The sequence below is a fragment of the Gavia stellata genome, chromosome 10 (assembly GCF_030936135.1).
Source record: "Gavia stellata isolate bGavSte3 chromosome 10, bGavSte3.hap2, whole genome shotgun sequence".
In the NCBI taxonomy this organism is placed as follows: domain Eukaryota; kingdom Metazoa; phylum Chordata; class Aves; order Gaviiformes; family Gaviidae; genus Gavia; species Gavia stellata.
In genome coordinates this window covers 15,445,129-15,517,217 of record NC_082603.1, presented here as the reverse complement: position 1 = coordinate 15,517,217, position 72,089 = coordinate 15,445,129, and the positions used below count along the sequence as shown (strand labels likewise).

General features: G+C 39.5%; 1 protein-coding gene across 2 annotated transcripts; it reads right to left on the bottom strand.

Moving 5' to 3' along the window:
* Nucleotides 1-24,298: 24,298 nt before the first annotated feature.
* PLPPR5 (phospholipid phosphatase related 5) lies at nucleotides 24,299-69,762 on the bottom strand. 2 transcript variants are annotated; one of them, XM_059821789.1, is made up of 7 exons: nucleotides 69,523-69,762; nucleotides 48,606-48,738; nucleotides 46,022-46,272; nucleotides 36,846-37,022; nucleotides 35,066-35,185; nucleotides 34,734-34,748; nucleotides 24,299-26,510 (listed from the first exon to the last, which is right to left on the bottom strand). In XM_059821789.1, the coding sequence occupies exons 1-7, from the start codon at nucleotides 69,751-69,753 to the stop codon at nucleotides 26,478-26,480; spliced, it is 960 nt and encodes a 319-aa protein (XP_059677772.1). In that variant the 5' UTR covers nucleotides 69,754-69,762; the 3' UTR covers nucleotides 24,299-26,477. The 2 variants fall into 2 exon arrangements, with proteins under 2 accessions (XP_059677772.1, XP_059677771.1); XM_059821788.1 differs by lacking the exon at nucleotides 34,734-34,748.
* Nucleotides 69,763-72,089: the final 2,327 nt, after the last annotated feature.

The window sequence follows — 72,089 nt, the reverse complement described above, 5'->3', positions numbered from 1 at the left end:
GCTGGTAAATGTCCAATGAGGAGGAGACTGGTGTGACCATGACAGATTTTGTAAATGAGACATTTACGGAAATGACGAATGTAAACCATTTCATTTTAATATGTTATTTCTGAGGTTAAAAGAAGCCCAAGTCCATTGTCAATGGGGAAAAAAATGTGTAATATGTCTCTGTTTCCACTTTTAGAAAAATTAGTTTTTTCAAAATCTCTTTGGAATATATTGGGTTTTTTTAACTTGTTTCCTCTCTTGTCTCCCCTTTTCTACTTACTGTTAAAAAGGAAGGTAAATAATCAAGGATTTGGAAAGAAAAAAATGTTAACTCCCTCTCTCACACAAAAATAAGATTTCAAAAAATATTAATTTTTCAAATGTTAAAATGAAGAGTCAACTGATAAGACTAGTGAGAATCTGTACCCACTACACCTAAGTAAAACAGCAAACAAGGAATTAATGATGTTGTTACTTGATGTGGTATGTCAGGGCAGATTTGACTGACCACTCAGATGTGCTTAATGGCACGGCAGCTAATGCTGCTGAATGTGCCTACCTGAAGCACAACAGAAGCCTTATGGATTCTGTCCTTAAAAATATATGCTCCTATTATCCTAATTCAGTACTAAGCTAGTGAGAAAAGTCACTCTGCAAAATAAAAGTAACACGTTATTTGATATTCAAAATGGTAATTTTCTCCAAATATTACAGCCCTTTTAATTCCCTTTAGCCAGATCTAGGTATGTTCCCACCTGGCTAACTCTAGGGGGTCTTCTTTTGTTTTCTCTGTTTTGTCTTTAAGCAGAGCTGAAGGAAGTTTGAGACGTTTGTATATTCTCTGTAGAGTAGAGAAAGAACTAGAGAGGAAGAGTATTTTGTCTCTCAAAGTGATTCGTAGTTGTCATCCTTTTTATTTTCTCCCCTTAGTCTCTTCATTATTATTCACATATTTCAAATCTGTGCATTCACCTTCTCCAATTTCCAGGTGCTTTTCCTTCATAGTTAATTTCTTTCTTCATTTCAAAATCCTTCATTTCCTTCTGACACCATGTAATATTTATTATGTTAGTGCTAAAGCTGCATGAATAATTTATCAACTATTTTGCCTCTTTTCCTGTTCAAGTATGGCCCATAATGATTTACTTGAAATATTCATTATTTGAAATGTGTTGCTGAATAATTTTTGCAAATAATTTTTGGCCTGTGTATTGTTCAGAGGTGCAACCAAAAACCCAAGTGGCAATGTTTTGACACTTTCATCCAACTGTCCCCTGATGGAAGCTCTTCTTCTGATACAGTGTTTGGTTCACCTGCCGAAAATGTCCCCACCTGAAACTGGCTTCCTGAAAATCCTCCTCAGTGTTCACTTAAATGTTCTGATATGGAAAAAAAATACCCACCAAACAAGTGCATATTTTTAGACTACTTGGAAAGGAAGGACATGAGAGTCAGTGTTCAAAACAAACTCATTCAGCAGTGAGAGTGCTATCTACAGGGAGCTTGCTGCTTGTTCAACTAGCCGATGAGCTGCCCATGCTGCCTTCGTTCAGTTACTCCCTTCGCTCCTCTGCACCATCAAACAGCATAGGTTACCCCAAGTGACAAGTTCCTTGAAAGTGAAATGTTGTATGTATGATTTATATAGCCAGCCTTCAGGAAGCCTGAAAGAGATAACACTGATACTAAGAACAATGACAGTGCTGGGGACTTTCCCTTGCAGCATCGATGCTGGCAGCAGCAAGACGTCAGCATGGATCCTGGAGTGGAGGGATGCAAACAAGAGGCTTCACTTGTATTCAGCCACATATCTTTCGGCCACCCGTGACAGCCAGGGTATGGGTACTGTGTTTACATGGATGAGGGATGCCACACTTTGAGGAGTGAGGGGCTGGGCTTTCAGGAGTCTGAAATCTGGTGGGACAAGCAGGTCCTGTGCTCACTTCCCCACCTGCAAGCAGCTGGGTTTGCAGTCACTGTCTGCTCCATTTCCAAGCAAGTGTCCCAGACTATAAATCCCTCTGTTAATGAAATCCTCAAGGGAAGATCCTTGGACAAACCCATCCCTTGTATCCCCAGCTTCCAGCTCGTTTCTGCACCTTATTAACAGGTGGCAGTACTTTCTTGGCTAATTTGGTTTCTTTGGTGAGGCAGCTGGCGCCCTAAAAAGTGACAACAAATTTTAGTAGTTATTTTTCCAGGCAGTTGTGTAAGCATCTGTGTGAATATTGCAATTCCTTAGATTGTCAGCTTTCAAGGCCAGGCTGTGTTTCAATTTTGTTGATAAAGCACCTAACACAGCAGTTTCTGCTCTGAAGTTGGGACTTCTACTTGCTGCTACAGTGGAATTAATATTTACCTTTGCACACATATTTTTGGTATGTCCTAGGGATGCAAACTATTCATGTTTGTAGTACAAACAAGTAGTCATCGTAAACTTAGGGCTAGGCCTCAGAAAAGTGTCACCTATAAAATGCAGTAAAGCTGTTTGCAAAATACTGTCAGATGTAAAGTTAGCTCTCAATGACATTTCTCTTGCAGTGAGGAGGCTGCTTTTAATTTAATTACTAGCTAAAAGTTTAATCATTTAATGCTTAATATTCCCAATCTAGCACTAAATGAACATTAAGTGATATAATTGCTGCTGAAATCCCTGACCAAATTGGAAAAGGAGGGGTGGGGGGCCATCTTTCAAAGCATCAGGGCTCACCCTGTGCTTATGCAAATTTTCCACGACCTAAGCGGGGGGGGGGGGGGTGGGGGGGGTGGGGGGGTGGGGGGGGGGGGGTGGTGCTGACCCTCAGGGTTAGCTTCTCTTGAATAAAAATTTGGAAGTTAAATCAGTGTGGCTATCTGCTGCAGCCTGTGAGAGCTGCCAGCTGTACCTGTGCTCTGCAGAGACTCTGGGACTGTGTCCGGGGCAGCAGGGAGTGAAACACGGAGAGGGAGAGAGCATGTACCAAATGGAGCTGTGCTTTTGAAGAGTACAGAGAGAAGGTGCTCTGTTACATACCAAAGCAAACAAGTGGGACTAACTTGGAATACAGTGAGGAAAAGAAATATTTTTTTTTCTTTCTGAATTTCTAATATAACCTTGACACATAGAAGTATATACAAGGAAGACCACAAAGTAGACAATTGGTACTCAGAAGTAGTCTGTAAATGACTGACTATAGAAGCTGTGACTTTTTGGAATCATGTAATTTTTTTCTGTTAGGCTGAGCTGTCACCCACCATAGCCAGATTCCATGGATGAATGTGTATCCTGTAATTAAGTATTAGTTATTCTTTTCCTGTCTGACCCCTGGAGTTGGTTTTTATAAACTGCAAATTGTCAGAATCTGATTCGCATTCAGTGCTACTGACAGTGGGAATGATCAGAAGAATTCACTTAACAAATATAGATGAAAAAATAAAATGTCACATTTTATTACATACTTTTCTTCCATCTGTCTGAGCAATTTAAATGCCAGATTTAAAGGAGTGCCAGAAGGCCACGTCTTTCAGGGGTGCTTGCACACGGCTGCACTGGCTTTTAGCATTTCCTTTCTATTAAGAGGATAATTTGGTGGCACGGTAAACTCCTGGAAGGGGGCGAGAGCACATGTGTTTGTAGCAGGACACTAACCCGTGCTCCTGCCCCTGTGCCAGCTCCAGGGGAGAGCACAGGGAATCCATCACCACCTCCCAACTGCCTTCCCCCTAGCTCACACAATTGCTTTTCATGGTATTGCCCTAGCAGGGAAGCTGCATCATTGTTTCCATGCAGCTTTTGAAAGTCACCATCACTCACCTCCCTGCTGCTTGCTAGTAAGACACTACAAGAGCATCTCTGTTACTGTGGGCTTTTTCTATCACTGTGCATTTCTCTTGTTCCCATACCAAATATTGAGGCCTTGGAAAATTTCAGATTGTCTTTAGAGTATTTGTGTTTCCATCCATGAGGCAGACCAATGGTGGCAGTGATTAGGTGGCAGGTTGTGGTGCTTTGTTTGCTCAGGTAAGCAGCTCCCACCAGACTGCTCCTATTTTGTTCTGGTCCTTGTTGGGGACGGTACCTGCCCTGCCTGCCAGGGCTGCCTGACCAGCCAGACATGCCGGGCCTATGCCATCCTCACCAAGGAGGGAAGTGAATCCACCTCAGCCCTGAAGTCCTTCAAAGACTGTGGGTTTTAAAGTTCAGCTCAAACTTGAAGCATCTTTGATGTATTTTCTGCTTCAAAAATGCTGTGAAAAAATGAACAGGAAAAAAGACCCAGAGGAAATACCTCAGTAGAGTAAAAAAAAGATTGGGAAATGGAGCACAAAGAGGTAGAATAAAAAATGTAGAGAGTCTCTAATCAAAGAGTAAAGAGGAGAAGAGAAAAAAGAGATAATGAATAAATAAGTAAATGCTACATACTTCCCATCCAACCCCCACTTTCTGTGCCAGCTCAATGGCAGTCTGGCTCTGATGGCACAGAACTTGCACTGCACAGGGAGGAGAGGTTTCTTCTCCTTGGCAAAATCTGACTGGCTTTCAAGGGGGGCAATGGTATTATACAGGACAACCTATTACGGCCCTAGCATTAGCGCAAGTAAGGTATGAACTAACGAACTGCCAGGAGTACCTCTGTTGCTACATCCACCCCATGAAAAAGAATTGTCATTCCATGCTATTCCCTTTGAGAAGTTGGCAACTTGAGAAAACATGTAAAAAACCCAGCCATGTTTAGGACTGGAGAACAGCTAGACAGTTCCCACTACATGCACACATGCGTTTCAGATGGAGAGACCTTAAAAGGTGCAAAATTTCAGTCCACAGATCCTTAGCACTTACTGAAAAAAAGATTCTCTTGTATTGCAAATTACCAGCTACTTGGAAATGTAGGCCATAAGCAAGTATTTATAGTTGGACTTCCCAATAGCTACAAGTTAAACATTCATACCTGTTTCTGTGAACTAGAAAACAAGACGGTAAATTGCTTTGGCTGCCTTTGAGGCACCTAATGTATTTTTCAGCCTTTCATTTAAAAGCTGGCTGTACAATGGCAATGGTCAGAGGAGAAAATGCCAAGCATTTATCAAGTTAAGGCTCATTTCAAAAAATGTACCAGGAAATATGTATAGTGGAGCCAAATATGCCACATATTTTAACAACCATTGAGCACGGTTTTGCTGAAAGAGAAGACACTGAATTTAACAAATATTCCATCTTTTCATACTAAATCTTTGAGAAGACATTGAATTTTTTTTCCCTAGTTAAACTTTTATCTTCATGCTTGATCCCTGCAAATAATACCAGAATTGGGGCCCTCGTTTCTGAAATAATGTAGGTTATAAGGGGAGGTAACTTGAGTATTGGGATTTGAATGTGAAAAATTCGCTAACTCCAGGCTACTATTAGTTTTGCACCCTGCCAGTGAGTAAAGTATGGATTAGACTCGCAGAAATACCCCCAACTGTGCTCATGCCTCTGGGTGGATTTAGATCAGACTGATTGTTCCATTAAGCTCCCAATCTGGTGAGAAGTCACACTAGTAATTTGCATCTTCATAAAAGAATTAGCAGAGCTGTTACTTTGAAGTTCAATTATCCATGTGCATGTTTAAAGCAGAATATTGAAAATGCATTGTGCTGTTTGCACAGCTGCAGAGAGCTAAATACATGGGATGTTTGCAGGTTTGCTATAGAACTTTCTGCCCAGCCAGGGAAACACAGGGCTATTGTGAAGTCTGCAGAAGATCTAAAACCATGGGCAGGCATTGAAGCAGAAGTGAAGCTCTAAAGAAAGTTTATAACTTCATTTGTGGACATTGAGGATAAATTCAACAGGCCACTTAAGTCTTTATATTATGAGGTGCCAGCTGCAGCTCTATAGTTAAGGCTGAATTGAGCTTTGAATTTAAATCAGGGGTTCAACTTCATTATTTATGTGGATGATGTGGTTTCCTTTCTTTTTTTCCTCTTGTCTCGAAATTTACAGTACTTGCTCTTTCAGTACATGATGGATTTCCTACTAACTAGAAAGTAAATCAAGCAGTTAAGGGTTAAAATTAAGAAATTAGATTTTGTTCAAAATACTACTGATTTTTTCATATTGTTATCATTGTTAAAACTCAGTTATACAATATGAAAAATAGCTGAAAAATACTATGAAAATAATTAATCAATGTTTATATAATTGATACGATCAACAGCTCATTTATACTTATAGGGATTATTATGGCATCAAAGTTTATGCAGCCCATCATCCTTCCTTGCCAGCACAGCCATTCATTGCCACAGTACTCCAGGTTACAGCTTTCCATGCTACAGTACTCCAACTCAGAGGAGGGCAATAGTCCATTTGAACAGACATCACCTTGGTGATTCCTACCCGTGTGGCTGCTCAGGTGTGATTGACCCTGCAAGGCTCTGTAAGACCCCCTGCATTGGTGCAACCCTGCACAGACCCAGGCGTGTTCCCCAGAGGGCTGGGGTGGACAGTGGCTGGCAGTTTGGCACTTTAAAGCCTCTTCCTATGGACCTGCCTCAGCTCTCCATGTGGGAACACCTTGTGCTCCAACCCCGGGCAGTGCTGGGGAAGCCTGGAGCTGCAGCTCCCACCTGGTGTGCCCCCAGGCATCACCTGTGGGTCTGGTAGCAATGAGATCACTTGCAAAAGCATCTGAAAAATATGCTAATATTGGCCTGTGCACCCCATTGAGAGAGATTCCGCAGCTGAATGGGGCTTTGAGGAAGCCACATAGACTAGATTATCCATTATGAAACAGTATACACTGTGAGAAAAATTAATATTAAACAGATTGGCCCAGGTAAGCTGCAGCTACTGCTGTCTACGCAAGGCACTTGATATATGTATTGTTTCATGTCCTTCATCCTTACATAACTGCCATAATATTTAATGGACTACTCTACAGCTTGCTGCCACTGTGCCACGTTTTGGCTGCTAGTCATTTTTGCAGAGAGCGGAAGGGATCACTGCAAAAGAGACAGGCGTGACACGTAATGTTTATCTATGAGTGAGGAAGACATTTTGAGACAACTTTTACATTTATTGCTAGTGACTAATCAAAGTTCCAGTTTGGCATCTGAGGATCAGCATTTCTAATTTGCTGGCTGCCTATCTCTTAATCAGAGCAACATCTTAACATCCAGGGTTCTGCAGCCTGTGGCATTTGTTATGAGAATGTACTTCATCAAAAACCTAAAAGAAACGGATAGATCTGATTGCAAGGAAGCAAAAATATTACAGCTCTGATGTTACCAAAATTAAATTACTGCCTTTGAACACACTACTTTTGCTATAGCAAAGACAATTACAAAGGGAAATACAAGGGAGGAAGGTTTTTTGAAATGCACTAAGTACCTAAGGAAATCTCATGTATGAAAATCCAGGGCATTTTGTACAATTTCATGCATTGATGAATCTTTGCTGAAAGGAACAGAATTCCTTAAGCTTACAACTATACATGTAATTAACCACATCAAAATGATGACCCACAAGAATGCAATAATTTGCCCCAAAACATAATCCTCTTGGGTCTTGTGGCAAACTATTTGTTATACAATAAGCCTAAAACGTTACAGAGCCAGATCTGCTCAGTTCACACATAGGGTATTCAGATAGCTGTGTCTTTCCAAATGAAAAATCCCAGTGGAAGAGATAACTATGTATTTATTTTACTGAAATGCTACTGATCCTCCTAAAATTGAGTTTGGGGTTAATCAGATTTACTGCAGTTTATTACTTTTTATTTATGAATTATTGGAAAAGCATCAGATCCTGGTGCAGTCAAAACCCCTGAGTAAACTGCAGATCAATATAAAAATTGATCCAGTCTCTTCTCACAGCACACATCTTCCTTTTGGAGCAAGTGTAAATGTTATACAGATTAAACTAAATCACTGCAAAGAATATTAAGATTATAGCTGATTTCTAGCAACTGCTAAACACCTCTAGCCCTGAAACCACACTTCCACTAACTGCACCACAGTCTTGATACATTTCTTTTCAGTGATTCACATTCTTGAATTCTATAGAATCATTTATTGTCTCTCTGTGTTTAGCACTGCAACAAATAATGTCTTTTAACTGTACTGTAATTTCTTTAATATTCAATACTGTTCACACTCCTACTGAAAAAAAAAACAAAACCCAAGAAGATTTCCATAGTTTTAAATACCGGAAGGAATTCTGCGTGGCAAAGAAAACAAATCTTAAGAAGCAGCAATACTAAACAAAAAAAAAAGTTCAAAGTAATTCAAAGAAGCCCATGACTAGACTGCAGCCAGCTCCCACACTTGCTTATGCCAGTGGACAGAGGTAAAAGATAGGTTTTGCAACATATGCAAAGGACTAATAGATCAAACTAGTGTTGAATGTGATACCATAGAAAGATCAGACGATGCCCACATCCAACTTCTTCAGAGGTTCATTCCTCACCCGTCATATTTAAATTAATACTTTCCTATTATTATTAAACGAATACTTGAATTATTTCTTAAGTAGAAATCAAGAGGGGCATTCGTATGCCTTGTTGCTACATATAGAGCAACTGTATCTTCTCTACTTTAACAGTTGCAAAAGTCAAGGGGAAGGGTACTGAAACACCATGGGAATGACTCCAACATCCACTCCTTACATTATGCCCTGCTATGATTTATGTTATTTTCCTTAGCTATTTATGATCTACACACTATTTGCTAGATACACAAATCATGTTTGTCAAACTTGCAATGTTATTGTCCTGCTACAATGAGACTTCACCTTGTGTTTTATTACTAACCAAAACCATTTCAACAAAACAACCCAAACCAAGGGTCTGTCTTTATGAAGTGTTTGCACATTTACCCAGGCAGAAAGCAGAAAGGATGCCACATTACTGATCTGCTCACTTCCAATCTGAACAATTCAAACTGTAAATACTAAACATTTTTATTAAGTCATTTGTAGCCAATTCACAGATATAAAATAGCTGAGAGAGGATTTGTAAGTGTAGACTTGACCCAAGATCCATTTAGTCCAGTATGTGGTCTCTGGCAGGTATCAGCACTGGATTTTTCACAAGAGGTTGGGTAAGAGCAAATATAAAATAACAATCCTATAGAAGAAGTCCTCTCTTCAGCACTAAGATTGCTTCCTTAGCCTAATGGTTTAATTATACTGTAAATAGATTGAAATCTGATCTACAATAATCATGAACATTTCCATCATCTATACATCTAATTCATTTTTCTGAATCTTACTAAGCTCTTCGCTTCAGCAAAACCCTATGGTAATAGATGTCTGGAGCTAATTTAAAAAGTCATCAGTTTTAAGCTTGTCTCACAGAAAAAATCCTTTGTACACACGGTAACAGCTCCCGAGGAGCTGGAACTTTGCCTTTCCTCACTTGCTTACTTTCACCATGGTCTCTTTTACTTGTTGCCACACCGAAATAGAGTCAGGCTTCCTTTGGAAGAAAATGTCTATTTTGCAAAATTATTACTACTCAACACATACTATGTGTTTCTCTCAATATTTTTCCTTTGATAAACATATATTCAGTTTTCTTGATGAAACGTTTTGCTTCTGTTTCCTCGCATTAAAACCCAAACACGCTAATGAGGATGACTTTTTTTTCTATAGCCTCATTTGTTGAACAAGGCACACACATCGAAACACAGGTAACGCCACAGTCATATTACAGCTGTGAAACTGAGCACAGTGCTGCTAAAAGCCTGGCTTTAACACTGAGGTTTTCCAGTGGCTGGAAACCTGCTTCAACACAGTCCTCTGCTTTCTGTTTTCACTTAGGCCAAGTTCCAGCGTCAGCAAATGCACTGTGCAGAGCCATGGGATAAAATGTCTGACGTACCTGGCTACTCATCTATTGGAAATCAAGGACATAGAAGATGCTGCTGCTCATAAGGAAAAAATATATTTCAACAGTATTGTCTGATCTGTCTAAAGGAAATGCAGTTATTAGAAAACATGTAAAGTGCCCTCAAGTGCTAAACATCAAAATAAACCCTAGTGAGAAAAGCCTCAGAAAGCAAAGATGTTTGTCGTAAAATGCACACAAAGGGGAGTGGCAGCTATCAAGACCCCAGTTCCAAGTTCAGAAATGAAAAGGGTGAACCTCAACTTGCAATTCCATCAGAAACTTTTCTGAACCATCCTTCTTCCCAACAGAATGTGACTTCTGCAATACAGAATTTCATATCTTCCCAATAAAATGTCTAATGAACACTGCGGGGGACACAATTCCTGCTGAAACAGTAACTCCTCCTTCAGAAGTGCCAGTGGCAGGACTCCTCCAAGCCCCAAGGAGCAGTTGGAGGGTGTCCTTTGAACAGCACTCCTTGCACTGCTGTGGCAGGGCAAGGGGATGGCCAGATGGGTGACAGCTCAAGTCACAGCACACAGCTGCTTCCAAACCCAGCAGGAGGGAAGGGGAGGCAGAGAAGAAGAGAGACGTCTGCTGTAACACCCATGGACACAGAGGGTGCACTGCAGACATAGAAGTGGTTATGAACAGTACACAGTGCTCACAAGTATCAGCAATAACCATTAAAATAAATTCTCAGTAATACGTTGCAAATAGCTGTAAAAATAGGGTGCAAGGTGCATGATTGAGTAAGGACAATTTCCCCATCTCATTTCTTGCACATAAGGTTCTTTCTACTCCCAGCCCCCTTAAAAAGTGAATTTTGTTTTCTAACTCCTGAAAGAAAAACAGAAAAAAAAAAAAAAAAAAAGAATTATTCAGTTGGCAGCAATTTGGTACCAGAGAGAATTTATTGACTCTGAGTCAATAAAAACAAAACCTCCACATGCTCTGTTTGGTTCTTCACCCACCAGACTGTTTCAGGGAGGTGATGTGTGGAGGAAAACTATATAGTTTAATTGGGTATTATTATCTATAAACCACTAGGTAGGCCCTGAGGTGTTCTGAAATAACCTGTAAAAGGAAAATCATCTGCAGTAAAGAGCATGAAGAACATCATTCTTTACTTATTTACTACTTAGAAGTATTTTAAATCTTATTTTTATTTCCAACTGATCTCAGCCTACAAATGTACAATGCACCATTATAACAGCTGCAGATGATATTAAGAGAACTGAATTGCAAGTACACTTTGGAGCACTGCACTGAATCATCGATGAGCACCGGAGAACTGTTCTTCCATTATTTTAAATGTGTACACATTACCAAATGAAATTAAAATATCGTGTATTATTGATATTATATTACAGCACAGTGGATAGGTTGCATAGAAACCAGAAAAGGATAACCAGAATAACTCTGTAGTTAAAATATTTTAGTAAAGTTTATAGAAATATAGATGTAGGATCTACCCCTGATCTCAGAAATTTCATTATATTAATTGCATTACAGAAGAAGCTCAGCTTTTGCATGATTTGTTTTTTTATAGTTTAATCATTGTAGGCTTCTCTAAATTAAATAAAGTGTTCAATTGTTTGGACAAAGAAGCATAAATTATCACAACAAATATTTTAGAACGTATTTTTAATAAAAGCCTGCTAGGCTCTATGAATGAATGGTGGTGAGGGCTGTAAAATTTCATTTTAAAATGAACTCTTGAACATCAGAGAAACATTCTCATGCTTAAAGGCAAGCACACAGTTTTTTCTCTAACATGGGAGTATTATTCTGCAATGAAATGATGGAAATACCACAATATGTCATAATCACAATTTATTTTTTCTTCATTAGAAGACTGCTTGCAGGCACAAAGATAAATTTATTACAGCAGAAGCACTGGTGCTTTCACAGTTAATGCCTGATAGCATTTTAATTTAAAATTTGTTTTTTCCATGGTTCGTAACTTGGTAAATTTGCCCTGGACCAAAACATGGTTCTCAAGAACTAATGGTAGGGACCTCATTTAACCAAATTACATTTAAGTATGTATTTTTAAAATAGTGGAAAAACGTTTTCCGTGACTGAACTGTGATGGCATGTGACAACCACTCAGGATGCATGGGAAACTGATAGGATGGTCAAAATCCAGTTTGTGCTCTACAGCAGGTTGAATATTACGTTTTCAGCAGCATCATGAGAGTTACCAGTCTGGCCCTGAAAATCACCATCCCTGCATGTAGGAGCCATTGCTTCTTTTCATCACTAAGAAAAACTATTGGCACTGGGAAAACAGGAATGATCATCCATGCTGCAATGTGTGAGCAATTAAAGCATAAAGGGCTCTCTGTCTTCTGAAGGGCCATCCATCCTCCAGTAACTCCTCTTAGATGCCTGCTCACTTTCTGTGGGATGAGTCACAGGCTTTCGTTTCCCAGTGACTTGCCCACATTTCCGTAGATAACCTATGTTAAAAAACCAAAACCTCTAGCCCTCAGCCTACATGCCAAACAATTCAGCTCTCTCAACTTTCTCTTCTCTCTTCTCTCCTCCTTCCAAAAGATGTTCGTCTAAACAGTTCTGAATCAACATCACAGGTATTGGCAAATTAAGCCTTGTGCTGTTTTCTTTCTGATTTATTCAAAGACAAGTAGGGGTGGAAATATTACTAAATAACACATGCTAAGTTCATGATGGCTGTATGCTGCAGAACTAGGTTTCCAGCCTGAACTTTGCATAGATCTTTCCTGCTGCCCTGTAAGCATAGAAAATCTCTCAATACACAGTAGAGGCAAAATGAAGATTTCTTTGCTTCAGAAGCAATATTCCAATATGGGCCTTAATAGATTTATAAAATCCAGAAACTATGATTTCAAGAAAGGGCTTGTCAGAATCCACGAATCTGCCACTTAAAATTCTCAAATGAATAGCACAGAGCGTGCTTTTCAAAGGCACCCAAAAGTTAATCCACTGAACTCCCACTGCAATCTAAAGCATAGGATATTTGATTTTTAGAGACTTCAGCAAATGCCTCAGGAATGGTATATAAGCACCTTTTCCTGGCTCAAAGAAATTGCCTCCTGCAGAGACTATTTTATGGCCTAACAGGAGCTGGCTGGGCAGAATCAGCACTGTGGCCAGCACGAATGCCCCAGCAGGAAGAAGCAAGGCCACTCCATGGCGCAGAGCACTTCTTGCCATGTCTGTGCTCAGGGTGCACACTAGAATCATAGAATGGTTTGGGTTGGAAGGGACCTTAAAGACCATCCAGTTCCAACCCCCCTGCCATGGGCAGGGACACCTTCCACTAGACCAGGTTGCTCAAAGCCCCATCCAATCTGGCCTTGAACACTTCCAGGGTTGGGGCATCCACCACTTCTCTGGGCAACCTGTGTGAACTCGTGGCCTGCCTTTTTCACCATACTGCTGGAATGAGGCATAATCTCTTCTTTTACACTTTTCATTCCTGGGAATCTTTCCAGGCTAATCTGTTCTGCATGGACTGTTTGGGCCGCCTCTGCCCCCGCTAAGTCACTGATGAGGCACTTATTGCTTTCAGTCCCTGCTGACTGTGTCCAATGAGCTCATCAAGAGCTTGAGACAAATCCAAAAGCTGAAGTTGAGCTCCTCAGCATGTCTGGAAGCCCTTTGCTGTGTCTGTCCCACAGTAATGTATTGCCACAGCTCAGCATCCTATGCAATCATATTTCTCTGCATAGAGCCAAAAAGATAAGAATTCAAGCTGATGGTTGTAGGGTCATTCCAGCATCAGCTCATAAGTGCCAGTACATTAAGCCCAAATCCAAGTGTTCAGCGTAATATTAGCCTGCTTCATCCAGACATAGGCACATTCATGTAGATGTGGGCAGTTAATACCTTTGAAAAAAACCTAATATTTGAAAGTTAAAATGCATTTGAAAACTTTGGCTCAAGGACAGAGAAAGGTAAAATTGCTACCAACAGTTTGGGAAAGCCCAAGTCAGCTGTAGCGCTACTAAGATAGCTCTACTAAGATAGCTCTACTAGCATCTGTTCAGGCCTAAATACAAGATTACAGTAATCAAAAAGAGACCCATCAGTATAAAAATAGCTGTCAAATAATATTATACACTTTTAGAAGTAACGTAACTTCTAATAAGCATTTAAAGAACTTCTTCGTGTTTACAAAATAATAAAGAACAAAATACAAATTAGAATGTGATTTTTTAATGAAGAATGACTTTCAAAACACAGGCTACTAATTCTTATGTTCAGTGCTTTCCAGACTGAATGTCCTGCTTAAAACACACTTCCCATATTCCCAACTCTGTACGCCCAATCTCTCCCCTTGTGCTTTCCACTTTACAATAATATGTTTCATGTATTTATTTCACTATCCTTCAGTTAATTCTATTTTCCATAGTAAGACCGATACCAAAGTGTAAGAAATCTTAGCCAGCAATCTCTGCCACAGACTTCAACTGAACTCTGAAAGGCAGTGCTGAGTAGACTACAGAATATGCAAATATGAAACATAGTAAACTACTATGAATGTATGAGCCAAAATGAATTTATGGCTCTCCTTGCCCACAGATGGAGCTTTCCTTGTAATATTTCTCCTCATGGTTCTCCTTCATGGTTCATGAAAGCGCTTCCAAACAGGGTAAACATGAGGCAAATTTCATGCTCAAAAAACAGTCTGGACACAGTTTATGCATCTATCAATCTTGTGAAAGTCATCTAAGGACCTTGGTAACAATTTCCTCTAAGCTAGCAAGCCCAGACCACCGTCCAGCACTGCATCACTGGGCATTGAGTGCCTGGCCCCAGGACAGCCAGCCTCTTTAGCCACTACCAGTTTTGCCCAGTGACTACCTTGGACCGGCTGTTTTAGTGGTGCACAGCAACACTATACTAAATTGAAGAACAGGGAGTGAAAACTGTACCAGTCTGTTAGTGGCACTGAGTAAATTAAGCCAGGCAGAGTCTACTTGGAGGTTAGCCAGAATACAAAGTCTACTACAGATCTTCTCATCAAAATGGCTAAGATCTTGGACTACAACTCAGAGTAAACTCCATTTAGAAAAGGAAACAAAACACAGCTACAAACTTATATTGGCACCAAAGGTGACCTTTACAGTACCATTTCTGAAGACTAGGGAAAGAGAAAGATGTGCTCAGATCTTATTTTTGTTGTTGTCTGAAACCTCCTGCTTCTTTGATACTAGCTAAGACAGGGAGATCAGGAGAACAGAGAAATGGAAACAAGAGTAATGCTCACTTCTAACAGCCACTGCTTTGCTGCTGAAAAGAGGCCAAGTTTCCTGAGGAGTGGATTCCCCAGGGTGATGAGCAGTTTTTAATTAGAGTCAGGGAAGACCAGCCAAGGGACCAGACCCTTTTCTATCAAAACTAATGCATGAGAATCAAATTGGCTGTTTTGGCTGAAAAGCTAGTCAAACTGCAATGTGTTCTAATTACTTGGGTGACCACATTGGTCAACATCCAGCAAGCCAAAATCACCTGCCGTTTTTATACATCTGTTTAAGTATCTTATAAGCAAGCATATATTTAAGGTTTTTTCCAATTGTTTTAGGATTGTGTCAGGTGAAAGAAATAAGGACACAGGAAAATAAAACAACTATTAAATGGTATTTTTGTTTTAAGGAAATATGGCTTCTAGTGTTTCCTCTATGTTTAGTCTTTGCCACAGGAGTACCTAGAAAATCAACATAAAGGAGACATGCATTATTTTTTAAACTGTCAAGAACATTCAATGTGTCTCCAGTAATTTTTACTGTTTCCCACTAATTCTCAAGGGTTTACTTATCTCCAGCTCAAGCCAAGGTCTTCTGTTGACAGGATCTTGCACTTCCACTCCACAGGCTTTGGTTCATTAGGCTAACTCTGAGGTGAAGTACTAAGAGATGCACAACACAACTATTACAGAGAAAAAAAAATTAGAACTCCCTCAGTTCCTTCAAACCAAGTTTTCCCTTCTCTGGAGTCTCCCAAGTGCTTCAGAAATATCCATGGGCTGGCAGGTGTAGCAGGGAGCAGGTGACTATACTAGGATGAAAAAAAGGTCTCTTACCATGATTTTGCTTTTAGATACCACAATGACCAATTGCTTTAATAGATGATGAGTGTGAATCCTCCTACAGCACCTTTTCATAGCTACAGAGTCCTGTAAAGCAGAGTACCTTATCTGATAAATGGAGCCCTACGTCGTTACTCAAAATGTCGAGTTAGTACTCGCACAGCTGTAGAACTACCTTCCTCATGTCCTGTCACCCTCTGCCTGACAAATCCTTCTCCTAGACCCCTCCAGAAATGAATGAGCAGTGAGAAACATCAGGATGCTGATACCTAGAGTCAAATGGCATCTAAATTGCTCTTCGTTTATCTAGAAGCATCTCAACTGCTGTAATTAGAAACTGTAATGCTATTACCAACAGTGGCAGTTTCTATTGCTAAGGTCATAAATTGAGTGATTTGGTTTTAATCTCTCTTTGTAGGAGCATGGGAGTGTGATAAGGGAATCAGTGAATGGTGGATTAAGTAGCCAGCACCTCCAGCTCCTGAGCTGCTTTTTATCTAGCTGATATCAGAAGTCCTGGCTGCACACCCATATTCAGCAAAACTGCACTTGATTGCGCATAGTGATCATGATGAGCTCCATTCAGGGAACAGCAGGTCAGAAAACAAATCCTTGTTACATAAATATAGTCTGTAAATATAGTCAATTTATACTTTCGCACACTGATCATAGACTGCAATTTCCTGCATAGGATGGCACAGCAAAAGGCTTAGTCTCAGAAAAAAAGGCAGAAATCTGCATTTCTTTGTGTTTATATGGTTCCTTCAATAAAGTATTTGGAAAGCTCCCTTTTTGGTTGAGATTTTTTTTGCAATTTTTCATCTGATATGCTTAATTACTTCACTAAGTAACTTTTCCCCTTCAGAATCTTAATATCTAAATAGCTCTTAAAATCTTCAGCTAAATTTCTTTCACGCTCCTTTTTTTATTTTCATGCCTTCCCCCTTTCACAGTAATCTCAATTTTAAGTTATAAGCAGCACAGTTCAGCAGCAGAAAAGATGCTCGTATATCCTGGTCTGTTCTTTCATGTTCACAGGCTGGCTGGAACATCTCAGTGCTATGTCCACTGTTCCAGGTCTGCAGATACTTTGCTCAGCAGTGGGATCCCAAATGTCTCCTAGACAGATAAAAGTGTCTATAGAAGATTATGGATGACATTTAAAGGCCCCATTTGGGATGAAAGCTCCATTTGATGAGGTGTCCTGCAGACCCAGATACAGACAATTCATAGTGCGAAGAATCTACAGTCTAATAGATATAAATCACGTCACACTTGTAGCCAGATATGTAGTAAGAAGGCAAATACAGTCATAAACAGTGCTACTTCTGTTGTGTATTGGTCTTTGTTAAAACAGAACCAAAGTCAAAGGGACTAACAGTAGTGGGGGAGTCACTAGAGGAAGGGAGTAAGACAAGGAAAGAGAGTCAATATTGTGTTGCTTCCTTGGTAAAAAAATGGTCGGTCGTATCTGAAGGATAGATGTGAAAACAGATGAGGCGATACTTGCACTGACATATCAGCATGTGGCATGCTTGTGTGAAGAGGCAGACAACAGAAAATGAAAAAGTGACAGGGAACCTGTGCGCTTCTGTCATTACTTAATCTGCTTTGACCCTGCTGATACAGAAACAGAAGTGTATGGGCAAAACAGCAAAATACAGCTGTTATTGTCACCATAGCACGAGTACACAGCTCCAAAAGGACCACACCTGCCTGTGACAGAGCTTCCTCAGTCTCATGAGTGACTGTGCCAGGAGAGCCATCAGGACACCGCTGCCTGGACCAGGAGGTCTCTCCCTGCTTTTGGAATGTCTCACATTTCTCCTTGCCTGTACCTCTGCACTGAAGCCACCACTCATGTCCAATAATGCACAAAATGGCAGAATGTCATATTTCCACCACTGCCACAGGGAGACGGGAGCCTAAGTGTTGAAAAGTGTGAGGCAAAGCTCTCTATTTGTCTACAATATATTCTAACCCAAATGCTAAACTGCAAACCAACACCAAACAATGAGGAAGATGACATGCTTAAACACTGCTGAAGTGTAAAACTCAGCAGAGAGGAATGGCACTGAAGGAAAATAAAAAATTTTGAAGCTGGATTAATGCATGCTGCAAAGCTCTTTATGCCATCTGGTAATAAGAGCCATAAAAGACCAATATGGAAAAGTGAACAAGTTCAAAAAGTAATCAAGAATAAGAAACTGGCATATGAAAAAAAAGACAGCATCTGTTACAGAGAATGAATGGAAATCACATCTATCTCATACTCGAGGAATAAGAAATGATGGACTGAAAGCCTATTCTGGTAACATGCTGTCCTGGAAAAGGGCTATGCCAGGACATCTTAAAGCTTCTGGGAGACAAAGCTGATAAATTCATATGATAATTCCACTCTCCATCTGGCAGGTGAAAGAGCCTTTCCCTGTTCCAGGGCTAACCACTGATCTACACGAGCTTGCAGCCTCCTGTCACAACAAGGTCTGTCAGGAAGAACGATACCAACATAACAATACAAATGTGCAAATACTCATTAGCAACTAAGACCATGGCCCAGTTTCCCACAGTATGCTGTCCTACCAAAGACATTTGCTATCCTTTTACTCCAGGAGGAGGGAGCATGGCTGTGTATCTCAGCTCTAGCTGCCGAACAGCAGTGACAGGGGAAGCTGCAGCTCTCCTGTGTCCTCCTCACAGCTAATGCAAAAGCTGTGTTTGAAGCTCTGCTAATGGTCTGTGAGTGCAGGCTGGAGTGGGGGCAAGAGCAGAGGAGAGATGCGCAGGAGAGGACGTACTGAATTTGCATCGGGTGGCCTACATTGATCTAATTCAAAGCCTGATCAGGGTGGGGTATGAGTTTCAGAAAGGGGACCTCTCAAAGCAGGTGGACACAAGGTGGCTGAAAGGGAATGATGATGATTGGGATTTTCCTGTTGTCTCCTGTACATCTTTGTTGGTGATTTTCTTTGAGTAGTCCCACACAAGGAACTTGCTTTGGAAAGGGCAGTTCGTCATATCTGGAGCGCTGCTCCCAAATACCACATGTATTTGAAAGAATTAACAAACATATGGCCTGATTTGTAAATGATAAAAAGATACAAAACCACCCTCCCAAACCCTGTTATATCTCCTATTTAGATCTGGAACAAGTTCCCTGACTCCTACTCAGAGCTACACAAACCAGAATAGAAAAGAGCAGTATCTAGTCCTTTCTTGACCAATTTTCTTTTCTGCTATATTGTGGAAGGCATGATACACACAGCCCTGCGCATCCTTGCTTTCCCATTAGTTTGTGACTCGTCACAAATTCAGGCCATATTTGTGCCTGTAAACATGACCGTCAGACCACTATCTGTAGGATCTGCAGTGTCGTGAACTAATCTAGTATGATCTGTTTGCTTTACTAGCTCTATAGGAAATTCTCATCCAATGTCTATAAAGTCATTGCACGTTATATCCTTTGAAATTCCACTTGTATTCAGATTTAAGTCTTTAGCTTAGATTATCTCACTCACGTTTATTACCAAATTTCCCTTACCCCTCCATTTTTTCTGAAACAATCTCATTTTCTGCTGTTGTTCTACTCCCATGAAAATAACTGGTACCTCACCACATTTTTCTACTTTCATATTCATATCTGCACCTGAAAATTCCATTTTATGTTGGCAAAGGCCTAAGTCCAACTACACTTGCTGGTTATTACACAATGTGACACAGCAATATGGAACATCTAATGAGAAAGACAAATGCCAGAAGCAGAGTGAAAAAGTGAAGGCCAGTGAGGATGAAGAGGAAAGTTTTAGTACTGTTCTCTTTTGTGTTGACATGTATGTTTCTCAGCAATCTTCCAACTGAAACCACCACCATAGTGAAGTGAATGGTACGTATGGAAATCAAATCACACATTGAGATCAAGCAGGTCATAAAGAGCCTTGCTGGTGACCAAAATCTTGTGGTATCTCCCACCGCAGTGCTCAAGATTTGTAGAAGCTGGCTCTTCCATTGAGCCTGTTGAGGTGACCCTGCCCCTCAACTATGAGAAGCTTTTATTTTCAGGTTTATAGCAGTATACAAGTAGAAGTTGAGTTTACAATCCCAATTTTCAAAAGAAATTACATCCATGAGAGAGATTTTCTTAACCTCTACATGCAGATCACCAAATTCCTGAAGAAAAATTTGATTTTATTCATTCAAAAATGCAGAATACTGTCTTTTACCTTAAATATGCAGGGAAGGCAAGTCATCAGGCAGCAGATAAAAAGCAGCAGCATAGCATCCAATGCTATGAGTGTACCGAGTTCTCTTAATCTGACAAAGAACTGAAGAGCAAACATTTTGTGATTATCTGTTCTTCTAAGCAAAATGGTAATTGACTGAAATGTATACATGATAAGCAGGCAACATTCCCATAGGAGACCCAGGATGACAGAATTCTGTCACATGATCAGCTGATATCAAGTCCCTACTCACTTGGTTTCTTTCCTAAAAAGACTGAAACGTGGGAAAGCTCTCACCCTCCATTGACAATATATAGTTTGCTTGGTCTTTCTATTCCCCCTCTTCTGCACTGGTGTTCGCTGTCTTTGAGTGGGACGCCATAGAATAACTATAATACAAAAACAAGGACATTCTCTGTTTCTCTCTGGAAGACTATATGCTCCAAGACAACATCCTTATTATGTTTTCTCTAATCACTCAGAAAAAAAATGGGTATTAATCTCAAAAAAGATCTATCACCTTGTCTTGACAATGCAAAGTATTGCCAAAAAGCAAGGGTCTTGTTTTATTCCTGGTGTTTCCTACTAGGATTAGCTTCAAGTTCCCTGTCTTCAATGAGAGCCAAAGGGGCTTTTCTTTTGTTTTCCTAAATAAGCACTTCATTCTCATCACATCAGATTTATTTTTAGAATATTTGAATAGAATATCTTTAAGTTGTCAGTTGCTATTGTATAAATAGAGGTTGCTAAGGAAGGAACAGTAGCTGCTTCCTTAAGCAGCAGTAGCAAAAGAGGATGAAACAGCAGATGATTTCTTAGCAGAAACAGCAGACTAAGAGCAGCAGTTCTCTTCTACTGCAGTATTTAAAAAATGTAGAAATGCCATCCACTAAAGCAATGATATTTTGTTAGAAAAATACAGCAAATCTACCTCAAACTAGCACATTTGCTAAAGAATGTAAGAAGGCATTTTCCCTGCTTCTGAAATTCATCCTCTTCTCATTTTGTAGCTCTTTAGTTTTTCTTTTACAGTTGTAGACATGTTTACTCTCTTTTTTAGGGTTATTTGCCTACTTTAGAGCAATCCTAGGAATTCACAACGCAAGGATCTCACATTCAGAACCACATTAACAATTGCCAGCAAGGCTGCAAATTCCCTGTAGCTGCAGAGAGTATCTACTTGGGTATAACATTGTTATTTAGGGAGAGATTTGTCAGAAAAAGGGTTTGGTTTCTTAATTTTGTTTCTTTATTTAGATCTGAATGTTGTCAGATGAAAACACTGGTGCAAAGAATCAGGTTTTGGGGACTAAAAATCTTTACTGGGGCTTCTACTGAAGCCCCCATCTTAGAGGATGGATTCAGTAATTTCACACTTGGAGATTGCCATTGTACCCATTCTTAATCACTTTCAGAGCACAAGAGCAGTCCTCTGCACCCAGTCCACTAATGAAGCCTCTAGCAGCTGCATAATATAGAGATGATTATTCTGCTGATGTGATCACTTCAGGAAACTGGCTGCCACATGCTGCTCTGGCTGTAGTCACTAGGGGAAGATATTACAACAGTAGAGCTCCTCTGGGAAGAAAAAGGCTTAGGACTTGTCCACACGGGACAACTCAGGATGGTTTATCTGAATTAGCTAGAGATTTGCTGTGGATTAGTTAGAATCATATAAAACCTCTGGGTGTATACTTTTATTCAGAATTAAATTGTCCTAATTCAATTAGATTAACTTACTTCCAAATCTTTTATACAGCTAGTGATAACAGAGCAAGAGCAGAAGACATGTAAGAGTATCTAAAATGGTCTGCCGATGAACACAGCCACTCTCCCCTTATGCCTCATGAATATCACATCTCACAGCAGAATGTATTATCAAGAGCTGACAACTGGAATGGAAGAAATTGAGTTCAAGGACATCACGGGCAGAGAACTGGATGTCACCATCATCTTCAGAAAAAAAGTAGTTGGAGCCTGGGCACTAGCCGGTTATATTGCTTCCAGCTAGAGTGATCATCAAACATGCCTGGATCATGATATCCTTTTAGGCAAGTGGGAGCTAAGCATCTTTGAAGCTAACCTTAATGACAGCTATCTTACCACCAACTTGTCTGGGATAGTGTTCATCAGACACTGGGGACAGGCTTCACACAGGATATGCTGTGCTTCCTAGGAATCTTTACAGAGAGGGAACAAGCTGCAGTATTGAGCAGGGAACCAAGTACCTAATTCTCTGTGTTGGAAGTAGACTGAGGCTTCATGATGAGGCAAATACAGGCAGTTTAGTATCAAAACCAAACCTATTAGAGTTGTACCTTGGCATGGCAACTCAGTGAGTGCTGAGGAAACAACGAGGTTTATCACACAGTCACACTAGGGCTTCCAATTCCCACCTTGACAGGAGTATTTCTGGGGTGTTCACAGTTTTCTTTTCCCAGAACATCAGGTCAAGCCTGGAAACCCTAAGGAGCTTTTTCAGCCATCCTCACACAGGAGAGGATGACAAAAAGGCAACACTGTGTTTCAGTGGAAAGTGCCTTGTGGCCAATAGCAAGAGCAAAGCTTGCACAACCCTAGGCATGCAGCAGAGTTTTGAGCAGGCAGAGAGACTGTGAAGCTTTCCTTTATTTTCCTTTGTGGAAATCCCTGAAAACCAAAAAGCCTAGAAAGTGGAGGAGAAGGCCAAAAGCTAAAGCCATGATAGGTCCCCATTCATCTGGCCTTCCACTTGTCCAGGTGAGAACCGGGCAGCCGCTGGCTCCAACTGCAGTCCTGCTTGCAGTACACTTTCAGGTGAGGGCGTGGTATCTTGCCTTATCTGTCCAGTTTCTCAAAGATACTTGAGGGGAGATGAAACGTGCTGGTGTCCAGCAGGAAGGTCTGGTGTGTTGGGGTCGAGTCAGCTGTCAGAGGCAGAGCCTGGTGAAAATGCTGGTGGTGTGCTTGGAGGGAGGTGCTGCAGGGCTGAGAGGTCTGGAGGTCTGCTCACCCTTCCACCTACAAATGCTCCCAAGTGTCCCCAAGGCCAAGACTATGCAGATGGCCAGGGATGTATTTGATCAAAACAGACTCAGGTTATCTGTTCCTAAAATGTAGTGCACTCTGCTTTCTGTATGGCAAGCCTCAGAAATACCAAAATTAGACTTCAGAGGAGTATAAAAAGCTCCCTGCTAACACAATGTGCAAATGGACTGTTGCACTCACTGTGCTCTTGGACAGCAACAAAATTAGAAGGCAACAGCAAACAGCAAAGAAAATTGCAGCTGAAAAATACCAACATTATCCTCTTTTAATACATATTGTTAAGATGAACATTTTTAAAAGCTGAAGAGATGTGAGCCCAGATGCTATCGCCGTATGTCTTATGCAGTTCATGATTATGAACAAACAGCAGAATACATATAAGGGAATCTAAAATGGTATGGATACGAGCCCAGCTGGTGTCCCCATATGCCTTATGAATTCCATTTTTAGGAACACAGCAGCATATAGCATTAGAGATGCTTCATAAACATCTCATATATAAATAGAGTGGAGCTGTTTCATTGAAATACACACAGAAAAGGTCCACAAGGATCATAAAACCACCTGCATTCAAAACCACTGAAACGGTTCAACCAGAGTTTTTATTAGGAACAACTCTGCGCTAGAATATTGCCTGAATGAGGGATGATGCTTGTTTGTCATAGGCTACTCACTGGGATTATTTTAAAAGCAACCACCAAAAAGCCATTTTAGTCAGAAAATGCCAACTTACTTTTGTTTTGGCAAACTGTTCCTACTGAAAGCTTTTTTGGGTCCAGAATGAAAGAACGAAGGCCCAAGCTCCACAGCAGTGGAGAGATACAGGTGTGGGAAAGGTAAATTCTTGTCACTTCTGAAAATCAATCAAAGTAGGGTCTGGAGCTTGGCCAGTCCACATCCTGGGGCGAGTCCTTCACCAACAGGCTGTGGACTCTTCTGCAGGAAAGTTCTTCCTCTACTGCTTTTCAATTTCACCAGAACCACCTCTGAGGGAAGGTAGTTAACTGTGGGGATTCCTGGTTAATTGTGAAAATACATCAGCAAATGCAGTTGACTCAAAATCATCATGTCTTTATATGTACACTATCAAACAAAATATATCTAGAGTAGATATCCAAAAAAATTACACTACATACAAATGAAAATTATTTTATTTAAAAATACATTATACAGCAGAGTGTGTCTCTTTTTGTTTTCTCACTGCTGGTTCACAGAGATAATACAATAAATTTAACCCAAATATTTGACTGGGAAAGATCCTGAGAGAGAAGGAGACCAGTTACAAGCTGATGAGATACAGTACACTGAAAAAAGAGTCATCTCTTTTAACATAAAAGAATCTCTTGGTAATCTTATAAATCAGATATAAAAAAATGCAGGTTTGCTACCATGCAAAAATGAGTGAAGACTTCATTTAAATCTGCACACAGAGAAATCATTAGTCTAGCTATTTAGGGTCCAAGGTACTAAGAGAAGGGTAAGTGTGCCTAACGTGGTGATACAAACTTTGGACCTACTACAATTTTTGTAAACACAGTTGATAGTCTAATAAAGGTGGATTTTCAATCACCTAAGTAACGTTGTTGTAGCTAAGGGCTCTGTTCTAGGACTTTTCTCCCCACTGATGTTTATCTTTATTCTTTAATTCTCAGTTTAGCACAATGACTTCGTGAGATATGCTCTATTGCACTCAAAGGTGACCTGGTCTTGCCCTGTTTGCCAAGCACTATTTAGGTAGTTGCATTTCAGTGAAAGCAGAGGTTAAACTAAAAAGTAAAAAGCAGGTGTTACCTGAATGACTATGTGGGAATGCATTAAAATTCATCATAGAAAATATATACCTGATTCTACAGCCTTGTGTTTCAAACATCTTCTAACAATGATTAATGCACAGGAAATACACTGAATTATGGAAAATTTAAGGCCTAGAATGTTCAGTAGCCTGCACTGAACATTGCTATTCTCAATGTGTCTATACTGCTCACGTTGTATCAACTGTTGCCAGAGGAAAACTTTCTGGCAGATGTTAAGAGCATCTTCAGCATCCACAATATTCAAATCCATTTGATGCTCAATTTTTGTAGGACAACTTCACTACAAATAGTCAGCGAGGCTGTCTTTTGAAGGGAAGGCTCAATTTGATTATTCACAGCAATAACAGAGATACGATAACATTGCCTGATGTTGAAGAAAAATCAATTTGTCAACACCACACAGACTGACAGAGGATTTTTTTGCAAGAATATGGCCCTGAAACACAAATAGAGAAAGAAAGATTTGTGGAGAGAAAGTCTGCCTGTCCTGGTCACTTAGGCTGAAGAAAATTAATGAAGCCATTTTGTTTTTTCCATGAGTGCTCCAACATGAAAATGGAGAGTAGAAACTCATATGCACTTTTCTCACTAAGCCAGTGACCCTTTTCTTATCTTAGCACCCATTCTCCCAGCATAATATCAGGGTGTACAACAAATATGAGAAGATGCAGGCTCTCTTGAATAATTTGTTTGAATGATTTATGAATAGCATGGCTTCCCATCAGATATGCTGAGCTAAGAATGGAGCCCTTAACCTTTCATGGGATATCATTAGTAATAAAGAATATATCAATGATCAAACTTTCTATATTATTTTCATTTCTTTTAACCTAGATACATATATATCATCCAAGACATTCAAGAACTACAAAACAACAATTCAACTACAATTATGTCAGGAAAATATCCAAATAAATAAACTTTTAATTATGATACAATACTTATTACAGTAAAAATTGGCATTTTTTTCTCTTCAAAAGCAGAAGCACCAGTCTTACATATAACATACTGTTTGAATGATATCTTACATGAAATACAGCGTAATACAATGTGCAAACAGCATTTTCATACAGAATGTAATATTTGTCTATTTTTTATACACTGAAATTGCCTCAAATGGAAACAAGTTCATGCTGAATTAAAAATGTAGATTTTAAAAATCAAAGTCAAATCAAAATGTGAAGTACTGTTGGAATAGGTACATGAACCATTAAAAACAATGAGAAGCCAAAATAGAGGGTATTGTCAGATAAATATAATTAGTGCTCAGTTTGTCCCATTCCATCAAAAAGTAAACAGTTAATATTTTTGCTAGAAAGTATAATGACGTTATAATATTTAAGAACTCTTCAAAATGTTGGTATCATTTTAATGATGTAAAAATCAAGTCAGAAATAGGACTTCTAAAAATTTCTTATTTTTGATACACTGCAATTATCGTGTGTGGGCTGTGAAAAGAGATGAAGTCCAATGGAGTGAATATACATCAGCATCAACATCATGTGACTTCTGCAAAGGCCGTGATGTGGTTCTACGAGTTAAAGGAAAAACAAACAGATAAAAACCCAGAAACCACACAGATAGACATCAGTCACCATTGTGAAAATTTTTGCCTCTTGTGCTTTAGGGACAGCCTTAAACTTGGAGACTATTGCAAGATGATGTAAATAAAATGGGTTTTCACTGCAGTGCTCTCACTCACTCCCATAGTAATTCTTTGTTAACCACTGAAAGACTGGATGTGTAAGTATGCTGAACAAAGTAATTAGGTACGATGTTTCTACAATATTTTAGTTTTAGATGGGATTTTTAAAATGAAGTAACAATATGAATAATTGAGGTAGCTGTACTTTTATTGCTACCTTATTCATAATTTAAAGCAAATTTCCTAGAAATTAAAATGACAGTTTCTGACAGATTATAATATTCTTTTTCAGTATTAATACAATTTTAATGCTATATTTTTTAAAGAGTAATTGCTCCCCATGTGCTCAATGCACAGAATCAAGTAGTAAAATGCTACAACAAAATTGCATTCACCAAAATTTCTTTTTCAGAATCACTACAGTGTCCTCTTCATTTGCGATGTTATTCTCCCTTTCCTTCAACAGGATGATTCTTACAAACACAAAGATGTGTATCAGAATGTGAATACACTATGTGTGACTCTACACAGTAAAACTGCAGCGTCCCAAAGAGCTTTGCTACGTTTTCATGCTCTAACCTAAGCAAGTGCCTCTGCAAACATTTGGTAGGTGAAGACTCAGCTGCACAGTGATGTGCAGGATCCAAAGGAACTGTACGTTCCCTTTAGGCACACAGTACCCTTGACTGCCACCATTTTTTATAAAGCATGCAATATGTAAAATTAATAAAGGGAATCTTGATGTTAAGCCACATGTTTGTTCACCAGCACAAAAATGCAGAGAGGGAAATAATACCACACAAAGCACTGCAGATTTCTCTCATCACCTTCCCTCCTGGAGCAGACCAAAGTCAGAAGACAGGAGGGAGGATGTAGATAACTCACGTAGAACAGGATAAATCTCCTTTTTTTTTGCTGAAGGGAAGTTGTTCTAAGTCTTCCAGAAAATCCCTTATCACACACCATAGAAAGTACCGCAGAGAAACAGTGGCCACCACACAAGTTTATATTTCTCAGTTCTTCTTTAAACTGTCTGGATATTTGTCTATCAGTCTATGCGGGGGGAGGCAGGCAGGCATCTTTGACTTTCACATTGGAGAAAGGAATTTATAAGTACCCTGAGTGGGAGCACAGGAAAGCTGCCTCTTATTCCCCCCTCTCCAAACAAGGCTGGCAGCTTTGCTCCCTCTCTCAGTGTGCCATAACTGTACTGTGTCTAGGAGGAGGAGCTCTCTTCCCCCTCCCCTATAATATGCATTTTAGCTCTAGCAACGTTCTTGCTGTATTTTAGACAGCTTTCATAAGAGAACACCACCAAATAGTAATCATCTATGTACATTCTTCTCCAAAATGGAATGAATATACTTTAAAAAAATAACAATGATTAAACCATAGCCCGCAGATTTTTTAAAAAGCATTAGAAAAACCAGAATCAGTGTGCAACTTTCTGTGAAACTGTTTTCAGTGAACAATATTAGCAAATGTCATTGTTTCCAGATTTTTATTCTTCAGAAGAAAAGCAAAATTAGATTTCCTAATTATAAAGCAAAACATTAACATTTCAAAGCATTTTAGTTGGCTGGCCATCTTCTGCTTTCAGTACAGGAAAGACAATACATTGGGCAACCTCAATGACTCTGGAGTTGCTGTGAGGCTATTATGACATTTTTTTCACAGTATTTACTTTATTTTTCCTTATTTAGACCTGAAAATTATCCTGTCAACTTAAAGTAGCGTCAGTCTAAAATTACTCACTTTGTTGATAAGTAAGATGGTTTAAAAATGAGGAATTAGAGGAAAAAAATTCCTCATTATTTATTCTAATCAATTCTTTTAAGTCCTGTTACATGCTATGCCTTTCTTTAAGTGACACGCATTTGTCTGTGATGCAGAGAACCAAATGCTCTTTCATGTGGCATTACCTCAGGACTGGGTAACTATCACTTAGAAAAGGAGAATGTGGTTCACAGTCCTGTCAACTATACTTTCAAAATGAGCAGGTCACCATCCTTGAAAGGACATGCAGAGCATGCGATATAACACAGAAGTCAATCTCCCTTCCTCAATAAACCCTCAGAGAGAACTAAGCTACTGATCGCGGAGCTATTGATTTGGACACTAGTGAAGACTTGTCAATTCATTTCCAACGGACTCAGCAGGGTGATGCATAACTAGGTCAAAATTAATCACTTGCTGATGGCAAGAATCACTGATAGAGATTCATGCAACTGTCTGGGTATTCATGCTTTTTCATATGTTATCGTCTCAGGCAAAACTACAAATAAGCCGTGCTGAGACTCTTTACAGAAAAAAAAATAAACAAAGAGCATCCCTCTTGTATAACTGCATTTCAACTCTCTTACTATGGTCTTTTACTTCTGCTTAGATTTACTGTGACAAAGTTCAGTGTGAGATACTAACCACCATCAGCAGATTCACACAGATGCAGGAGACAAGCAAATAACCATGCACAAGACCTCAGCTTCTCCAACTCCATGGGGAATTATTTTCTCTGCAGTACTCAAAAGAATTAGAATATGCTGAGGGTCTGCTCAACAACAGCAGTTTCACAGACAGGCACACTACCTTTTGTATTATTCATCCTAAACTGACAGTATCAGCTTGGTGTCAGCACCACATGAACAAAGCATGCTTCATAACCATGCTCTCACACCACTAATAGAAAAATGAAAACTAAAGGCTAAGCATTGAGTGCAGGTTTCTGGGGGGAAATGATGCATACCTGTATATCTTCTGTTAAGATTTTAATTAATTTCTGTTTATAAGCGCTTCTATAGTGTTAAAGCATTGAAAAAAAAAAATCCATGACAACTTTTTTGCGGTTGGTAATTTTCATTACATATATTAAATATTTTTTACCTGAATTTTTTTTTCTGCTCTCATGAATACAGTTAGAAATATTTAAAAATAGTCATCATCCTAAAAAAGATTTTTCCAATTCTGAAAACAGGAATTTGAAAAATTGTTTGTAGTCCTTCACACAGTGAAGTTTGTTAAAAGAAATAGAAAAATACTACTGTAGTAGTTCAGGCAAATGGTAGTTTATCATACAATAAAAATAATGTTACCATACAATTCTCTGGTTCAGCAAAAGTATATTTTATGCTTTTACTGGGCGAATCACATTTTTAGAGAAAAAAATGAGTTCAAGTGAAATTCTCCATTTAAAACATTGCAGACCTGCACAGAATGCTGCCACCACACTGCATCTGCCTTTGCTTCAGTTCCACACACACTCGTGCACTTTTGTGCACATATGTTTATTGCCTTATATGAAGATGTTCAAAACGGTCCATTCCTGATATCCAGGAGAAGAACCTAATGATGTGTGCTTTGAAGGAGTTGTGTTGCACAGGATCTTCTTGATTGTTACTAATACCTTGATTCTGTAACACCTACAACACGTATATTTGAGGAGGTCACACTTAATATATTGTTCCATTTCCTACGTTATTTTACTTGAACATTAGATGCGCTGATCACAGTTTGCATTCAAACAGAAATAATTCTTGTACAATCCCCCAGAAGTAGATTTAAGCAGAAGAATAGGACATGAATACAAATTCAAATGCTTGACATTGAAACAAAATTGCTTATGGTCTTTTATGAGCTGCTTCTCCTGGGTATGTGTTTCTGTGTGTGAAACAATGTTGTATTATATCTCCTTTAACATACTGTATTATCAAGAGAGAACCATTATGACAACAGAAATCTGAAAACCTGCCTATAAGCTAACGTAAGCACATGGACTCTAGTCAAACCATCCTGGAGATAGACATACATGTACTAAAACACTATATGGATACCCATGTACACTTTTGGACATCAAGCACAACAGCATTTGGATACTTCTCAACTGAAATATTTTGAAGCAACAGAAATAGACATAAACCCTCTCCTCCATTTGCCCATAGTATGATGAGCTTTTAAAACATCTTTGTGTTTTGCTTTTAGCCTGTGAGCTCACTAATAGGCAATCAGTCTCTCTGGAGAGCCCGAGGGACCAGACCAGATGCCCTAGGCCATGCTGTGTGTACACAAGCACACATACCAATGAAATACTTCTTAGCAGCAAAATGCTTAATGTTCTATGTCTCGTCAATAATCTACATGGAGTAAACAGAAAAAACGTTCTACCTTAAAAACAAAAGCACAAAGCTTCCCCAGTCTTAAAATACTATCAGAATCTATTGCAATATCTATACTCACTATTGTTAAAATGTTTTATCACCACCATTACCTTTGGCATACACACAATAGAACAAGAATCATAGTGTCAAAATTAACAAGATTTTTGAGACAATTAACTCTGATAGTGACTAGCAATTGGTATGATAGGCAACAAGAATGTCACATATTGTGAGAGGAATTCCAAATACTTATCACCATTAGAACTTAGAAATAGCTCTGTGTGTGTGTGTGTGTGAGAGCGCGCACCTAAACTGTATGTTTCTAGTTCACAGTCATGCTGGAGAGTCAGTCCTATGGGTGGAGTGTAAGAAACCTCATTGTAGCAAGGAACAGTGACTGTTTGGGAACATGGTTTGGGCATTGCTGACAGAAGTAGCACTATGAAGGAATGCCAAGCAGAGACTTTGGGGATAAATGCAGCTTAGCTGTCAAACAGAGCACTGCAAAGAACCTACTGTGCAAATAAGTAATATTGAACAGCTACAGAAAGCACTGATGATCAGACACAGTAATCATCTCATCCCACAGGAGATGAACCATAGTGCCTCTCCTAACCCAACAGTTCCTTCCAAAACCTCTTACCTCAGTATTCTATCTACTGCCTCAATTAGTCCTAAAATGCTCCATGTTCCCTCTGTATTTTATTTTTTCAAAGCTAGAATACTTATTTAAAAAAAACAAAAGGCTAGGAGAGTCAGCAGCTACTACAAGATGTGTACGAGCACCCTGTTAAGCCCTGGCCAATTTCAGGTGACTTTAGATGAAATAATGTCAGTCTCCCCTGAAACAGAAAAAATAGTTTGTGACTGCACTGGATGAAGCTGAACTCTAAATTCTTCCAGGTACCACCCAGAATATCCCTATTTCCCAGTAACTCTTGCAAAAGAACAGGAGTCTCTAACCTTGACTGTGGTAGGAAGAGAGCCTCTCTGTAGGAGAGTGCCAGCTAACTGAAACACGGATTGTCTTGTAAGAAATGAAGAAGGTCAGAGACAGGAGAGAAAAAGGAGCAGATGGGTGAGTGATGAGGTTTCTTGGCTTTCATTCTTTTCATTAATTCTGAGGATGAATGTAGTTAAGGTGAAAGCAATAAGTCTGCCTTGCTGAGCCAGCTCTGGCAAGGATTCTTCAAGGAGACACTCTGCAACTACGGCTTATTTGAGTGCATGAGAAGTGGGTACCTGTGCAGAACAGCTTAATCATCTGTATGCACCACAATTAAACAGAAGTGTCGTGCAAACAGTGATCTACCCTTGCCATTAACCAGCAGCAGCTCAATTCAGAATATTACAAGTACACATATTCCTATTTAAGGAATATTTTACACTTCAAACATAGCTCTTGACCTTCACCAGAATTCAGACAGTGGCAGCAAGGAGAGCATGCCAAGCATGCCAAGAGCATTCGTTCTCCAGCAGGAAAAAGCACTGGAATAGCAAGTAGCAGATCTGGAAACACAAAAATAAGGTGCTTCCATGTCTCTGTGTGATGCTCCATGTGCTTATTCATTTACAGGTGAATTTATAACAAAATTGCAATGAGTTAGGTCTGATCTGGTAGGCATTTCTAATGAAGACATTCTTTAATACAGCATCTTTGAATTGCTCGGTCCCAGATACCCATATAGTTATAATTTTTAAATACCAAAACCAGAGTTGCATTGCTTCATGCTAGCACTGCCTTAGCCCATGATAACTTCAGTCAGTCAGGATTGGTGCTACTCTTAGTAGCTAATTTCTGACAGTAAGCTGTCTTTTATACTGCACAGGAGCTTGCAGACTGAGAATAAGGAAAAACAGATTTAAAATAAGCCAAATGTAAATGTGTGTGCATTCAGAATATGGAACTGGAACAGCCCTAACTGAAATGTAGTGAAAAGTAACTTGCACTTGGCTAAAGTAGGCAAAGGCAAATAGCACACAAATTATTTAGCACCCCTGTCTCTCCAGAGGATAACAAAGGATGTAAAATAAGAAGGGAGTTAGAAAGCAAAGACTAAGTTAATAACTCTTGTAGTGATGGTAACTAATTGAGATAGCTCAGTTTAGATCTTAGTTCCACATAAGTATTATTCTTAGTGCCTTCTATTTAACAGGGTCTGGCTTCTATCTAAAACTTTAGACTGAACATAAAAAAAAAGAAAATATCCACAAAAATTCAACACCTAATGCACTTACATATAAGTAACTTTTTCATCAATTATTTGCTAATTCCAATTTAAACTTTCTGAGAGTGGAAACAGAAGTAAGCATTTCCCAACAAATAGCAAAGTCTCCACATTACCATCCTCCCATCTCATCCTCTCTGTCTGGAAAGCAGAAAGGCTTTGCAACATAGACAAAGATAAACCCATACACTGAGACCTCACCAAGTGTAACACCCTGCGGACAGTCCCCAATTTAATTATCTAGAGAAAAGTTCCATGACAGCAAACAGCTACCTCTATTGCTATATGAATTAATATGGGTTCAAAAGGAAAGAAGCTCATTCAATAGAGTCCCAGGCAGTTCACAAATGGTAGAGGTCATCCTCAAGCAGAGCAAACATTATTTCTGCCACCACCTTTCCACACTCTCCCATAGCTTTCCCCACAACATCTCAATCTAGGCCAAGTCTCAGGAAAAGAACATTGTTCATCATGAGTGAGAGGGTGTCAAATCAGGCAGAAACACTAAGTTAACATGAGGTCTTTATCCCCAGAAAAAAAATTAAATTTTCAACAGCCAGAGAACGTACATTTATTACGTATGATGGTTTTTGAGCCACAGAAATGGCTTCTGTTGCAGGAGAGCCTAGCACGTAAATGAGACATGCTCTTATTAATGTGGTATGTCCTAGGCAAACTGACATCTTGTTTTGTGTTGACATTTTACAGAAAGTTTACTGAATAGATTATTTTGAAAATACACATTCATCATCTAAATGCTTTGTTCAAGCAAATGAGACTCTGACCCCCTTATGACAAGATATCAGCAGAGTAGCTTAGACATATTTGGTTCAAAAAGGGGTGTTAGATCATTCTGAAAAGAAATCTTCTTTCCCTTCAAGGAAAGGAATAACAAACCTAGAGCTAGCAGCAATTCTTACTAAAGAACAACTTCCACCACTTCCAAGTGACTAAGACAGGCTGGGCAGTGGTTAAAAACATTTCTTCGTATGCTCAAGATGAAAAAATATCAGGAGTGATTTGGATATAAAAAGAATGCCATAGAAACATACTTTTGGTGCCCTATGCAGTGTAGAATTGTTTACTATCTTCAAATCTGGGCACAACACAAGAGATTAACGAATAATGACAGATAAAGTCATTAGAAATGCTTTCAAACTTTGCATTAGTAGTTCAAACTTTCCCCCTGGTAAAAATGCCTAAAATGTTTTCTTTATTTGGTTATGCTATCTATTTCAGTGTTTGTTCATAAAATTGTTCAGACATAATCTTACCGAACACTTACATAGTACAACATCAACTTCAAAAAACATAAATTTTTATTACAGGAAATGAAAATAAATTTTAAACACATCGCGATACTTGCTGCAAAAAGTCTTGGCATACTCAGAGGACCATCACTAGCATGTCCTAGTCCAAAATCCCATTTGCTTTGGCATGAGATCATGGCTTTTGTGCAGTTACTGTATCACCCACGTTTCTCTCTATTATTATCACGTTCATTAAGTTGTTTGCCGTGCTAGCACAGATGTCAGATCCCCAGCATTTCCAAGTGGGTGCCCTGCCCTGGGGCTAGCACATGCCTGATGATAAAAGCCCTGCAGCTAATCCAGAAGGGACTGCATCCCATGTTCTACACTAGCCTGAGGACATACCCCAAAGCAATAGGATAAACGCCACTTGTACCTTAATCGCATAATCCTTTGGGCTCAGATTTTCTTTCTAAGCACTTCAAGCTCTGTGGACTCTCAGCCAAAGCATTAATCAAACTTACTTGAGGAACACAAGGGAAGAGGGCCTCAGATCTACGCAGCTTGACTCCATGGACTTACCAGTGGCTACAGCAGTAAACTGGACTGATACGCAGCGATTGTTCCTGGAGGTTACATGAAGAGTCTCCTAAGGAGTGTCTCTGAATTAATTTTTCCCTTCTTTCTCCTTCACTGCCATGTCTCCTTACTTTAAATCTGATTACCCTGGCAGTCTTGTCAAAATAGTTTGGGATCATCCTTCCAGGAAAGCTACATTTTATCTAATTGTTTTTAGAAAAGTCAGACATTACCTTTTCTAAAGGACTTTCTACTCGGGGTATGCTGATCATGGGCATCTGGGCCAGATTATCCATATGAGAATGTTCATGCTCTGGCTGACGTCCTCTGAAATTATTCACCACACAAACAACCTAGAAGGGATTAGAAGATAAACAGAATAGCTAAGGAACAACTCTTTTTGAGCTTTGATCCTGACATCCATAATTAGGCAGAACTGACACCAAATTTAGTTACAGCTTACAGTAGAAACACAGAAATGTGAAGTTCGTGTTTTACAGAAAATTCTTAATTAATATTTCAAGACAAAAGATTTTCAACCAATTTATTTTTACATGCATCATCTGAGAACGAAAAAACCCTCTTACCTAAAAGCAAATCCATTACCAAAGCTGAACAATAGAATACCAATTATTAGCAATGTCATGACTAGATGTCCAGAGCACATGCAGCAGAATATAGCAATAATCTTAAATTCCTATGAAGGGCCAGTACCATCTAAGTTTTGACCAGCAAACACTTTCTCAAATGGAAAGTGAGAAAGGGAGAATAAGAAGGCAAGGGCCATCCCCAAGTTTGAACTAAAGTCTAAACCTGCTCAGGGCAGCAATGACTCTCACACAGGGATTTAGGAATGTGATATATACCGGTTTGTTAGTGTGTCTACTAATTCAGACACTCAGCCAAGCAATGATGTTTGCCCATTGTATTTTCTTCAAAACACAGCTAAATGTGATGTCACGCTACTCAAAGGAGTTTATGCGGTATACATCACAAAATACAAGAAAAAATGCTGGGACAGATTTCTTTTCTATTCTATTCTCTTTTATGACTAGGGACACAAACAGAATGGAAAAACTTCTTAAAAATGAACAACCAAATATAACTCCTGGACACCTTGTGTGGAAGAGAGCGTTTGGAAGTGTGAGCAGGTATATTTTAAAGGACACCTAAAGCTGCCCTCATATTTCTCAGAGGAGTGAAAACACCCACCTCAGCCATCCCTGTGAGTTCTCAGCCAAGCCATGTCTTCAGATCCAAGATCTTGAGATCAAGACCTTGAGATCCAAGAATCAAGCTCAGAAGTGTTTTCATGGGGAAAAAATTCAAAGGTGTATTTAGTGCTATTACAAGCCGCCAGGCAGACAAACTTGCAGACAGTAAACAGCAGTGACTATTCTATGCCATAGTCTTGCACTGAAGTTATCAGTGAAGGTGATTAATAGATAAGCGGCAGCTTTCTGACACAGACACTAGTCATTGCGAACTGTGACTAAGATCTGGTTTTGGAACACAGTTCCAGAAAAGGAAAAGGATAAACGAGGATTTTTTTGAAACACAGTAACATAAAATTTCAATGTAAACCTGAATTAGCATGAAAGAAATTCAATAGGCTTATTTAAAACCAGAAAAGAAATGCTAGTTATTCTCTGATCAGTGTAGGTATCACTATACTGAATTTTTTTATTCATGAAATCGTAACTAGATGTTATTCTGAAGGATATACACTTGCTTAAAGTGGGGCTTGATGCAAAAATTATTGGTTGAAATGCTACAATGTGGTTTATAAGGAAGTCAAGAGATCATTTGATCAGTCCTTTCTTGACTTCACATTTCTGAGTGTACGTAAATATAACTAAGGTAACTGTTAATTAACTAAAAACAAAAATTAGAAACACCTCTTTTGTCATTTAGTTGTCTGAAAAGTCAAGGCTACCAAGATTTTTTTTTTTAAGACATACAAAGTTATACACTGATTTTTTTCAAACAGAAGTGGCACAGATATACACTTACCAAAAAAACTGCTATAGATATTCCAATTATAAATCCTGCTATTACATCTGACCAGTGATTTCGATACTCTGCTACTCTGTTGATTCCAGTAAGGAAAGCCAAGCACATTAAGCCCAAACACAGAACAGGTTTTGCAAGCCTTGTTCCTCTGGCTTTTACTGTGTTGGTGATATACATCTGGAAATTAGAAAGGAAGAAAGTATAAGACTGATGGATATCTCCCACTAATTGGTGAATAAAATATCTACATTTTGTTTGAATAGACTATCTGTATTTGGCTTTTTTGGTAAAGAAACAAGAAAGTAGAGCACTAGATAAAGTCATTACACCCTTTTGCTAGGGATATAGAAAAAGAATTACACCACACAGCAAAATTATATTTTATATGAACCTGAAAATTCCCCTAAAGAACACACAAATTAGGCAATCCTACCTATTACTCCCAGTCTATGTATTTATTTATGCAGAGAGGTAAAGAGACTGATTTTTCACTGCACAGTGTTGACAATAATAGAAAAATATCTTTACCCTGAAAGGGGCTACATCAAGGCCTTGTTTTTATTAGCAAATGCCTTTCTTCCTCATACACAACTTCTCCATGTGATTAACTAGAGATTTGTCAAAAAGCAGTGAAAATTGAACTAAATGCCAGCATCTACTTTTATAAATAATGTGTTACGGTTTCAACCAGTGCTGAACCAATACACCCCCTGTACTTCACAGATGGTGACTGAGGATGTTTAGTAGCAATCCCCCCCCAGCACACAAACCAATCTAAATGCAGAAACTTTCATGCATCAAATTCCGAGAAATCAATCTGCCCTGCTTGCAGTCTAACTCTCCCTGTGCAATACTACTGAATTAAAAGCAGTGCCTGGTGACAGAGCAGCTCATCTGCCCTAAGGGTGCATTAGTGACTACTAGGTTTAAGACAGCACTTTCCAAGCTCTGATGGGCCAATGGAAGAAATTAATACCAAATCTTTGAATTTCCATTCTCGAGTCTTGGCATTAAGGCTCCTTGAAAGTTCCCCCCTGAAAAATTATACTTCAACTAACAAGATTTTTGAGAAAAAAGTATTTACTTTCTGCAGAAGTTATTTCTGCAATTAAACCATTGAAATCCCTAAAACCTTCACATTCAGACAGAGTTAAGTTTTTAGATTGAAGAATGCAAATATTTTCTATGCACTTTCACTAGAGACACCAAGTGTGCAATGCCATCACTTGGAATTGCAAAGGGAAACAGATGAATCTGCATTGAAGAACCAGTACCTTTTTGGCCAACAAATGGGCAGTGCTTTGGTTTTTTTGTACTGTCTGAAACTTCAGCTGAATTTACTGGGTAATCAGCTATGAAGTGCTGCAATAATCCAGTCAAGAAGTAGTTTAGGAAGCATGGTTACAGTTATGATAAATTAAGTGAAGGAAGTAGTGGTCAGAGCTTGTCTGAAAAGAGCAACATGTGACAGCAATTTTGGTCAAAACACTAGAGAAAGATCCATGGCTTAGAGGACAAATCAAAGCTTAAGCTTAAAATGACAGCAGAGTACTGGAACACACACGTCTTCAGTGTACCTTATGTGATGAACAGCAAACTAGTAGACTAGTAGCAAGGTTTCAACTAAGGCAAAGGTTTGGGGGGGAAAAAAAAAAAAAAAAGAGTTTTTGGGGTGTTTCTCCAAACCACATTTCTCCTATCTTCTTCCTAGACTATTTCAGAAATAGCGTTTCTCCCTTTGCTGACTATCCTTTTATCTTAGCTCCTTATATTTTTGCAGGCTCTCTTCAGTGAGTTACTCTTACCACACAGAATGCTGATAAGACAACTGCAACTTCAATTTCCAGCTTTTTTGCCCCACTGGTTTTCTACAAGCTACAGACGAGGCAGTGCATGCTGAGTTACTCAGCAACCCTCTATTTTAGTGAGTCTTATTGTACTCATGGATACTTCCACCATTATCCACATTCACACTACATGTTAGAATGTCTAGTGCTAAGGAAAATATTCTAATATTTTGAATATGCAGCAAGATCACCAAATTCCAAATACAACTTGCGTAAAGTTGACACAAGGAAGTTGGCAGGAAGCTATGCTGCATTTAATTCTGTATTGTGGCATATTAAATCAAAACGACTACTGAGAAGGAAAAATCAACTCAAAAAAAGAGCGTAGCTTGTTTAAGGCAGGTCTCCGTGATATATTTCAGTTATCTATAACATCTGGTCATTTCCCAAGAAGATGATCTCAATTTTTATGAAGTCAAAACACATTATAATATAAATGCTTGATTCTGCAGTGCTTCAGTCAAACTTCAACATTTTTAATACAAAGCTAAATTGAAAAAAGTGCTCTGCAGAAAATTCTCAGAATCTCTTTACAGGCAAGCATGTCCTTCAAATCCTACTCAGACAAAGCACTGAGCGAGCAGAAACAACTACAGACTGATGCTGTGCCTCACATGAGTAATAAAAACCTCCACTTGTCAAGTCCCTCCTTATATGTGCAGTCAAGATTGTCGTGCCCAGTCCATTATTCAAAATGGGTTCTGCCTGCATAGGTACCATTTCTATCTTTTCTTCAAAGAACAGACACCACTGATGTTAAGAATAGTAATATATCAAATTATTACTAAAGAATCAATAGAAACAGGGTAAACTTTTCCTGAAACAGTATAGCGAAAAGTCTGTAAATTTTTGCAAAACTCTACATAGTAAAGTTAGACTCTTCCAAGGCAGGATTCATAGATGTCCATTTTTAAACTTGACATCTTGCAGCTCTAGTACATTTTATTAACACAGTCAACTCAGTCAAAGATCTGATTTGCACTAAGAATAAAATATAATTAAGCAGTTGTTTTCTTCTTGATTCTGGAAGTAAAGCTATAAACCAGCACAAGAATAAACACCTTGAAAAGATGACAGGATTTGTCTTCTCTTACTTTTCATAAATATTAAATGCAGTATCAACAAAGGAAAATAGCTCAGTGATTTAAAACATTAGTCAGAATTAATGACAATATACATTTTTACATGGCTAAAGATGTTTACAGAACAAGTCCATCTCAGTTCCTTTTAAGGACAGAAACTGGGAGAGGAGGAATCTAATTAAAGAAATCTTTGAAATTAGTCAACAGCAAGACCAGCAGCAGAGATTTTGTATGTAAGGTCAACAGTAGTTAGAATTAATTTTGCAGGCTGCACGTTCTTCTGCAACATCAGATCAGTGGTGAATATTCTCTTGAAGAACTTCTGCTACTGCTTTTCCTTTTGCCTGAAATAAGATTTTAGTATGAAAAGATAAAAAGGTGATACCAGCAAGTAGACACTGACAGAGTGTCATATAAGGAGGTGGATGTAATCTGATCATTCTATATACCAATATTTACTAGATTTTCAGGAAAACACAAACATTTGACCTTCAGTCTTCAAGATGCTGGAAATGAAGTCTTCAGAGTACCTCATAAATTGAAAGCAAAACTTTAGTTGAAGTCATTTTGAAAACACTTATTTGAAAGAGTCAGATTCATCACCATTACCACCAAAGACAAAGCTACCTGTGAGGTTTCTGACATGACTGTTTCAGGTCATAACATAAGGAATAATCATAGTGTTGGCACTTCGCTTGTACTGGGAAAGCTTTCAAAAGTGTCATGTTGCAAGTCTGACTCATGTAAAATATGTCCTAAATCTAGTGCAAACAAAATCATTCCAAAACACATAAGAGAAGTACAGAAATTGTATGTCAAGTGCAGGACAAAGTGGCCTCCCGGGCTATGCTGCAAGCTCTTCCTAGTCATCTTCTTTCAGTTTTCTTTAGGCTCACCCACACAAACGTCTATGCACACAAACACACACGTAACAGGTCCCAAAGTCCCATTTTAGTTAGAGTGGCACTAGTCATCAGGCTGGGTGCACCAGCCAGGAGGGAGGTTAATTTTCCTAGCTGATTTCATCAGCCTGGGGCCCATGGATGTGGGTAGGAAGATCCCCTCTGTGCTTGCTGTTCCGATCCTCCCTGAAGCAGATGGTCTGGGGGACTGACAAAGAGACAGACCCAGTCCATTAGTGGGCAGAGAACAATGACTCACGAAGTGACAAGCAGAAAGAGGAAGGAATCACTGTACAGGCACCTATCCCAGGCAGCGCTCCAAATATAAATTATCTTATGTTTTCTTTCGCTTTTATAATGTGCTATCATTAAAGAAAGACTCTTGAACCATGCAAGTAATATAAGTAATATTATAGATGTTCCACCTGAGGAATAAACAACTTTCAATATTCATCATACCTACAAGAAAAGAGATACTTGGAGATCAAAAAGCTGAAAAAGTACTGGGCTATAGTGGATGGTAGTCTATAACCAGGCTCAACATTTAGTTAGAAACCTGTTTGACAATCTAAAAGCTCTTCAGCTTCCTTGATTAATAATTATTGGGTCAAATTATTTCTAGAGCAAACCACAGTCATATTCCCAAATCATCTAGGCTTTTCTGCAACTGCCCACTGAAGATTGCTTTAGTGCTTTTGAAGCCTCCTCCAGCTTTCTTCATAAGTTTTGCAGTAATTATTGATGACCCTAGACAAAAATTGGCTTTCAAAGTCAGGGGTCTGGGCCGGCAAAAGGAAGAGAAAGCTCTAGAAATGCTGGACCTTACTATTATGTTTCCCACTATGAGCTCCCCACAATTGTAACTCTAAACAACTGGAGAAGGAAAGAGGTATCCTTCAATGTACCAGGACTGTAAGATACACCCAAATATTAACTAAAGCTGATTCAGTGTACAGAGGTCATTATCTTGAGCAACTGAATTGTAATGAAGAACTGACTGACAAGAAATATCTAGAAGTCTTTAGATAAATCCCTGGATCAAACTGAAATGTTATTTTACTATCCAGCCTGAAGGTAACTAATACACCCAATATATGAAGCCCATGATATATGCTGCACAATCAGTATCAAGGAATACTTTTACTTGCTGCACCAGATACTGAAAAACAATTCCACTTTCCTAACACTGCCCCTGCAAAGCAGCCAAAAGAATTCTTTAATTCTTCTATTTCCTAAAAATGGACAACAAAGCCAACTCATAAAGGTGGCTCTGCTACTCCTTTTCCTCCTGAACACTCCCTAAAGCCTATCAAAGACAGACCTGTCATGCCTCTGCCAGCTGCCCATTAAGCAGGAGCCAAACAGGCACTTCAAGACAAAGGAGAAGTAAGACAAGGCCTACACCTAAAGACTGGATCAAGGAGTGACACTGAGCAGAATGTCACCATGTTGCCAGCACTGTGACAGAGACTGCCTTGCTGTCTTTTCCCAGTGACTTACAAACACAGTAAACAGCAAAGACGATACAGCAGAATGCCAGGAGAAAGAACCTTGGAGAAAAGATGATCATGGGCCCAACAAAAGCTCTGCAGAGAGGAAAAAATTATTTGTCAGCTTTACCTGCTAGCCCTGCCTGAGGCTGTAGTTGAAGCAAAGGGTTCACAGTACAAAGCAACAAAGCATCCTACAGACCTAAGGGCTATGTCAATTATCAAGACATTAAACCTTCTCCTCTATCATTACAAATCCAAAGCAAGTCTGAAAGGTATGTGGTTACACCAAGTTCAAACACTACCCTACTCACAGGTTGGCTGCCAACTGCTCTTGTCCAACACAATAAAACAACGAAAAAGCAAAATTTTATAGAATGAATTAAAATTTGTCTTAAACTACAACTAGCAATGACCAATTCCCTAGGTCTGCAGCACCAAAGGAAAACTGTTAGTTAAAAGTCTCATATTTAAATCCATGGGAATAGACTGACTAAATCTTCATATATCACTTCAAATCCTACCAAAAAAAAAGACTCATGACTTCTCATTTCTGTGTCTCAGTTGTGGAAAAAAACCAAGTGTGTGCATACTTGGCTGCTTCAAAATATACCTCTAATTGTCCAGGCTGTGTCAGCTTACGCATATCAAAATGTGGCTTATACAATTATATTCTATTTAATAAACTTACAGTATTTGCCTTAATACCTATGTTAGCAGGTGTTCCAGCTGAGAAAGAGTGAATTGCAATGCTGATAAGTGGTGAAAGCAGATGCAGTCAACTTATTAACCAACTCATGCAAAAACAAAAGATCTAAGGCAAGTTAAGCAGACACCTAAGGAGAAATCCAGGCAGCAGCTAGCTTGGTTAGAGATTTTGGAATAGATTTACAGTAGCTCATTTTGAAGACTCCAGTACACTGGGGAAAAATAGGCCTAAAAGTCTGAAGATGACAGGTAATGCATGCTTGAAAGTGTCTGTGTTTGGAGCAGGGTAGAGTAAACACTTAACTATAGTGCTGCCATTCAACATTTCCATTGCTAAGTCCTTCTTGATAGGCACTGAGAAAAAGTAATGGAGGCAAACATTACAGACAGGTCTAAATATTAGCAATACAGTTGTTTGAAAAAGACTGTACTTTCAGCAGGAGAGGTATTCAGAGTTACCATAGCAGCCACCCACTCTCAAGAGAGGGGAGGGGGGAAAAAAGGAAGACTCAAGAACTTAGATGAAAAAAGAAGCTATTGTTAACAAGACAATATGCACAGATGCTAGGTGATAAGGACATGGCTGCACTTAAATGGAACGAGATAGGGGAATTATTAGATAAAGTATAGGCTTTGTTTTTAAACGGGTTGATGGGTGAAATCACACAAGTCTGATGTTTACTTCACCCCCTCAGAGAGCAAGGACTCAGGATCAGCTTGTTGCCCATTTATGTCTTTAAGCTGGTTTCGTTTTGTGCACAGCTGGCTGAAATGTCCAGGGAGGATTCTGTACCAATCCCTCCCTCTCTCCCAAATATTTCTGTTAACCACAAAGAAAGCCCATTTTGTATCAGAGATTATATGCTTATGAAATAACTAGTTGAGTAATGTATGGAGGTCTTTATGTCCATGCTCTCAATAACTGTTGTGTACCACGTCTCATACAAAGACTAGGCTACTGTTTAAATCTTCTACTCCAGTGAATAGTGATGAGAAAGTTGTTATTCAGGGCCAACTATCCTGATAAACATCATGACAGTGTAAGGACATGACCCCAAATATTGGAACATTGCATTTTCCATGGTGTGTAATAAACATTATTTTTAGGTGCAACCATGCAACAGGATAAAAAAAAAAAAGGGGGAAAAAACGACTGCCAATATTGCATCAAGGACCTAAATTTGCAGACTACAACTCAGCTGATACTTCATAGCAATTCACTTTATTAGGCAGCCTATAAGAATTCAGAAATTCTGAGAGCAGTTTATAGTGCTTTAGTTAAATGATGACAGTGTCATGCATCATGCAGCAACACAGTAATGACATAGGATATATTCATTTCTGCAGTTACTGAAAGATTACAAAGTCATGAAACAGTTTTCATTTTTTATGTTGCTAACTGTATATTGACCACAGACAACATAAGGTTTGCATAAAGTACTCCTGCTCATGTCAAAAGCCATCAATACTTCGTATTAGACCTTACTAATGTCTACTTTTTGTTCTCAAAATGTATTAATACTATTTTCCTTCCTGGTCTGCAGTAGCTCAACAGTTGGTTTCCTTTAGTTACTGTGACTCATGGCAACAGTGGAAATCCAATCTTACAGATGGATGAGAAAAATAGGAGCAACTAAAATGAAGAATGCTGAATATTTTCTAAAATAGCTTGTGCTAAATTTAGCGGTACATTTCAGTGAAGCAAAGCCTTAGATATATCCCCAAATAAAGACAATACTATTAGGAGTTTTACACTTGCCTCAAGTTAGAATAGAATTTTATTGCTCATCTCTTATTTGCAGATAACACTTGCCTGTACTAACTGATGATCCACATCTCCTAAACAGACATTGCTCACAAGGAACTTTTGGTAAGTGTTATTGTCATTGCTGCAGATTTTAAGCAACTGGTTCTAAAATCATATTCAGAAGCATGGAGTTGGCACACTGTCTGTGGATGGGGTTGGGATCTTTGCCATGTTGGCAAGTATTAGTTTCCAGTCAGGATCAATCAGGAATTAAAAGCCCACTCATTAAATATATGCTCAAAAGCAATACACACTCACACACATATGTATATACATGCATATATATGCACACATACATACACACACACGTATAGGCAGGCCACTGTTCAAATACTGGGGGAATTTAAGGGATGACTCCTGCAATGACCACAGAGGTACACATACGCTTGCCTAGTTTCCCACTGACACTATGAGGGCAGCCCTGGGCACCATCCAAAGGGCTACAAAGGACTGTGATTACCAGCACAGGTCAGCTAAGAGACACCCATAGGCATGTGCTGGGGACAACTTTATTAAGAACAAGATGTGCTTCTGCTTAAGACTAGAGTGACGTGCGCTCCAAACTAAGCCAAGGGAGTACTGCACAGAGTTACTTGAATGAGATTCATTAGTCACACTGCCGCTCACCTGCCTCCCCACACTTCTCAGTAGCCTCTAGAACAGCTCTGATGCCAGGCAGTAAACACCCGTTTTTATCCCAGCCCTGCTCATCACTCCCGCTATCAGAGAGGAGAGACGGAAGAAGAGCTGGATCATCTTGTAGCCCACTTCCATTGCAGAATAAGAGCCAAATTGACTTTGCGTGAGCACTGAGGTACCTATAAATACCAATTCTGGTACCTAAAGACATGCACAGATCTCGGGAAACGTGCAGAAATCAGACACTTACATATACCCACTCTTCTGCTTCACCCCACCAAAGAATACAGCCATGTGCAATTCTACTGATCTGTACTGGGTTAAAACATGGAAAGGAACCACTACCAGTCACAGGCAATCCCTACCCTTATTCTTTATCACCCAACAAAGCCTCCTCCCACATTCTCTGGAAATGGGGAAAAAGTAAATCAAGAACCTGGTTATCCTAAATCTATAACCCTTTTTGGACAACTTGCCCTCTCTCTGCATTGCCTTAGCTTTCAAGGCTCAGAGAAGCACTACATCTGTAACTGCCCAATGAATCAAATTCTCAAAGGCCTCACAGTAACTCATAGAAAGTTTACATATATAAAATCAGCCAATAGTTGTCTTATCTTCTCCCCATTCCTCCCTCCTCCCCTCACAGTGTGAGCTGTTTGCTCTCAAAAATATAGTGACATTAAATAGTACAATATACTTACAGCCAGATACATAGCTGCATATACACTTAGTGCTGCTTCTTTGGATGGGAATGTCTTTCTGGCTTTCATGATAAGGTCTGGATTTCCAGTACAGGCATGTACACTACTGATGAACTGTGTATACTGTTTACATCCAAGTGCTGTATAGTTGGGTTTACAAAGTGCAAGAAAATGTGGCGCAAGATTCCCTGTTACTACTTGTCCAGCATTTACAAAGATGTCCGTAGCAAACAGTCCAAATGCGTAAATTCCTAAAGAGGGAAACAAAGAGTTAAATTTCCTGACAATTTCACTCCAGAGCAACATATTATAGTATTTATCATAGTAATATACCAGCTCATTGTATTTAAGGACATGAAAAACCCTCATGTGTATTGTAACCTAAAGATCCTGGCCCACGTTGGAGATGGTACTTTTCCTACACAATCACAACAGCAACACTGCAACGTACCTGCACACCTGATCTCTCTCCGTCCTTCGGAGGAGCACGCTCACCTCTTGTGCACGTAGCCCACTTTTCTAGGCCCCCTAGCCATGAATCTCCACTGTTTGGGTAGCTAGCTACACCAGTACCTAACTTTTGCCCATGTTCACTAAACAGAAGTGACAGAGGCAAATTCTTCACCCTGTAAATCTTCTTGAGAACCAAGGAAGTCAGGCTCTGATGGGGAAGTAACTTAAAAAGTTGTAACATATACTGGACAAACATTTTTTTTTCCCTTGCAGCTGTAAAGAAGCTAAAGTACTGAATAATTCAATATTGCCATGCACGAGTTTTCTTCATCTGCCTGCTACTGGGTACATCTCTATGCATGGCATATTAATCACAATATCAACACAGTGAGCTAAAGATCTATATATTTGAGGAGCTAGTTATGCTACAGAGTTTTTTTACCAGAGGTATCAGCAAAGCATTAAGCACGTGTACTTGTTCATTAGAATAGAAATGCATGTATCTGATTACTTAAAAGAAAACAGATTTCTGCTATTCTGAGGCCCCTTCCTATCCTTTTGGAAGCAGAAAATGAGCTCTGGAAGGAAATGCAGACACAGCACCCTGACTGGGAAGCAAAACCAGCAGATACATGTTCAAATTCCACCTGAGCTACAGATTTCCTCCTGTATTTCCATGGGCAAATCACTTTACCTTTCCCATACTTCAATTCACTGTGAATACAGCTTGAGTTCTGGCAGTTCCCAACTTCATGGGGCACCATGAGGACTTTAATGGATGTACAGCACAGCAGACATGATCACACAGAAACGTGCATTTCTAAAACTCAGGTCTTTTCCTCAGCAAAGCTAGAGGACTGAGAATGATTTCTGGGATCCTGGCTGGTCAGCAGTGTCACACTAACGTTAATTCACCCTGAGCTGCTAGACACTGGTGAGCAGCGGATTGTGCCTAGCCAAGTCACTGCACAGAAGGGCCCTTTCAGCAAGGCCCGAGGGTGTGCACTGCGCCAACATAGGTGGCCACATCACTTTGAGTGAGCAAAATGGGTACTGATGCCTCATCTGGTAGAACAGCGTGGAGGCCACTGTTCATCCCTTCCCTCCCAATTTTTTTTTTGCTTCTGTGAGCAAGGGGCCCACCAAGTGGGAGGAAAATGAGGGCACTGATTACACACAGAGCAACTGGAGCAGGAGGAGCTCCTCATCATCACTCCCCACCTCCTCTGGACCTATGCAAGACAGTGTCATTGTTAATGACTTTTATCACCCCAGTGTGACAGCAAGCAATCACGCTCTCAGAAGGCAGGCAGCACGGCTGTTACACAAACACTGCAAATACAGACACAGCTGCACACTCCCTCCCTCTCCCTGTGACTGAGGTACGCAGGAGGATTAGCTGCCCCAAGGCTTCGTTCCTCCAGCTGTTTCTCTTAGATATAACTGTGAGTGAGAAGCAAACAACAGAACTGAGCCCTGCTATGGCATCCCTGCACGTATTAAAAAGCAGCATCTGGGAATATTCAATAGACATTTTGAGTGGTGGTACTTCTCCCTCCAAACACATTTCTACTAAGTAGAAAGTATGACATCTCATATCTACCAAAGTCAATGGGGGAGTTACAGCTGACTTCAGTGGAGCATGGATTTTGTACAGTTTTCTACTAGAGACTCTAATACAACCTCCGGCTAAGAAAGTACCTAAACAGGGCTTGGCTTCAAACACACATTTATAACCCAAAGTCTTCAACTTTGGCTGCTATGTGTGTGCGTAATCAAAAGAAAACTATCAACTATAGATATGGCACAAGGATATCTCCTTTCTCCACTTCACCCTACTCCACACCTGCTGGTTGTTTTTTCCCCTTGTGATCCCATTTTTTTCTATTTTTACTCCTGTTTCTGTAACTATTTTTTTTTTATCCAAACTTCCAAGCATCACAGAATCACTATGATTGGAAAAGATCATCAAGTCCAACCATCAACCAATACCACCACGCCCATTAAACCATGAGTTAAGACTACACATGAAATGCTGTGTAGTTATCTGAATATTTTCCCCATGTCAAAATTAAGACATAATTGATCACTCTCACCATTCAGAAAATGAAAGCGTTAGTTTTGCTCATACCAAGGAATCTGATGGTCCTGCGCACCAGTGGATTTATGTAACAACAGTCTCCAGTTAATATTGTTTTTTCTTGGTTTTCAAAATCCTTTGTAGCTAACTGTAGACAAAACACTGCAGTTTCTCCAACGATAATCTTAGGGAAGGAGAAAAAAGGGGAGAGAAATGGTACATCAGATTATGGCAAATAAAATACACTAATATTACAGAGATGGCTATCTCATCTTAAACAAGACCAATCCAGCACTAAAGACAACGTCAATGAACCAAGTTCTGTATGTTAATTTTCTTATGAGGGAAATATGCCTTATGGCTTGCTTTACTTTATTTGCATTAAAAGAGAATAAACTTGTACAATCAGGACTTGGAATTGACATAACGTAACCTAGTTTTCAGGATGAGGGGAAAGAGAAAGAAATCTATTAGTTCAAGAACAACAGATCACATAACGGACAAGATGTGGACCAAAGTGAAGGCCTAATCCTGGAAGATGCTGAATATTTCAGTTCCCACGTGGCTTTCACTGACACTCAGCACTTCGCAGGGTTGAGCTCTAAATTTTGGACCACGGTGGGGGAGAAAAAAACAAAAGAAAAATAAAAAGAAAAAAATGTCACAACAGAGCTCCTGTTCACATCAGAGTATTGGTTTGCCAGGAGGTACTTAAGAGTTTGATTCATATTTTGCCAGCTAAGTTGATCAAGTCTGGCTTTAGCTTTGTTCCTCATGCTTGAACAAAGTGCCACCATTGATATTTTAACATTAAGCATGACCTGTTTCACATTCATTACATCAAAATGAATAAAGTTCTCATGTCTATAGATCATTCACATTACAGTTGACGAAAAATAATAAAAAAAAAAAAATCACAAATAAAAAAAGAAAAATATTGATTTTGAATGTAAAATATCCCCTCTAAGGCATGTATTTATCTGTACAGCAAAACATGACCTTTAATGTACTCACGACAATTATGGTGTTAAGGCTTAATAGCCAAAGCCAAGCCTTAAGCCTGTATCTGTCTAAACCTATGATACTGAAGCTTTACAGCAGGTAGCACAGGTATAATCAAAAAGAGTAGAGCAGAAGGGTCAAATACTGACCTCTGTATTCCAACTTTGATTCACTGTGGGACTTAAAGGCAAGGCTCTTCTGCTTTTCTATATGAAAAGCAGTAAAGCTTATTGATAGGTACATCACACTTTGATAAACAGGAATGAAGACCAGCAAACCTAAGTCTTAATACTACACAAATAGGAGAAATAATGCCATCAAGTCTGATTCATTGTCTTGGTTTTTCTAAACCTTTGACCTAACAGGGAATTATAAACCTTTTCATATATCACAACAAGTCTGAACAGTTCTACACACAGCACTGGTTAGAAAAAAAACCCCAAAGCTGGTTACAAAAAAAACCCCAAAACTATGGGCGATGGCTCGTAAGCACAGTTTGTCATCAATGGGAAGAATGCAATTAATGACCTTACTTAGTTATTTGTAGATCTACACAGATGACTTTGGGCTAAATTGTGACACACAGAGGATGAGAGTGCTTCTTATAAATAATGTGAAACAAATAACAGAAATAACTGTGCTGGCAAGCGTGTAAAAAGCAAAATTCAGTTTGTCACAGAAACAGTCATCATCTATTACTTTAGACTGGCTTTCAGATCCTAGTAGAATTTTTAGATGAAACAGAAATTTCAATACCTGAACCAACAAGTATCCTCTCTCTACTTTGATGCAAGCAAATTTTCAGCATACTGAAATACAATTCCTTCATCTATAAATAACAAATGATCGGTACACATATGAAATATAACTCAACCTTGAATTCAAAGTCATCAAAATTATGACAATGATAAGGAGAGTTCAGCCCAAAGACTCCTACTGCTCTCATGAAACAAACAAACAAAAAACCAGTTTTAATATGATTCATAAAGGTGAGAAATGAAACACTAAGATTTTTACTATGAGTCACAGTAACTCCCTTCTTTCCTCTGGAATAATGAAACATCAGCGACTAGGCAACCTGAACACAGCCAGATTCTGCATTTAACTGACTTTTTTTGCCAAACTGAAAAAATTTCAGTAAAAATTATTGCAGATTTCCAAACTCCAGGCAAAAGCAGAATCCAGCACAAGGGAAGAATCTGTGATACACAGTGCTCAACCTCTTTTTGCAAGATCACAAAGAGAAAGTGTGCCAGCAAGCTCAACTCTCCAGCTCTGAATCTGCTGATGTAGGAATACAGGTGGTTCTTTTTGGTTGGTAGGGAAGCTGGGGTTAGCAAATGGGAGAACTGCTCACTCAGTTATAGGAAAGGAAATTGTCACTTCCAATGACCTGTCTTCATCAGCTGCATCTAGGTCCTTGCTGCTGGCAACAATTTTTCCTTGTTACATTTCCTGCCTTTGATGGTGACCTGGATGAAGAAAACCCTCTGCTCCAAGAATAGCAGAGACAAGTGTTTAAGTTCTTAGCTGAGTGAAAATACTCTTAGAGTGGGTACGTAGGTACAAGGGTCAGAATGACACAGAACTCAGCTAAAGACAAAACTTTTGCTATACTAGGCCTAGTGCTCTTCCCTCAGAAGTAATCAGAGTGGGACACACCATTGAGCACAACAGGCATTCACCTCTATGCTTCTGTGGCTTTACTTTCATAGAAACCTTCTGGAATTTGGCAATAAATACAGGTTCTGTATTTTTCTGTACTGGCAGCTCAGCTAAAGCTGTTCCCCTTCCTCCATCCTTCAGCACAAACACTGCTCATCTCAATAATCAGCCTATTGATGTTTCAGAAATGGAAGGAGGATCTTTTTCAATCTCAGTAAGTCCCAGGAGAGATTCTGTTTCCCAGTGCAATTTCTTCCCCTTCTTCTCTCTGGCACCACTGGCAATAATCAGCTCTACACGGTAGCGGAAAGGGAGGGTGATCTCCCTCTTGCCCTTTACCATAATTTGCGTGCCTGGTATATTTCAGGAATGAACAATTCCTGCATTCCCTCTGGCACAGGGACCACCATTACCCCTTCCACTGCATATGCGAGTTGCAACCAGGCAACAAATGACACAATGTAACAGAATTACTTGTGTACTTCTTGGCTAAGTCCTGCGGCAAAAAGTTTTTGGAATATTCCAAAACGAAGAGTGAAGGATTAAAATGGAGAATCTGAAAGCTCTGACAACATAAACTTTTGGACACAAGTTCAGGTATAGAAATATAATTTGCAATGAAAAAAGTGAGTATATTGGAAGCATCTTTTACCTTTTTCTGTCCAACAGGGTCATACTACTTTAGATCACTGTACAGATTTCCTAAAGAATGATATATATTAAAATTCTTATCTCACAGATATTTTAACAGCTGTTAAAAGCAGAGGCCATCCTTCCCTAAGGCTGAGAAAACATTTTTACATATAATTACAGCATGTAAAGTATAAGAAAAAGAACAATTTTCACCTGAAGAGTAACGATACAAAGTGCAGGCTTTCCAGGATTCTAAAGAACATATACATAACTGTTACAAGAAGGAGCAAGACAAGAATGATCGCCCTATGGGCATCAGCCCAAGCTCTGACAAGCAGTGATCAGGTCCTTGTTCTACTACAGCTTCCCTCTGTAAACGCAGGTAACCCCTTCGCCTTGGTTCACAATATAAAGTGTAATAGGAACAATACAAAAAATCACCCTACATAAATATATTTATTTAATATTAATACATACTTCATAACTAGCATTTAGATAATAATTTCTTTTTATGGAAGCACAGAAAAGGCATATTAACCCAGCAAAATCTAAATTACAGGAAAAGTTCTCGTAACCTTCTCCATGGCGATCATATCCTGTGTGCGATGTGACAACCCTTCCATGGCCAGGAACAGAGTTTGGGAGGGGTGAGATCTAAAATTAATATTTCTTCTTGTTTCACCTCTTAGCTCCTGATTAATTTATTAGCTGATTGATTTTCATGGTGGTTTTGTACTAGTAATATATTTATTGCCAACCATCCAATACCTGTCCCTTTCCTTGTGTTCCGCACAGGACACCTACAGCATTTAGCACACATTCCCTACACTGATTCCTTCCTCCCAAATAAGTTCGGGTTTTTTCTGTATTAGTCATTTTTCTGAAACCAGGCAAGCTGTTCCTAGTTTTAGCACTGCATGTCAATTTAGAAATCTAATTTGTCCTTCCCAAAATCATTCATCCAGTATATTCTTAACTTGGTTCTAAATTCTGAGCTCTTTTTCAACTTGAAATGTCAAATCTGACTCATTCCAAATATTAGAGCTAGAGCAGCTCTGACCTTGTTGGTTTTCCAGTAAACTGACTCCATAAACAAACTGCCCCTAGTGTCATATATGGTTTCCAACAGTCAGCACCTATATAAATAGATTACCTTAAATCTGCACTTCCGAAATACTAATGAGGTTTATTTTATGGACTACCTTCTCTTATATGACGTAACTTCCTATAGAAACCCAGGATTCAAGTAAGAATTAAACATTCACTTGAATGAGAAGATATCTGAGGGTATATTAATGCATTTAAACAAGATAAATCCTGAAATTTAAGGTTGAGAATCTCTATTTGGGATTAGGAAAGAAATTTCTGTGTACACATTCACAGATCTTTCCAGCCAACACCTGCTTTAGGGTATACAAATGTTCATAAAATAATTCATATGGGCTAGGGAACATGGTAGAATACATGATTCCCTTTCTGCCAATTCTCAGGTTATACTGTAGCTACAGCAACCACTCAGATAGATGTGTAACACTGAAAAGCAGTTATTGCATTAAAAAGACCACTAAATAGTCATCCACGTTCTGAATTTCTCAAGAACAGCTGACAATACTGTGCACTGTAATTTCTCCTCTGACTTCTTTTCATTCACTGTATTTTCTCTCATTTGAACCCTAACCAAGGCTTCTGTGAGACCATCTTCAAGAAATAACATGGCAAGGGATTGTCCCTTTGAGGAATGAACATCTCACGCAGACCACAGCTCTGCTTTTCTCTCTAGAATGAACTTCCTCATACTTCCTTATCAGGCAGGAAAGGAAGCTGGGAACTGGAGCTAAAAATCTTGTGGATGACCTCTGTGTCTCTAGGCAAATTGTAATCATTTAAGTTGCATGGCCTCCCCATTCATTTCACTTGTAAGTTCCCAATTAAAATGTGTGGGGTAGATTTCTTTTAAAAATATGCATTCCATAGGGTTTATTGTTCCTGTTCTTTATCTTTTCTTCGTAACTTCTAGCAAGACCTTGGGCTATTTCTGGCCTATTTCTCCTTTAAAAATGCCATCAATATACCACAGAGCATAGTGGTCTCTAGAGTTTGGAAATCTAGCAGCATAAACCTCGGTCTTTAGTGATGCTGTAGATAAGCTCCACTCTCCACTTTTAGCTAAAATTGCTGTGTGAGGTGACAGCCCTGGCAGGAAAAGCAGCAACAGTATTTCCAGCAGTAGCAATTTCAAATTCATTATGCAGAGCTTTCCCTTGAGGCCATTTTCTTTGTGTTTTTCTTGTTCTCGTTGCTTCTTGCTTGCTTAAACTGACAGTAAATGCCCTGGTTGATTTTCACAGAAGTACATTTTCTATAGTGAAAAATGACCAGTAGTTTTGAGGAAAATGAAAAAATAAATCCTAGATAAATCTGTCTGCTACTGATTAAATACAAAATATCCCCCCTTGCATTCAGCATGAAGATATAGGACCATACTGGATAGCAGCTTCTGAAGGTCTGGAGAAAAGATGTGAAAAGAAAATTGCTTTTCTAAAGAAAGATGTGGAAAAAAAAAGACTCAGCCTTTTTTCCCAGTAAATTTTGTTTTAAAAATATGTATTCTCCATTTTTTGAGAAAAATATTAAAAATTTAATAGAGTTCTTGTTATATATTTGTTTATGGCCATTTTTATTTATATATCTAATAGTCAAATACTATCTGCTTTACTTATTTCTCTGTAGTGCAGAGTATGGTTATATGCTACTAAACACTAATGTTACTTCTGACAGGGACAAATATTCTTTACTGCTCTTTGTAATACATTATACATATAGTCAGTACATAACAATGGTAAAGGTTGCTCACTTCATGAAGACTTTATTGCTATTTGAAAGCAAGAGGCACATAATAACCAAGCATTTATAACCAGGGAGGTTCAAGTGAACCCCATGAGCACATAATCACAGAGAACATGGACAACTTCATCATTCACTGAATTATCTTCATTCATTACTTTACCATGTGACAGAAGAAAATGAAATATTTTTCAGTACAGTGTCTCTAAAAGCTTCCTTTTTTTTTCCCCCTAACTGAGCAATTGATCATGTATGCAAATGGTGTCTCCTCTAGAGCATGCCTGCGTCATCCAACAGGCAAAGCCTCTGCACAGCAGCACACTGTCACCAGGGCTGGAATGACACAATGCAGGAGCAAAGTTTGGTTACGTAAAAGATCATTCTGAGAAACAGTTACCGGGACCCCACTATTCTGAGTATAACTAAGAGAAGGGCCTTGTGCCATCACCACAGAAGGCCAGAGGGCGAGTCTTGGCACATGACAGAAGGTCCTGCATTTGACGCTCCTCGACAGAAGCAGAGGGGTGAGCAAGCAGCCCCACAGGGTGCACCAACCCTGCCGGGCTCTACCTTGATGGGAACATTCACTCCACATTCAGCGCTCTTTACCCACTGCGCTTGGCATTACAACCCGTACTCAGGTCTACTAAACCTTCTGTATTGCTGTGAGATGAAGAGTATCCAGCTGCTCTGCACTGCAGTTCTCCAGGGTATTAGAAACGGCCAGGAGACTAGGAAAACAAGCTCAGTAATGCTAACATGGCAGTCTGGGGCCAAATAAGTGTCTGGCACCTGGCTCCAAAACTATCTGCTGGCACTTTTTCACAATACTGAGACAAGTATTCTTGGTGAACACATTCCAAGAGGTAGCAGAAAACAGACTTTGGTGAGAACTCTTTTGCCCATGTACTGAGCTTTTCCAATTTTAAAAAATAACATCCAAAAGTTAGAAAAAAATAATAATCTAGAGAAAATGCTCAACATCTAAAAAACCTAGTAATTTTGATCTGAAAATGGTGAGGGGAAGAGAAAAGAGTTAATTCAAAACTTCCTTCTAAAAGCATCAATTCACATTTCAAAAGGTAAAGTTACTTCAGGCTGATCTACTCCAGATAAGGTTCTTATAATAGGGAATTCATACAGGTTTTAAGCTGTTCTAATTTTCTTTTTAGAAAAATGAGGATGCCATTATCCAAAGTTTCCAAGCTCCACACTTTACTCTACAAACACACCTTGTTAGAAAGCTGGGTTGTAATACGACCAGAGGTCAACTAATTTTAGTCGCCTGATCTCTGAGTGATACTTGAAAAAGGTTCTTACACATAATTATTTCATTAGGTATTTTGAAAAAGAACTTTACATCAAAATTTTTCTTTTTTCAGGTGCTTAGCTTCAACCTTTAAAATACCATAATATTTGCAAAGGAAAAACAAAATGTTCAAAGCCCTACAATCTATCTTCCCTATTAGAAGATGAATTCCATATAGCATATTCAGCTTTGCACTCAGCTGTATCAGGGAAGTCTTCTATTGGACTTCAAGTGATACATGTGAAAAAGACTGTGGCTCCTTATGGCCTGGCCTTGGTAAACCCCTTTGTTTCTTGCCTGTACAAGAAAACAGTACTTTGCTCTGTCTGTTGAGGGAGATTGGTTTCTTATCCCTTCTGTATATGTTGAAAACATTAGTCCTTGATGAGCACAACACCAATGCTTACGATACCCATACCAACAATCATTTCCAACAGCGATGTTACTTTATGCTTTAAACCTTAGGTGATCTACACAAGTGTACTTTTCTACCCAGGATGAACATTGAATTGAAAAAATTCAACATAAACGGTCTTTCATCCCTGTCTGAATAAAAACTGATCACATAAAAGGCATCTCTTAAACATTCTGGTCACAAAGTAGTGGTTTTACAGTCAGTATATGACTGGAGCCAACTGCTCTCAGAGGAAGGAGAATATCTGAATTTCCTACTTTTCACACTGTCTTACTTCTATCTCACTTCTACTCAAGGCCAGCCACATTTTGCAGATACATTATTCCTGAGACCAGTTCAAGGAAAACCACTTTGACTGAAATGCCATCGTCATCAAACAACTGGAATTGAAGGACCAAACACTGTACCAGTGTAAGGACCCTGTGTTTTAATGTAACTGCGAGAAAAAACAGGCTGCACATATGACTAATACCTGTAAGATTCCACAAAAATTGTTTTCTGGATTTTTGTGGCAAAATATGCATGTCTGCAAAACATACACATGTAATTGTTTTTTCCTTATGTCTGTTACTGTCAACTTGTATTTGATTCATAATGATAAATTTAAGTAGCTCAATAAAACAATTCTACACTTTATTAAAAATTGTCTTCACAATAAAATAGCTTTCTTTGAAAGCACATAACTAGCTCCACTTCTATTATAATGGCCTCTGTATAATAAGCATCTCTTCCTTTACAATTATTTTAGGCTACAGTATAATTGCCTAATACTTTAAGGTCATTATCTTTTTCCAGTTGAAATCAAAGGTAACATCCCCACTAAATTCAGCAGGGGCTGGATTAGTTGTGAAAACCTATGGCACTCTAGATTAAGAGCAATACTTCAGTCAAAGTGGATAAATGGATCTTAGCTATGAATGCCATCACAAGAACACAATAAAACAAAACTAGGAAGCCAAGCCAATTTTACAGGGGAGTAGTACTAAATATTTGGGAAAGAGGTTTAACAGGTCAGATAAATCAGAAAGAAAAGGTCCAAAACTGTAATGCCCAATTCTAAGCATATTACCTTAAAGTCATTTATCTTATGTAATACTTCACATTGTGAGCATTACTGCAAAGGATCCAGGTGTCATTAAAAATGAGTTAAAAACACTTTAAAAGCCATTGCATGGGAAGAATCTGATCTAGAACCATGACTTTATTCTGAGCTGTCTCACATCGGGGTTACTTGTGTGTAATACGTACATTCAGCATAAAACCAGCAGTAAAACTACTGAGTAACAAACCTTGACAGTATTAATCCATGTTTTTAGTGCCTGTGAAAGCCAAGAAACAAATGACCAAATAAAAGCTTTCCAAGAAAAGTAGAGACTGCAACTTGTATTGACACTTCAGTGACACAGTCAAAGCAAATGAAACCATGGCTCTCTACCAAAGTTAACTTCTGAAGCTTCACTGACTTCAGGCAGACCCATGGTGTTATTCCCAGAATGGTCACTAGACATACTGGTCAGTGAGAAAGGATCAGAAAGAAAAAGGGATCAGAAGTCCCTCTTCCAGACACCCCCCCAAACAACTAGTAAGCCCAGATACAAAACAATATGTGACCATTCACCTGCATCTCTTTCCTCAGACTTGAAAGCTGTAATTTCACAGTGTGTGATTATTTCTCCTTAAGAATGTTATCATAATAAATTAATATACTGAAGTGATATTTATTAGAAACAGAATCTTAATGAAGGCATAGAAGTGGGAGCAGAGAACTGGCTACGATCATCAGAAGTTTTAATAACTACTTAACCTCTCCTCTTAACAACGCAATGGTAGTGAATTAGCCAGCAAGCTTTTTCACAGAACATTGCATAGCAGTAGCTTATCCCATTTGCCTTTATTTGATACATACACATGTAGAAAAACCATTTCAATAATGATTCTGTATGTTCTGTAGATCAAATATGGGGCATTTACTTTATGGTTTTCTGCAAATATGATTTGCAGCACTCTTGTCACTCTTTCAACTCTGCTACACAATGTCTATTCTACTGCTCCTGCCACAAATCCAGATGGCTGCAGATGTGCAGCTGGCAACACTATGTTGTCTGACCCTGTTTAGGAGTTTACACAATGCAGTGCTTGAATTAAGAGGAAGTCCCAAGTGCCCTCATTAGCACAGCAGCCAATGAGCTGAAACAGGAGCAGCAAGAGTGGGAAATTTTAGCAAAAAATTCCTAGTACAGGAAATGCCTACAAGACAGAGGGGAGATTGTATACTTTGCTGTGAAGACAGCAGAGCATAAAAACAGCTCTTTCAGGCATGCAATGGTATTCTGAAAACTAATTTCTAAGTCTACAAGCCAAAGTAAGCCCAGCTACTCTTCTTCAATATGTGCCTGTATCTTCTTCCACTCATAAAATAGGGCATAATGGTTTACCTTACCTCCTTTGCATAGAGCTGTAAAATAATAGTAAACATGTTGCTGGCTTTATCTTCAAAAAAGCTCAAGTGTTTTAAGGATGAATGAGTCTATTTAAAATTTTTAGATCTTGTGAAGCTTTGACATTGGCTGTCTTCAAGGCAGACTTTATAAGAGCTGGTATTTGGTCTTCTCTGTGAAGACAATAAAGGGGTATTAGATAAAATACATAATTGCTATGTAAATGTATGTACATATATTGTGTTTTTAATCAGTGTTGGATGTAATCTCATTATTTGAGCAACTTAAGTTATTACTAGAAAGAGAAGTTCAAAGTGTGCTGTGTTGAAAGGTGCTTTCACACATTTGGTGATATGATAGCCTTTTTAGGTATTCTGGTGTAGTGAACTAACTCTTTCAGGCATCTTTCAGGCATTTTTGCTATTGGCATTCAAGGTTAAAAATACACGTAAACTGAACTATGGATACAAATCAACCATCTAAACATGACTATTTTCTGGCAGCTTGTTGTGCATACACACTCACATATGTAAATATATTGAGATTTTTAAAAGAAATAGTCTTTGCTTTATTATTTCCTTCTAATCACACAACAATCACAATCAATTCATAAACAAAAGAAATACTATTTAAAACTGCAATACTGACTCTTAAAATGAATGTCGTTCCAAAAAAGATTCTATCACCACCACACTCATTCACAGACACTATTCCATCTCAGGAAGGCCTTGCTATTTCAAGTAGCACTGAAGCACGTGATTAAATCCCACCAATACCAAGATAATTAATTAACAATTAGTACATATCTAGCTCTTGCATAATTCTTCTCATGCACAAATCTCTTAGTGCTTTAGAGAGAAGCCTAGTTTCACAATTACCACTGGACAGCTAGGCACTAAAGGCTAAATGTACCTCCTGCTTGGGCGGCCAGATCCCTTGATCAAGGCAAAGCCTGACAGAGCTCACAACGCAGCTCCGTACATTCATTCTGCCAGCTGCAGATGTCTGTGAACTACTTACATAACCCAAGGTCAGTCTGCCCACAAATCTCATCTGCCTTTGCTAAATGCTCTGGGAAGAGTACCCATGACTGATTGAAGTGCTGACTTCAGTCAAGCGCGAGCACTTGGCAAAGAGGGCAAAGAGGACCATTGTAACAGCCAGACTGTCCTCATCACCATTCACACGAGCATGCTTGTGGTTTACAGTACAATGCAGCACAAGCTCCTCATTCCTCCCTCAGGCCTCTCGGACACTCAGACTCATGTCTGTGCAGTTTGAATGCACAATTGCAGCAGCCTGAAGCCTGGCCTCCAGGTAGAGGCCAGATACACCCCAACAGGTCCAAGGACAACCCCCATAGGAACAGCAGAGGCAGAAACTGAGCAATGGAGAGGCTCTGGACACCAGGCTCAGTCTATGTAAGTATGATCCAACTACTATTAAGCGTGCACTGAAACTCAGGCATGTCCACACGCTGCTCTGCATAGAGATGAACTTATGCACAGAGCCATGCACTTCTGCGAATGGGGACATCAAACTTCAGATATCTGACATCATTGTCCTTATGAGGTCCCCACTTGTCAGCAGAGCCACGTTATGGACAGTCTGTGCACCCACTCTGTAAAATCCAAAAAGGTACCGTGTATTGGCCTAAGTCTTAATTAAAGCAGGTCAAGCTCAAATACTTCACCTCATGCTCCCCACAGGCTGCAAGTTGCACATGGCTGGTTACTGCAGCTCAGCTGACCCATGATTAACAAATCTTTAAGCAGAATTAATTCAGTCATGTCTGAGCCCTAAATAGCTATGGACAGATCACAGAAATCCCTATTACTACCCAAAATAACTATACTGGGAAGATGAGTTCCACTTACTGATTCTAATATGTAACACTTGATTTACAAAGAGGCAAACTACAAATTGACCAAAGTCCTCATAATATTATTCAGAGTTTGAATAACCAAAAAAAAGAAAAGTATCACTCAGATGCCTTTTAGAGACAGCATAAAACCTACCAGCCTAAAACAATGGGTGTTTCAAAATGTTATGTAGAGAAAGAAAAAAAGAATCAGAACAGCAGGATACTGTTGGGCTCGCTTTTGTTCTTGATAGCTTTTTTATTATTATTATTTAGAAAACAAAAAACTCTAGTTTAGGAATGAATGCCTTCATACATACTTCTTAACCCTACAGAGGGTGAGAGGCAAGAAGTAATATCTGCAGATAAGAAAAAATACTATTTGTAAAGAAGAAAGCCATTAAAACATAGCTGTATTGCATTTATAATTGGTTGTACATTAATAAGTATATAAGGCTAATGGAATTTTCATATAAAATACTATTTGTAAAGAAGAAAGCCATTAAAACATAGCTGTATTGCATTTATAATTGGTTGTACATTAATAAGTATATAAGGCTAATGGAATTTTCATATAAATATATAATGTACAATAATTATACAATGGATAATTATGATACATTTCTACAATACATGCAAAATTACAGGTAACAGTGTATGTTGTCCAGAATGGTAAGCAGAAGTGGAATCCACAGCCTGCTGAGTTTTCACCCAGCATAACCAGAGGGTTGTCTTATGGTGCCTCATATCCCAGGAAATGGCATCCAGGATTGAGATTCAATTTTGAAGCAGTACTGAACAATTTATTAGATTAATAGTAGATTAAAAAAATCTTAATATACACAGTAATTTTTCTACTGCAGATTTCTTTGTGCTCTACATTGAAAAAAAATATATTCCCACCTGCAGGTGAATAGATATGATCTTATCAAAGCCAGGTTGCTGATCAGAGATAGCAAGGGCTATAACTTTTGCTTTCCTACTCCCTCTCCAATACTTCGTTCACTGTACTATGCATGAATATTAAGGACTAGCATGTTCACAGTGGATATTCCTCATTAAAACAGCATGCCACACGTACATGTTTTCTGAGTACTGGAGATGTGGTATATCCACCTCAGCTAGGCTTTTTATTTGCAGTCTCTGAGGTACCACACCTCAGCTAGATAAGTACCATTTATGATGAAAGCTGGGCCATCGCTCACTTCAATGTATCTGAGAGATGCTGCAAGAGCATTGTAAAGCTCTTTAAACATCACACCGCTTTTAAGGCTGAAAAACACAGCTAAGGCTACTTACAATTCTACTTTGGCTGTCATTTATTACATATCATATGGACACCCATCTCCTCAATCCTACATGATGTACAATAAGCAACAATTGTTTGGTTCAGAAACTGATTATTACTGCAAGCCTACTATTTTAGATTACAAACAATGCATACAAATTCCCTAATCGCACAGGATCAGTTGGATTAACAATTTCTCACTTAAACATAAGTGCATCATTTATAGGACAAGCAGGCATTCAGCTATTGCAAACAGAACCCTGTCCACCTTGATCACATTTGCTTGCCACTTTACTTCCAGAAAGCCCATCAAGGGATGAAACATATGGCCTCGATATTGTTAGTGGTTGTAAATAGCATGCATAGCAAGCACAGCAGAAATTATACATTCAGTTGGAAGTACAAACATAACTTCTGCAGTCACTGTTCATGTAAGTCATCGCAGCATAAGACGACAGACAAAGAATTCCCAAGAAAACCGACAATGGTTCTGAATCTTTTATTGTTTCTCCTGGTTACAGCTCTGTTGGATTAGTGGTTTTATGCTGGGATAAAAACAGCATCAGACTATCAAACCATGTATTTGTCTTACTATGTGTCCCAACAGGCCAATACTGACATCTGGTACACAGTTACTGCAGACCTTAACAGTGTGATTTATTTTTCATTCTTAAGTAAAGTTGCAATGCAATTATCCTTTCACAAAGGAAGAGCATGACATAAATTGTCCCTGAGCTTCAACATCTGCTGGCATTCCCCACTTCCAAAAAAGTGGCTTTCTGATGTCCCCAGCATTTGTACATTAAAAAAAAGGCAAGTTTTACATGTCTTTTTTCTCCCCTCCCCCCCATTAGTGAGAACAGAAGAAGAAAACTATCAAGGAATAGAAGTTGCAGCTGTGCACGCAGGTTGGAACAGAACTATGAAGACAGAGACCAAATGGGTCATTCAAGAACATGATCACAGAGTAAACAAAGTATTCTGGGAATTTCTTCTTCATGTAGTCTTAACAGCTGCCAAATGTGCCAACAAGAAAAGGACACATAAATAAGCCTTAGCTAGTCAAAGATATTCTAGGATTATTGAAATAGGTCATATATCAAGAAGCTAAAGAGAGTTTTGCACACAAGTAAACCCATTTCCGTTTGATTTCAGAAGCTAAGTTTAGTCTACCCAATTCATATGAGTCTGGATGTAAAATTCTAATCTTCTGTTGCATTACCACTGTCATTTCAAAAACAGCATTAGGGGATGTTCCAACATTGCAGCCAACTACCTAGCAAAAAAGCTTACTGCTCCCAAGAAAGAGCACCAGGACGGACTGAACACTTTGCTGGACGATTACTTTAACTTGCTCTAGAAGATGTACATAAAAATGAACACTTGAATACCTCACTACGTATTCTTAGAATTTTTTGCCCTGTAACATAGAGCTGCTGACAACCATCAAGTTTCCTTGATTTCTTTCTGGCAGAAGTGACAAAACAGCTTAGTCTCCTTCAGGATGCATAGAGGCCACTTCTACTTTGAGTGGCAGAGAACAAGAAAAGTCTGTTCGACTCTGCCCCTGTGCTTTATTTTTTTCCAATAGTACCAAAGTGTCCATAGAAGCTAAAGTGACTTGGTACCAGCCACGAAGCAGATAAATAATCAGCCTAAAATAGATGGAAGAAACATTTGCTTTTTTCTAAGGTCAGGAATGAAAAGCATCTAGAGTTCTCAGGTATGAGGTAAATTTACATATTCCTGCCACAGCAAATTCACAGAGGACATTTCCAGAAATATTTCTTTTTCAGAACTTTAATTCTAAATTGTGTTTTTCCTTAAGTTATAACAAACAGATAACACAATATTTTGATGTCCCGGAAATGGATCACAATCCAGCACCCTTTTCAGATACAGCACTAAGTTATATCAGAGTAGCATAGTTTCAGTGAACTATAGGTTAACTAAAAGCTACTCTGAAAAGAGCATTTTGAAAACTCAGCCTGATAAAATCCGATCAGTCCCTGATGCCACAGCACACGGCATCATAGGTGCCAGAAGGAAAATAGGGACTAGCAGGTTCAAAAAGGAAGAGTGAGATAAGAGCATGCCCAACCACATCAGCTAGATCTATATGCTGGAAACAAGCGATGCATCTCCTTCAGGTCTCTGCATTTCCTTCAAATATTGTCAAGCTGCTCAGAACTGGAACTATTAAAAGATCAGCAAAGACACTGAAGAAGAAAAAGAGATTATGAAATCTGTGCTGATCCTTCAAAAGGTAGCTTCTCTTTCTCATTATTCACCAAATGATCTTGGTTTTTCTTAAAGCATCAGGGTACAGTAAATTCGATACATGAACAATGACGTTGCATCTCTCACTTCACAGTCTTTTTTTCCAGGTTTCAAAATTCCTTCCTCAAACGATCGGAAAGGAGAAAGTTACTGACTAAAGCTAAGCTGAAGGCAGAATGCCTGATTTTTTGCATCCATTCCTTGTTTGGGATGTGCCAATCTAACGATTCATCCAGTCTACTAAAGGAAAAATAGAACACTTCATATCTGAATGGCAGATATTTTTTCAATGATGATATTAAGAGGATTATCCTAAAACAAATTAGTCTTTAATTGGTTTACAAGGAAAATATGAATATGCTAGGAATTCATCTAGGCAAATAGAACCGTGTATATTTTATGAATGAGTACTGTAATCATCCGCTTGTTACTTGGAAATAAAAACAAACAACATTTGCATAATAAAACTGTTTACACATCTTAATGAAAGTGTGTCATTATCACCTCCTGACTTTTATACAACAGTCAGCGTACATCTTAGGTCCAATACATTGATTTTGACACCAATTATTGCTTAAACAGTTTTGATATTTTAAGTAATCCACATTAGCATGTGGACTCATTAAAAGAATCCTTGAGCACAGTTAATAATAATTCTGTCTTCTCTAAAATACTAAGATCTACCAGAAAGAAATAATGCAGAACTGATCAATCTACAGATTCTGAAAACATGAGAAACTAGCCTCACAGTTCTACAAATCATTTCTACTGGAAGCTAAAGGACTAGACTGACGTATATTTCCCAAGCTACATCTGTCATAACAAGTCTAAAAAAGCAACCAGCCCACTGAGCAAGAACTGACACTTTGGGAAATGGCTTAAATAGCACTGAGCTCTCAACTAGCACTTTTCTGCTTATTACGTATTTTAATAGATTCAAATCAAGAATGTATTTCTTGTCACCTTTACATTTGACAAAGATAAAAATTAAAAAAAAAAAAGAAAAGAAAAAGTGTATTGAGAATTCCTCAGTATATCAGAGATTTCTGGATATTAGTGCTATGGACAGTGAAAGGATGGGAACGCAGAGCCAGCAGTACTCTTTCAACACTGAATCACAAAAGACAAATGGGAGGAAGGGAGCCCACAGGGGCAGTGCCTCTGCGGGAGTCTCGTTCTTCCATCACAGAATCTCATACTTAGGGCTTTTACATTCTTCTGATTGCAATTTCAACCTCATCTACATTTTGTAGAACAGTTTACTGATAGTCTGCCTAATGGTCCTTATGCAAACACATATACTCACTCAAGGCATTACTTTACTTGTGCCTAAAGGTATTACTTAGGAGACCTTCCCCAAATAATAGTCTAACATTGTAATGGACCATATATTTTGTTATATGTTAAGCTGCAGTTGTTTTCAGCCTTTTTTTAAAAACAAAACAAACAAACCCAAACATTTGGGTCCTCAAAATTCTTAAGTGGAAGAACTCATAAACTACAGATTTAACAGATAGGGAACAGTGCATACACCCTTTGGAGATAATCCATAGAATACAGAAAACCAATGTTGTAATATATCCTGCTTCGTTTTGTGGAACCTGCATAAAAGCTGGGAAACCAACTGGAAAACAGGAAAGGAAGAAGCTTTTCTCATCCTACAGAATGGCTGCTGGATTCCTTTATAGATTTCCTACAATTGCTGTTATACCTATAAATCATAGAATGGTTTGGGTTGGAAGGGACCTTAAATATCATCTAGTTCCACGCCCCCTGCCATGGGCTGGGACACCTTCCACTTGATCAGGTTGCTCAAAGTCCCGTCCAACCTGGCTTTGAATACTTCCAGGGTTGGGGCATCCACAACTTCTCTGGGCAACTCTGAAGTTGCAGGGACTTCAAGCAGATATGTCTATTAGTGGACAATAAATTGATTACTGTTGAAGTGAATAGCACAACAATTCGACTTCTTACTAGCTCCTGCATGACCTAAGAGATATTGTAGAATAGAATAGTTCAGTTGTAAGGGACCTACAATGATCATTTAGTCTAACTGCCTGACCACTTCAGGGCTGACCAAATACTTGGTTAATACTTTGTAAATACTTGACAAAAGACTGTAGTCTTTTGTCTTCTGTAGTTACAAACCCAGTAAGTCCCAAGTGCAGAGTACAAAACCTTCAGTCACAGTTCCCCTTTCCCATACCAGAGCACCTGTAAGTCAAGCATTACAGTACAGCCAGCAGTCTCTGCTTCTGCCTCGGGACTCCATTTCCCAGATCAGACTCCTGAGGACCTGTGACCTGACAGACAGCTGCATCCGTCCTTGGATGGCATGGGGGCAGACGGGATGGGGAAGCAGATGGACTCAGGAATGGAAGCGTGGCAGCAACACTGCACTAGGGCTGCAAGAATGCATTAGCAGGAAGTAGCATTTTAAAGAATAACCTGAAAGTTTCCAGGATTAACATAGTACTCACAGGTACATCCCTGTCAAATGACCCAGCTCATTTTTTACGTCTCAGCACATGCATGTTGCTGCCCCATGACCAGAGACACTCAGTTCTACTACATGGCCTGACACTCAGGTCTGCTGCTGCAGCTCTGATATGGCACTGGAGTTTTGGATGAGCTGCCATGTGACAGCCTCACAGCAGCAAGAGACCCATTGCAGATGAGATGCTCATCAAGACAGATCCAGCTACTGGTACTTTACTTTTTCAGTTTTTTTAATAGCAGGCATGTGGAAGGACAAAAGTCACTGGAAAAACTAATTTATTATCTGATCTTAGAGCAACTTCATTAAAACTCAATGCAATGGAGCCATTGATTGAGTCACATTAAGAGAACCTGGATTACCTTGAAGCAGCACTCTATGGCTCCAATTCAACAAGTCCCATCCCTCATAAAATGCCAGTTACCCTGAACACCAAAGTAAAGACTCTGTGTTGCTCTATCTCAAAACTCCAGAAACAGCAGTAACCCTACACACCAAACTAACAAAAAGAAAATTTAAAAAAAAGGTATTTTTTTTTAAATATCACAAATGTAGTATTTAATAAACTATATTCCATGACAACAGTGATTTTGAAAAAAAAAAGTACAATTTCATTCATAGAAATCCATTTCCTTCACTGGTCTATGTTTGTATCTTTATGGGCAGAACTAGGGCTTTGTTACATGATTCATTTTTATATTTCATTTATAGAAAAAACAATAATTACACAGAACATCTGTGTTCAAACTGTCATAGACAAGAAACGAAATAGAAGAGAATCTAATTCATCTGTGAAATCTTGGGAAGGAAGTTCAATTACTGCTAAAAGCATAAAAGATGCTTTGATGAAGAAATGTTACCTTCACCACTTCTTTCAATGAAAGGGTGAAGTGGTGGCAAAGGCAACATCCATATCATGCACAACTCAGGAAGAGCTATCCTGTGTAAAAACTAAGTCCGGGAGGATTGCCCAAGGAGAATCAGAACAGAATTGTGTCTGAAGCCTGAAAAATGTTGCCTTTATTTAATAATGTTAATGATTAGACTTATTGCTGTTGAAGTAATGAGGCTCCCAGGGGCTGAATTAATAAAATAATTTTTTTTAAAAGTGCAACACAGGCACCTGCAATGTGGTTTTCCATGCCCTGACCTCCCAGGGCATGTCATTCGCCTGAGAGGCTGGTGACTAGGAGAGGAAGCACAATCAAATATCATTAAACTCTATTATTAGCTTTTTAGTAAGGCTAATTACAACTGCCAAGACAAAACGTCATAGTGATTTCTCCAACGTAATCATCTAGCACCCAGGAAGGGAATGAAAACTACGAATCCATTTTGCTGACACATATTAGGAAAAAGAGATGCTCATCATAAATATCTGACATAACCGTTATAACTTCCTGAGCCAAACAAAAGAAATAGAATTAAAAGCAAAACAAATATCACCACCAGAAAAACCCTTTAAAATATCAACAGCATTTGGGTGTTCAAAAGAGCAAATAAACAAGTAAATAAAATGGTCAACTAATTGATGTTAAAATAAAAAGGAAAACAAAACCAAAGGGCTGCATAACATGTTTTGCCAAATGATGTAGTTCAATCCCTAGAAAAAAAGAACAAAGTCTCAAATCCTAAGGCTGAGCCTGACCATGAGGTTTTATGTTGGATACCACCTGAGACCTCATGGTGCTACAATGTGGAAGGGAATTGTGCCTGGGATTACCACAGTATTACCTTGATGAAGCTTTCTCTTGTCATATTTTTAATATTTTACTGAAAAGGAATTAATCTGTGAAACTAAGTTACTATCTTAAGAGCCCTCCTCTTATTGTAATTTTTTTGTATTCTGATGCTTACAGTTGATGAAAATAAACTCTTTACAAGGAGTTTGTGTATGTGTAACTGTGCATGCACCTGGTGAGTCTATATATAATCCATCCCTGATGGTTAAATACTCCCATCTCATTCCCTCTCAGTCTTTGCTCCACAGTATGGTCAGGGATTATTAAAGACACTAATGCCCTTATTACCTGACAACACAAATAGTACATTCAACAACTTCAAGGGAATACATCTCACTGCTTTTCCCTCTTAGCTGTTTTCCCAAAACCCCAAAGAAAAATCAATGAAATAAATCTCATTTTAGATACACCTATTCAAACATGATTGACAGAAGATCATATTCAATTAGAGACACACAGGTTTAGTTTGCACACACATCAGTAACTGAGACATATGGAAACAACTAAATCAAGCAGAACTGCTCCCTGTTCCTTGCACATACCAGTTTAGTTTCAAAAAAATAAACTGATAGAGGGGTTTTCTAATTAGTCCTGAGTGAAATCTTAGTAAGTGGTTGCTAACAAGCAGGTTTCCCCTCAGGTAGCCCATCTACCTGCAACCGACACACATTTCAAAAAATAAAACACTATTTTTACCAAAAGGAGTCGAACGGGGCTGGCAATACAGCCACTGGCAGTTACATAAATCGGTGCTAAAAATAAACTTCAGAGGCGCGGGGTGGGTAGCGGCTGTGGCTGGGGCCGGGCCCGGCTGCGCCGCCCGCCGGGGCCCGCGGGGCCGGGCTGCAGCCCCGCGAGCACGGAGGATCCCCGCCCGCCGGGCCCACCCCAGAGCCACCCCGCCGGCGGCGCTGCGGCCGGGGCCCGCGGCGAGGCCCAGCCCGGTCCAGCCCAACAAGTTGCCAGAGTGGCGGGGCGGGCGGCCCCTGCTTACCACCAGCACGGGCACGCCTGCGGTCAGCGAGTAGAGGAGCACCGGGGGCACGGCGCTGCGGTCCTCCGGGCCCGGGTAGGGCTTTCGGTACGCGCCCTCGTAGCAGAAGAAGCCTTGGACGTTGACCGTGAAGGTGTCCGTGTACTCGAAATAGTAAGCCAGCATCACGGTCCCTGCCATGATCACCATCTGGAAGTAAAGCATGCTGGTGAGCGGAGAGGGCACTCGCATGTACGTGGGCTCCGGCGGCCGCGGCAGCCCCCCTCCCCGGCGGCGCGCTCCGCCCGCTCCCCGTCGACATCCACCGCGGGCGGAGGCGGCTCGGCGGCGGCCAGCAGCGCGCTCCGGCCCGCGGGGCGGGGAGCGCCGGCAGGGCAGGGCAGGGCAGGCGCGGGGCCGGCCCGCCGCTCCGGCACCTGCTCCGGAGCGGGCGCCGGCTCATGCAGCGGGCGGGCAGGCGGGCGGAGCGCGGTGGCGAGGGGGCGGCTTGGCCCCGCCCCGCCCGGGGAGCAGCAGCCGCGCCGGGCTCCGGCCCGGGCGCGGAGGAGGGAGGGGGCGGCGGGGGGAGGCTCCGCGCCGGTGGCGAAGGCCAATCTGAAAGTTCCCCGGCCGCGGGACGGCTCCCACGGCACGACCCCATGACCGTGACTACTAAGTGAACCCTCCCCGCCTCCCCTCCGCCTCCTGCGGGGCGGGGGGTACCGCGGGTCCCTCTCTCTACACCGACACGCACCTGTATGACGGGCGTGCGCACCCGGGAAAGCTCCCGGAGCTGCACGCCGCCCCGTCCCGTCCCGTCACGCCCCCGCACGGAGCCGCCGGGAAGCGCCGGGCGCTCGGCAATGCGCGGCCCGGCGGCGGCCCCGACCCCGCCAGCGACCAGAGCTCGGACGTGCCAGGGCAGGCAAAGGGATCGCCGCTATTTGCCGGGGTGGGAAAGGCCTCAGAATGGAAATGCATACTCTTTGGTGTGTGGATAGCTATTAAGGCAATTAACATTTAAAGCTTTCCTTTAACAGCTGTAAAGAAAATGGATAGCTGGACACGAAGCTATCCTTGCCCGAGGAACATCCCAGAGTAAGAGGAGAGTCTGCTCCAGTGCTGGGAGAAATTATACATGTAAGAACACTAAAGAGTTCCACTTAAAAATACATATGTAGCACATACACATACACTTAAGAATAGATGACTGTGCCCAACGCTTGTACAGATTAACCCGTGTGCAGGCTCTAGTCTGGATTCCCAAAGCCAACAGATAAAAAGGCAAAAAGTTACTTAAAGGTACTCCCCCCCACCCCAAAATATTATATGGCCGGGAAACAGTCTTTAAAGGGACACCTTAGCCTTAAAGATTCCACTTGGCTTGCTTAGTAAAGGCTGTGAGATTTGATCACCCTGTTTTATAATGTGTAATCATTCTTCTAGTGCTGTACTTTGGCTTTAACTGTTCATTTTCCTCCCCTTTCTGGAGAATTTTGTTCATATTCAGGGATGTTAGTCTCCGTGCATTTATTTTTAATCAGCCCTTGAAAAACACACTCTTCATGCCAGGATTCCACAACCAGTCTATTTTTATATGTTCTTAACATACTCCCCAGAAGAATCTAAATCATGTCATTCGCATTGCCCTCACCAGACTTAGCTGGATAGCTCCCTGCCTTTGTGAAGAATATGTAGTGAGACATGAGACATCTTGTGGTGAATTCTGCCCAGCACAGAGTTTATCTTCCCCATTTCTTTAGCGCAGTATCCCAATATCCATTACCATACACACAGAAATCTTAATTTCATCCTGGAGATTGTATACAAATACCCCCATTGTTAGGATATAAGGCCTGATCCAAAGTCCAAAGTCAATAGCAGGACTGCAATAAGCACTAGGCTCAGCTCTTCAGCTCTATTTGAGTGGATGCCCCAGAGAAACACTGGCATTGGGGGAAATCAACCTTTTTCCAGTAACCAGCTAATAAAATACTCCTGCATTTTGCTGTTACAAGCCAACTTCTATTTATAGATATATACCAATGGAGCTATTGCATATAGGAATTAGAGGACATAAAAAGTCCTGTTTGTACAAAACTTTTTCTGAAGCTACTATCAAAATCTCTGAAAGATTTTGGATCATAGATTTTGGAAAGGATCTCCACAGGCCACATAGTGTTACAGGGCATCTTGAGAAACAAGGGTTAAAAGTAAGAAAGAAAAATGTAGAGAAGATACTTTGTAACAACTGCACCTGGTACTTAGACATATTAGAGATAAAGATTGTCTTCACTGACTCTCTGCTAACTAGCAATAATGATTAGCACAAGGACGAATCGTAGAAAAATAGAAAAGACTGCCAAAATAGTGCCCTAGAGTTAACTTGTCTCATTATATCTCATTTTAATACTAAAAAACCACACCTCCTAGCTAGAGAAGCCCCAACCCAATTTAGCCCCCTACTCTCTGAGCATGTGTGGTGAATTAAAAGAGAACTGTAACTTTAAGATGAAGTAAGAAAAGTATTAACCAATAGTTAATTAAGGGGTAGCACCAGTAGGCGTAACTAACTTTGTTAACTGTTT

Excerpts from the sequence above, each read along its gene's own strand:
- PLPPR5 (XM_059821789.1), bottom strand. The coding sequence starts at position 69,753 with ATGCGAGTGCCCTCTCCGCTCACCAGCATGCTTTACTTCCAGATGGTG. Across the intron at positions 48,739-69,522 it reads CAGGCGTGCCCGTGCTGGTG|ATTATCGTTGGAGAAACTGC; the intron begins GTAAGCAGGGGC and ends TCCTTCCCTAAG. Across the intron at positions 35,186-36,845 it reads TATCTATAGCAGTTTTTTTG|GTTGTTTGTGTGGTGAATAA; the intron begins GTAAGTGTATAT and ends AATCCCTTCTAG.